The sequence below is a fragment of the Gobio gobio genome, assembly GCF_949357685.1.
Source record: "Gobio gobio genome assembly, chromosome: 10".
NCBI lineage: Eukaryota > Metazoa > Chordata > Actinopteri > Cypriniformes > Gobionidae > Gobio > Gobio gobio.
Genome location: NC_137116.1, coordinates 53415449 through 53487537, shown reverse-complemented (window position 1 = coordinate 53487537; position 72089 = coordinate 53415449). Strand labels below are relative to the sequence as shown.

The 72089-nt window shown below is 38.4% G+C and overlaps 1 protein-coding gene across 1 annotated transcript; it reads left to right on the top strand.

Moving 5' to 3' along the window:
• Positions 1-40297: 40297 nt before the first annotated feature.
• On the top strand, positions 40298-67606 carry ccdc120a (coiled-coil domain containing 120a). The gene is made up of 9 exons (XM_079826226.1): positions 40298-40346; positions 43233-43354; positions 50126-50242; positions 50339-50462; positions 54729-54785; positions 58682-58823; positions 61550-61651; positions 64007-65002; positions 67372-67606. The coding sequence occupies exons 1-9, from the start codon at positions 40313-40315 to the stop codon at positions 67475-67477; spliced, it is 1800 nt and encodes a 599-aa protein (XP_079682352.1). The 5' UTR covers positions 40298-40312; the 3' UTR covers positions 67478-67606.
• The last annotated feature ends 4483 nt before the right edge of the window (positions 67607-72089 follow it).

The following is a 72089-nucleotide window of genomic DNA, read 5'->3' as shown; positions in this document are numbered from 1 at the left end:
TTCAGACAGGCCTCCATTAGCATTCAGTACACTTATTCTCCCAAGACCGATAAAAGGCACTTAAAATGTCGTTACAAAGTCCATCTCACCACAGTGACTCTACAATAATCTTACGATGCGACGACAATAGTTTTTGTGCGCAAAAAAAATCAAAATAACACCTTTATCCAACTTGTTCTTGTCTTCCGTGTGTGTCTCCACGACGCATGCGCGAGAATATGACGTAGCGCCAGGGTTTGGGAATCCATGAAATGCACACTTTAGCCCCATTTTGAGAACTACGCCGAGACCTAAAGCACGATCAATGTAGAATTCAACAGCTTAGACACGCGCGTCTTCCTCTGCTTGTAAACAAATCTCTTCTGGGTCATGTGTCCGAACGCCGGATCTGCGTCATATTCTCGCGCATGCGTCGTGGAGGCACACACGGAAGACAAGAACAAGTTGGAAAAAGGTGTTATTTTGATTTTTTTTGCGCACAAAAACTATTGTCGTCGCATCGTAAGATTATTGTAGAGCCACTGTGGTGAGATGGACTTTGTAACGATGTTTTGAGTGCCTTTTATCCGTCTTGGGAGTATAAGTGTACTGAATACCAATGGAGGCCTGTCTGAAGCCTTTCTCAGCATCAGCTTTCAACTAAAATATCTTCATTTGTGTTCCGAATATGAACGGAGGTCTGACGGGTGTCCAACGACGTGAGGGTGAGTAATTAATGACAGAATTTTCATTTTTGGGTGAACTAACCCTTTAATTATATTATAGTGTAGACGTGTGTTGCATATAATTGTGCTTTACAGTGGACGTATTACAGGGACAATCCCCCTGGAGCAACATGGAGTAAAGTGCCTTGCTCAAGGATCGAACCAGCAAGCGTATCAGTTCAGTGGTTTATCCCACTAGACCGCCATCAGCACAGAAGCAGCTGTAAGAGCCTCACCTCTGTCGGGTTTATGGGGTCAGGATGCCAAGACAACAGTGCTGGACTCTGGCTCCATACCTCCCATAATCAGCTGCTCACGGGATCGCCAGAAAATGCGACAAACACGAATGACATTGCTGATGGGCGTGAGTCCAGTGACCACGTGTGAGACAACTGACTGATTTAATGACATGCTCTCATGTTCATGTTGTGGTTCAGCCCGCATTGGACGATGAAAGCGATCAGAGGCTGTTGTGTCCAGTTGTCGAGTTCTTGTGCTGTTGTTAGTGATGCTGGTTTGTTTGAGAGTTTGCACCCCCATGTGTTATTTACAGTAATGGTTTCTTAACATTTTCAGTTCCTAAATAGCTTTATTTTGAACAAAAATTGTTTGTGTTCATTTTGGGCAAGTCTCATCTTCAGTTAACATACGCACATAAAGACATCTCTTATGTCCATCAAGGCTGCATTTAAATGATCAGAAATACAGTGAATGAAGTGTAAATGTTTAGTTTAAAAAGTGTAATTTATTCCTGTGATCAAAGCTGAATCATTACTCTAGTCTTCAGTGTCACATGATCCTTCAGAAATCATTCTAATATGATGATTTGATAATCAGGAAACATTTATTTTTATTATCAATGTTGGAAACAGCTGTGCTGCTTAAAAAAGTTCAAGATAACAGCATTAAAAAAGTGTCTTTACTGTCACTTTTGATCAATTTAAGCATCCTCAGTGTATATATAATGCCAGATGTCTATTTGGGAATGTGGTTTGTCACAGAATTGAAAGGAAAGCAAATGTAATGTTATGCAGATAGCCCAACACCATGTGATCTCATTGTGATGTCATGTAGGGTATTCCCAAAGACACAGACTTTTGCATATTATATCACTCATCATTTACACAAACAGTATTACTTTGCAACATGGAATGCCAGTGTGCGACAGAAACATGCTGTACTTGTGATTTAAGTTGTTAACATTTAGGATAATGGGATACTTTTTTGACTTGCATATTGGCTTGTCTTGATTGTCAATAGGTTATGCAGTTATGAGTAAGTTGTGAGTAGTGAAGTGTGCAATTTCTTAAAGGGATAGTTCACCCTGAAGTCATCTTTTACTCACTCTGCTGTTGTTCTAATGGCCTGTGTCCTTCTATCTTATTCGGACCTCAAAAGGGGAAATGTTCAAAAGCGTCCTGCACGCGCTCCTCCATATAATGGCAGTGAATGGCGATCAGCTAAAACATTACAAAAATGATACAAAAGTATCACGTAATGATACAGTGAGACGCGCAGCATATATGGAAAGTGTTCAGGAGGCATAATATAAGAAACCGCATTATTCGGTCAAAATACTGAGATCGGCCGTTACTCTGTGTGCGTTCCTGTGAGTGTGTGTGTGAGCCGTCAGCAGCCGCTCAGGGTGAACTATCCCTTTAAAGGGTAACTAAACCCTAAACCAACTTTTTTTAGTTAATGATCTGCAAGACTGGGGCTTTATTAATGCTGTTCATTGATTCGAGTAAAAGTTTTGACATTTGGGTATAAAGTGTTTTAATTCTATAAAATATGGTGTAAAACCGTCTCAGTGCTGCCCTCTTAAGGTTGAACCGTGGCTACTGCAGTTGAATTTTCCTGTTGGACGTTGTAGGTCTTCGTGACGTATGATGGTTCTTCCAACCATAGATATCCATAATAAAGGCTAGATGTCTCGTCCGCACCTGGCGGCCATCTTGTCACAGTCAGCTCGCTCACTCGTAACATTGTGTTTTAATGGTGCGTGTTCTTTTTAAATAACCATAACTTGCTCAATATTCTACCGATTTTCAAACTGTTTGGTTTGTTATAAACGTCAGAGATGTAGTTATGACACTGCATACTTATGAAAAGTTATTCATAATTTGTTCAAGCATCCATAATTATAGTCACGTTAATAACGTTGGTAGGAAACCAAACCATTTGTAAATCCGTCAAGATTTCAGTGAGATAATAGTATTTGTGTTCAGATCACTCGCCTTACATCAGGCACCACAGACCCCTGCCTGTGACAAGATGGCCGCCGGTGATGACGTTAGAGACTCCGCCGTAAGACATCGAGCCTTTATTATGGATAGCTATGCTTCCAACGGCTCACTATACCCACGCCCCGGCACAAGCTCAACACGCCCTCAGAAATGTTTCCCCCAATCACACGATGAGAACGGCTTCACTCCAGTATGAACTGTTATGTTACATGAAGTGTAAACATTATGAATGAAACTCACTTGACACTTGCTTTAACATCGTAATGAAGAAAATGCGGTTAAATAATGCAGTTGTCAGTACACTTCAGGTTTTTCTTGCGATATTATTGCCGCCCATCATGTGTACAGAAGTTTCATACATGACGAACAACAATACTGTAATGTGCTGGCGTATATAGTCTAACTTTTATTTGAGGAAATCTGTTTATAATAGGCTATTAGGTTTGAACTTATGGGTCCAGCGCTGCTTATTGATTCAGTGAATGAAAATACATTGCATGTATCTGATCTATTTTTAGTGGCATTCAGTTGAAGGATTTGACTGTTCATTCTCTCTTTCGCTGCTGTTTCGCTAGCATCATCGGTATTGGGAGCTAGCGCAGTTTGAGCCAGCGGCTCGCATTGATAAGGCTCTGGGTCTGTGTCTACAGACAATCCAGCCTCCTCCACTTCAGGTGAAGGTAAGAGAATGACCGCTGTTGCAAAGCTACTGGCGTCACTCCAGTCATTCTCCATCTTTGCGACTCGCGAGTCAGACAGCTGTCAATCAATCCGTCACTGTGAGTCTCAGGTGCACGCCCTCCGCAAAGCCCCGCCCTCGGTTCATCCCTCTGCCTCCGCACTTTTCCAGTATTTTTCAAATATTGCCAGTGGGTGGAGTTAAAGGATTAGTTGACTTTCAAATAAACTTTTGCTGATAATTTACTCACCCCCATGTCATCCAAGATGTCCATGTCTTTCTTTCTAAAGTCGAAAAGAAATTAAGTTTCTTGATGAAAACATTCCAGGATATTTCTCCATATAATGGACTTCAATGGGCTCCAAACGGTTCAAGGTCCAAATGACAGTTTCAGTGCAGCTTCAAAGGGCTTTAAACGATACCAGACGATGAATAAGGGTCTGATCTAGCCAAACCATCAGCTACTGCGAGAAACCCAGCAGTATTTATGCTATTATTTTACCTCTTAACAGTCGAACGTGATCATCTCTGAGCCCCGCCATAACTTCCGCTAAGTGAGGTCAAAATACGAGCCTGGTCATAGATATATACGTAGATGCCTCATTAGTGCCTGCACGGATCAGTAGAATGAGGCATCTACGATCGATATATCTATGACCATGCTCGTATTTGACCTCACTTAGCGGAAGTTATGGCTGAGCTCAGAGATGATCGCGTTCGTCTGTTAAGAGGTAAAATAATAGCATAAATACTGCTCGGTTTCTCGCAGAAGCTGATGGTTTTGCTAGATAAGACCCTAATTCATCATCTGGGATTGTTTAAGCCCTTTGAAGCTGCACTGAAATTGTCATTTGGACCTTGAACCGTTTGGAGCCCATTGAAGTCCATTATATGGAGAACAACTCTGGAAAGTTTTCATCAAAAAAACTTAAATTCTTTTCGACTGCAGAAAGAAAGACATGGACATCTTTGATGACATGGGGGTGAGTAAATTATCAGCAAAAGTTAATCTAAAAGTGAACTAATCCTTTAAGCTCTGAGCTGGGGCTTAGTTACCCTTTAATGACTGTTTTCGAACAGGTTTCCTGAACACTGTACTCATCTGCCATTAGTTGGACAAACAGAAAATCATCTTCATAACTAAATCATCTTACAATAGGGGTACTGATAGCTTTTTAACATTGGAAAGAAAATCACTGTTAAGTCGTATTCAGCTGTTTATCTGTCAGCAGCACTTCTGGACAGGGCGGTTTCCACCTCTGCACCCGTTCAAAACCTCAATTAAAGTGCGATTTCTCTCTGTAGTTTTGTGTTTGGCGGGTGGAGTGGCTTTTAGCAGTGGGGCGTATGTTCAGCAGCGCACAAAAGAGCTGACGCCTGCAGTCCAGCCCAACCCAGAATGATCTCAGAGAGCACGATTAACCAACTGGCTCTTTGACTCACCATCACAATCTGAATCTTTTCACAACCTCAGAAGCTTACAGTGGAGGAAATGAGTGGGAATTTTCAGAAGTGGAGCATTGATCTGAAAAGGAATGAGATCACCTACACACACACACAAATATACAAAATCCTTCCCATTGGCTTTGTATATTCAAATGAGTTCCCAATTTGCATCCGTATGATTCCAGCTGCTTGAATGAGCCCGGTCTCTTTAAAGCCCATGTGTTTCTCTTTGAGGGCTAATCCGCTCATAATTATCTCATGTTTTCAATGCTCTTTCATTTCTCCCCTTCTGGATACATCTGCACTTCACATTTTGTCTCTGTAATTTTCTTTTAAATTAACGTTTTATTGTGAACAGCCAATCGCTGTCCGAATTCGCTCACTTGTTTTCAATCACTTCTTCAAGTGAACTGTAGGGTAAGCTCACCAAAATCTACACGGAGACATTTTAGTGCACAGGGTATTGGTTTGAGTACAAGAAGTTATGCTAAAATAAAATATTAATCTCTCACACAATAATGTTTATGACAAATAATGACAAAAGCATTTAAATTAAGATATATATCATTAAAACCCTTCTAGGGTCTTCGGGGTCTTTTCTGACCGCAAAGGACGTTTGTTCAAAAAAAAAAATTTTTCATTTTTTTCTCTTTGTCCAAATGGCATGAGACTTTGTAAGGTTGTCAATACTCTCTAGATCTACAAATAAAAAAAGGAATTGGATTGATGTTTTTATGTTCGTGTGACAAAAAAAGTCACACTCATAGAAAATGGACAAAATTCATCCTCAAAAACAGAAACAACACAGAACACGCATACAGAAATGAAGTGGCACACTTCCAACAATGCATAAAACATCCACAATGCAAAATGATCATGCTCACACACACACACACACACACACACACACACACACACACACACACACACACACACACACACACACACACACACACACACACACACACACACACACACACACACACACACACACACACACACACACACACACACACAGGAATACATTTGTTATTGCTTGCTATTGCTGTTCAGTTCATTGCATTTTGATGTTCATGTTGTGTATTTTTTACTCAATATGTAGTATAACTGTTCATTTCTGTTAATTTTTGTTCTGTTACAGTTAGTAACTGAAGTGTAGATTAAATTTGTAGAATTATAAGAAAATCAGATGTTTGAAATAAATGATAAACTCTAAAGACTCAAACTTTTCTCTTGTTCAGGTTTGATTGTAATCGTAATGTAAGTTGTAACATCGTTGAAAAAAATATTTTTTCAGTACAAAGAAATGCTAAACTTTGACCAAATTAATACATTTTAATTGTTACAATTGTGATTTCATAACTTTTAGATATGAATCCAACTGAAAAATTGGATTCAATGTCTTTCAGTCAGTCAAATAGCACATAGCAAATGGTAAAAAGTCTTTATTTTATTTTATTTATTTTATGTCAGATTGTCCATGTTATAATCCCCACGAATGAAAGTTAGAAATTTGGGTCTTTTATAGAGTGAATTTTACATTTAAAAAAAATCCATTAAAACATTTAAAAAAAAAAGTGTTTATATAAATTTAAAAATTATTATAAATACTCCAAAAACTGCACAGATGCTGAGTAAAAACATTAATAAACAGCGTAAAATTACATTTGTTCTAAAAAAAACAATTGTTTTGTTACAAAATTAAATTTTGTTGCCTGGGGTCTGTGGAGAAAAAAAAAAGTCAAACATGTTTGCACCCTTAGTTTACACCCCTGTTGCCATTAAGCTCACAACATGTTTTTTTGGGAAAATTCTTGTTTATTTTAAACAACATTTTTAAAGAATAATTTTATAAAGATTAACTTGAAGTGACAAGCATGAGTTAATATATGAAGTATTTACATAGATGTTTAATGTGGATGAGCTTAAAGGGAGCACACTGAGCTTTATTGGAACAGCAAACCTTTTTTTAATTAATACATATTATTAAATTAAATTTAAAAGGACAATTTTGCTAAATAAATAATCTAGGTCATGTATTAAGTTCATACATATTTTAATATGATCAGCTATTATTGAAAAAATCTATGAAAAAATTATACTTTTTCTTATTGGTGTCACACTGAAGCTGTGTAGTAGTGAGCCCTTAAGCTCAACACACAATAATATGAAGTCTTTAAAAAATACAGCAGTGTAAAACCACAGAATATCAATAAACTGTACATTTATAACTTAATGGATTTAAAAGTACACACCAGTAATGCCTGTGAAGTAATATATTAGTGTAGCACACAATCTTATACAGCTTGTAAGCTAACTCTGTTCTGTAGCATCTGCGCTATGTTGCTCTTTTGGATCGAACGAGAAGGTCCAGAATACAAGATCCAGGGGGCGTGGTTGGATCCAGATCCAACTCCTCCCACTTTATATGCCGTGCTTTGTTTTTTTCTATTTCATTGTGCTGTTGTTAATGCATTTTGCATGCATTTATGTGAGTGAGATGCTCTTATTATATGTTATAAATTAAGTCAGATTCCCATGTGATTATGTATAAATTTACAGAGGACAACCTGATTGCTGCAATACTTTAGTCACAAAAATTTTTTTAATAATATGCATAATCAGTGGTGGAAAAAGCACACATTTTCTATTCAAGTAGAAAGAGAACTTGATTTAATATTACTCCGATATATATAGAAGTGCCTATTTATTAATCTACTTAAGTCAAGGTGCACGTGGACTACTGAGAGTGGTAAAGAATCAGCCAATCAAAGAATACACATCTTTTTAAGAAATATTTATTATTGCATGTAACAAGGAACTACAGGCTTTTCAGGGAAGATGAAGGGTATGTTTTTTTTTAATGTTTTGCAATAAAAGCAAACGTTTTTCCAAATGAAAATATTCTAATAAAATACTTGGTTATTGCGCACCACTGTACGTAATTATAGGTGCACATTCACACAATATACAAACTACAGTGTTTGTAATTGTAACTAGCCATTTTAAACGTTATTAAAATTATTAAGTTTGTGTTTCCGTCAAAAGAATAACTTTCTTTAGTACCGACTCAATGCGGAAGCGCTAGAGCAACAACACGAGTAATTATGACGTGAAATCTGTCGACCAATCAAAATGCAGTGGGAGGAGTTCTGGTTCTAGCTCCGCCCCCTGGATCTCGTATTCTGCAGGGGCTACTGGATCTAACTGTAATTAGTTCCCACATCCAGGTTCCAGGTTATAATATGCAAAAGTCTAAACATTAATCTCTTAATTTTGCAGTAAGAAGTTATATTTATCGGAAATAAACGCTTAAACATCAAAAAACAAATGCACATTTAAGTGGCTCCTCTTTTGGTGAAAGTTTTCAGACGGCTTTCAAAATGGCCGCCAGACAGTGTGAACTCATGGATACCCATATCTCAGTGTGCAATGGACTGATTCGCTTGAAATTACAGGAGGTATATAGTAACAAACACATCAATTGGTTAAGACGTCAAGTAGGATGATAAATCATTTTTATAATCTGAGCTCAAAGATAGTAGTGTGCTTAATGGGTACTTGAGCTTAATAGGTACGTTTACCCTATTAGTGGACTAAAGTAGGGGGAATAGTGATTGAGGGTTTAGGGGGCGATCTCGGATTTGGATTTCTAATCTCTTAATTTTGCAGTAAGAAGTTATACTTATCGAAAATAAACACTTAAACATCTAAAAAAAAATGCACATTTAAGGGGCTCCTCTTTTGGTGAAAGTTTTCAGACGGCTTTCAAAATGGCCGCCAGACAGTGTGAACTCATGGATACCCAAATCTCAGTGTGCAATGGACTGATTCGCTTGAAATTACAGGAGGTATATAGTAACAAACCCATCAATTGGTTAAGACATCAAGCAGGATGATAAATCATTTTTATAATCTGAGCTCAAAGATAGTAGTGTGCTTAATGGGTACTTGAGCTTAATAGGTACGTTTACCCTATAGTGGACTAAAATAGGGAATAGTGATTGAGGGTTTAGGGTTTCTATTTAACATTTTTGCTGCTTTTCCTGTGTCCTACTTGTTGCTGAAGTAGTTGTCATGATTTTGAATGTGCTCTGCTCTATTGATTCATTGCTCAGATTCTCACTACCGAGTTCAAAGACATCAAAGAAAGCTGTACATTTTCTTCAGGCATCAGGAGCCCATAAAAAGTGTTGCCGCACACACACTGTTCAGATTCCGGGCAGCTCTTGCATTCGAAGTCTCCGTTATGAAATCCCGAATTAGACTATCGATGGTTGGGATAGATTTCTCAACCCCTGTGTGGTCTCTTCAGCAGTGCAGCGAATCTCTGAAGGCGTGCGTCTTCCTTGTGCTGTTATCTAGAATGCTGATTTAATACGATGCTTTGGCTCTGGATCAGTGTGGAAGAGATTTGAGAGGCAGGGCTTTTGTTGTCGATGCCTCCATGTGTGGTTCGCTGTAACGCTAGATGGATGTTGTAGATGAATGTTTGTGCAACATGTGTCTTCCAGATGTACAGGTAGTTGTGCGGTCTGTCCCCCATGGGACTGCATTTCCTACCCATCATCTGACTTGAAAGAGTTTCATGTGCACAGAGGTCTTTGGATGTGAGATTAAAGCATCACTTATCGTGCGTTTCCTGACAATAGGACTATGATTAGGTTTTCATGTGAGGGATGTATTGTGATTGTGCACTTGTTGTTTGTTGTTTTAACAAGCATGCTGGAAAAACGTGCTCAGCGCTCTGGCAGATTATAATCAGGAGAGCGAAGCCAGGATGCCTGTGGGTGTGTTTCTTTTTGTTTTTTCTTGAGGCAACCAGCATGAATCACAGTTAATAGATGTTTGCTAAATGTAAAATTATTAAATTAGCTAATGGCACAAACACTATTAATCTTTCCCTGATTATGAATGATTCTAAAACGGTCATATCTGACAGTTTTTGTTGTTGTTAGCATTTTTGAATGTTAATAATAAAGATCTCTTTTCCTTAAAGGAACACGCCAACTTTTTGGGACTTTAGCTCAGGCCCCATCCACACAGAGACGCGTTTAGCTGTATACGTAAACTATTTGTACCGTATCAGCATTTCGTCCACATGGATCCGGTGTTTTGGGAGCATGAAAACAATATTTTTTGAAACCGGGTCCCAGAATCGTTAGAAGACCGAAGCTTTTTCTCTTACTAGATGACGTCAACTTGTCAAGTTATTTGAATACGATACGCCCACTTATTACGCTCCAAGACGCCAGTGAAAACTAGAAAGCATCATGGCGACGAGACGCTGTGTTCTGAAGTGCGACTCAAAAGCAAACTTTTTTCATCTGCCCAAGGATGAGCATTTGAGCCCAAGGATGACGGCTTGAAGACAAACCATACATCGTAGCGATTGTGTGTTTATTAGTCTTCAAATGTCTCTATTTGCATGTTTCGCGATCTCAGGAAGCTTTTATTATGGACTTCTATTATAGCACATGGTATCTTCTTCGTCTGTCTGTACCATATATGGACTACATGTGCACAGAGCGCCCTCCGGCTGCCAGGATGAATTGAAAACAACACATAAGAGACTCAATCGCTCATGATTAGGCTACATCTGCGCATTTTGAGGAAGTATTGAATAAAAAATACTCCTCTGTTTAGAAATTTGACACAGACATATGAGAATCTATCAATATGTCTCCTCATCTGCACACTTTTGAACTAAAAGCCCTGAGGGATGTTGATTTGTCGCGAGTCTTCGTGAGGAGAATAGAGGAGTTTTTTATGAATGAGATCAGCTGAGGCTCATATTACAATCACACGGTACCGACGCGGTTTTCATATTCATAACTCCTGACACATATTTACAAATTACTGTCACTATAAGACTTTGATGGGCGTTCCGTTTCCGAAAATATCTGCACAGACTAAACCAATCACAACTGACTGGGTCATCGGACCAATCACCGCAGATTAGCGTCACGTAAAGGCGGGGTTTTGAAAAGTGAATCACTAAAGGAATCATTTGAGAATCGCTGTCAAAACAGGTAAAAATAAATGCATATTATAAGAAAACTAAAGTCTTTTTTGTCATTGCATGCATGCAAAACTGTTGTTGGGGACTTCTAAAACAATATTTGGAACATTTTAAATGCCATGATAGGTGCTCTTTAAAGGAACACGCCAACTTTTTGGGATTTTAGCTCAGGCCCCGTCCACACAGAGACGCGTTTAGCTGTATACGTAAACAATTTGTACCATATCAGCGTTTCGTCCACACGGATCCGGTGTTTTGGGAGCATGAAAACAATATTTTTTGAAACCGGGTCCAAGAGTGGATGAATCTGAAACTGACACCCTTCTGATTTCGTGTGTACAGCCAATCCGTATATTTTGGTGATGTCATCACACCAGGTCCGGCTCGGGAAAGACTAGAAGGGACACGGCTACGGCAATGTGCGCATCAATATTGCGTCGTTTAATTACTGTATTTCAGTCCTTCCAGAAAAATGCGGCTTTTTTTTGTGATTGTTGCGGGCAAAAATCCTTGATTATGCGGCACTTTTTCTTAAAAAATGCGATGGAAAATGCAGGATATTAATGCAATTTTATTCGATAAAATTGCGGGAACTTGCAAAAACTGTGGTTTGATGAAAAAGAGAAAAAAAGCACTACATCACAGAAAGTGCTGGGAATATTTAAGTTCTCATCTTGTTTTATTGAAGACCTTAATAAACACATGGCTCAAATTTAGAAAACATTGAGTGAGTCAAACAAGTTCTGTAGCTTTACAAAAGGAATATGCTACAACTTATGAAAAAATTACTTTGTAAATAACTTCCTGTTTTACAGAGGTAGCTACACAAAACAGACATTTAAGTGCTTCCAATGCCCAAAGTGCAATCACTTAAAGGGTTAGTTCACCCAAAAATGAAAATTCTGTCATTAATTACTCACCCTCATGTCGTTCGACACCCGTAAGACCTCCGTTCATCTTCGGAACAGAAATGAAGATATTTTAGTTGAAATATGATGGCTATGAAAGGCCTCCATTGGCTCAATGAACTTTACACTCTCAAGACCCATAAAAGGTACTAAAGACGTCGTTACAAAGTCCATCTCACTACAGCGGCTCTACAATAACTTTATAAAGCGACGAGAATTAGTTTTTGTGCGCAAAAAAACCCTAAATAACGACTTATATAGTGATGACCGATTTCAAAACACAGCATCATGAAGCTCCGAAGCGTTATGAATCAGTGAGTCGAATCATGATTTGGATCGCGTGTCAAACTGCTGAAATACGTGACTTTGGCGATCCAAACCGCTGAATCGACTCACTGATTCATAACGCTTCAAACCACTGAATTGACTCACTGATTCATAATGCTTCAAACCACTGAATCGACTCACTGATTCATAACGCTTCAAACCTCTGAATCGATTCACTGATTCATAACGCTTCAAACTGCTGAATCGACTCACTGATTCATAACGCTTCAAACCGCTGAATCGACTCACTGATTCATAACGCTTCAAACCGCTGAATCGACTCACTGATTCATAACGCTTCAAACCACTGAATCGACTCACTGATTCATAACGCTTCAAACCTTTGAATCGACTCACTGATTCATAACGCTTCAAACCGCTGAATCGACTCACTGATTCATAACGCTTCAAACCGCTGAATCGACTCACTGATTCATAACGCTTCAAACCACTGAATCGACTCACTGATTCATAACGCTTCAAACCTTTGAATCGACTCACTGATTCATAACGCTTCAAACCGCTGAATCAACTCACTGATTCATAACGCTTCAAACCGCTGAATCGACTCACTGATTCATAACGCTTCAAACCGCTGAAGACTCACTGATTCATAATGCTTCGAAGCTTCATGATGCAGTGTTTTGAAATCGGTCAACACACCGGGAAACTGCTTTGCGTGTCTTTTGCTGTTATTTTTGTTGGCAAATGGGAATTTGCGTGCTTCATCATGGTTTCACCGATATCTTTCTCCACGGGGTTTGCAGCTTTTCGATGACGTTCACGTCGTGTAATTACGTCACTTCAAACCGTTCCGATGGCAATAGGGGGAAATGGCGGCTCTTGTGTGAAGTAAACAAACATTTTTAACTTTCTGCTAATATAAATGACTTTTTTGCAACGAAAATGCGGGGATTATGAAATAATGCTAGCCCCGCATATTTTGCACGCGGTAATAGGCAATTTATGTGGCAAAAGCGCTGCGTATTTGAAAAAATGCGGCCCCCGCATAAATATGCGGACTTTGGCTGATTATGCATTAAATCATGCGATCGCATAATCACGTTTTTCTGGAGGGACTGGTATTTGCATTATTGTAAGGGCAGGTTTAGGGTTGTGGTAGGTGTAGGCATTAATAAAAAATCTGGTAAGTAGCAAATGTATTTATTGTTATTTTATTGTGAAATTTTCCTACCATTGCTGTATCCCTTCTAGCCACAACTAGTGTTTTTAGTGTATGTACAGTGCCACATACTGGTCTGGCATGTGTACTACATCATTTTGAGTCGGTTTCAGTGGTTTCATGTGTACACAGAAATTTCTTCAGACGAGGGAAAAAAAGATCGGATAGGGAAAGCTCTGGCTTCGTGTGGACGGGGCCTTATTCACCGTATCCCCCAGAGTTAGATAAGTCGGTTAGATGTTCTAAATTTCGGTTTCGATTACTTTTCGATTAATCGTTCAGCCCTAGTTAGTGTGGTGTGTGTGTGTGGTGTGTGTGTGTGTGGTGTGTGTGTGTGTGTGTGTGTGTGTGTGTGCGAGAAAGAGGAAATGGAAGCAAGCCGAATATGGGTGTTTCTAAAACACACGCAGCGCCATTGCGCACCTGCAGTTAAAATCTAAGCTCAGAATTGATCCAGAATCATTGGAGAGAGAATCTTTTCTCCTACCTCTATTGTATAGTATGACCAACACAATATTAGATCGATTAAACAAAAACTGTTGTTTCCTTTAGGCCAGGCCCAGGCATATGATATGTGTAATGTGCAGACTGCTTTACTCTCGCGTGTCACATGACCAGAGTATAATCGCAGCCTTTGCGGTTATACAATCGTGCTTTATCATATCGCGATATTATTGCAAATTCAATTAATCGTTCAGCCCTATTATTGAGCAGTAGGCTAGCTGGAGCCATTTACCTCCAGTCTTTGTGCTAAGCTAGGCTAGCTGGAGCCATTTACCTCCAGTCTTTGTGCTAAGCTAGGCTAGCGGTGGATGTGTCAGACAGAGTTATGGCACGGAGATGAGAATGGTGTGTATGGACTTATATAACTCTGGGGGATACGGTGAATAAGATAAAGTCCCAAAAAGTCAGCGTGTTACTTTAAAACGATCATAATGTAGTTAGTGGTGAGCCTTTATCACCCTCTTTATTAGTAGTGCTTGCCTGTTCACAGATTATCATAGACCCATGAATGAGGCGTCAAATCATGCGGATTATTGAGGAATGGTGTGCTATATCTTTTCTAAGGGATTGGGCGTACGTGCCGAAAAAGCCCCATAGACTTTGCATTGAGACGAACTTTGACGAGTTGTAGCTCCGAGCGAGGATATCGTAGAAACTGGTGAGTTACCACATTTGAAGACAGGCTCTGTGAGAATATACTTCACAATGAGGTGTAAGTTTTACCCCTGAGAGTACCCTAGCAACCGTTTAGCAAGACCTATATCTCTGCATCATCATAGAGACATGGGGGTTGAGTCTTTTGACTTATGCTAGCAAACAGCACTTCCCACATGCTACACATGCTAGCAGTGAATAGCTACATGCTAATAGTGATTAGCTAAGTGCTAAATTAGGCTAAGAACATGCTAAGAACTCTATAAAAAAAAGAATATTAAAGGGATAGTTCACCCAAAAAGGAAAATTAGCACATGATTTCCTCTCCCTCAAGTCATCTGAGGTGTGTATGACATTCTTCTTTCTGACGAATACAATCTGAGTTATATTAAAAATGTTCTGGCTAATCCAAGCTTTATAATAGTAGTAATAGTTGCTCTGTTTTTGAAGTCCATAAAAAATGCATCTGTCCATCATATAACTGCTCCTCGCGGCTCTGGGGTGTTAATAAAGGCCTTCTGTAGTGAATCGATGCGTTTGTGTAAGAAAAATATCCATATTTAAAAATGTATTTCATTTTTTTCTATGGCTCTGCATCAGCCGTCCCCGCGCCATCACTTCCGGCGAATAAGGTCAAAATACATGCAAAATACTGGCGCGATCATAGATATATACATAGATTCCTCATTAGTGCCTGCGCGGATCGGTCGAATGAGGCATCTACGTTTATATATCTTTGATCACGCTGGTATTTTGACCTTATTCGCCGGAAGTTATGGCACTGGGAATACTAGATGACATTCATCTGATAAGAGGTAAAAAAATAACAAATACTGTTGGGTTTCTCACAGAAACCAATGGTTTCGTGTCTTAAGACATCAATGTGTCTCCACGAGCCGCATGGTTTAATAAGGATTCGTATGTCTGTGTGTTTTTACTCTCATTGCTCTCATCCTCTAAAATATCCCGATTGACATCATTATACGACTATCACACTGCAACGGCTGGAGTTAAAAAACTTCATTTGTGTTCTACTGAAGAAACAAACACACCTACATCTTAGATGCCCTGGGGGTCAGCAGATAAACATAAACATTTCGTTTTTGGGTGAACTATCCCTTTAAGTACATTATTAATGTATTTACTGTAACTTTTGATCAATGTAAATGCATCCTTGCTGAATAAAATTCATTTCTTAAAAATAAAATACTGACCCCAAACTTTTGAACGGTATTGCAAATGTGGAAGGTCATAAGTTCATGAGCTCATAGTTCATGTTGCACCGATGAAGATTTGTGAATGACTTGTTTTTGTTGCTTAGTTTCCATTGATGTTCTGGCTGGACTGAGGACATTTGCTAACTGTGCTAATGGACAGAAATGCATTGTTGCATGTTTAGACTTTGCTGATCTGCAGTATGAGGAAACCAGCATCATGACCAAACATGACCTTTGAGCATGAATGCAGCTGGTCCTGCCGGCACACTGAGGGCTTTGGCTCTCTTCACACTAAATTTGGGCATTATGTTTACCCTCACACCTGTTCTGTGTGTCCAACATGCTTCACTTTTCATTTCTATTAATGTTGATAAACATCTTTATCTGTGCTACCTGGCTGCTGTATTCCCTTTTGCCAAACAAGAATAGGGGTGTAACAATATATCACAATACAAAAATGCAACAATATGTATTATGGATAGTGACAATCTGTATTGTGTGTGTGTATAGTTCACCCAAATAAAAATTACAGTGTGAGAAAAAAATCCAGTTTACAGAGTTTTAGTGTCAGTAGTACTACATTAAACTGCTATAAATAATGTTGAATATAATGTATAAAAATGCAATGGGGGAATATTTGTGTGTCCTGACAATGCCAAATGTCTCATGTTACCAGAAAAAAGTGCCGTCTGACCCAGGATATGGGTAACACAGAAACTACCCAAACACTGGGTTGTTACATCTGACCCAGGATATGGGTAACACAGAAACTACCCAAACACTGGGTTGTTACATCTGACCCAGGATCTGTGTAACAGAAAAACTACCCAAACACTGGGTTGTTACATCTGACCCAGGATCTGAGTAACACAAAAACTACCCAAACACTGGGTTGTTACATCTGACCCAGGATCTGAATAACACAAAACTACCCAAACACTGGGTTGTTACATCTGACCCAGGATCTGAATAACACAAAACTACCCAAACACTGGGTTGTTACATCTGACCCAGGATCTGAATAACACAAAACTACCCAAACACTGGGTTGTTACGTCTGACCCAGGATCTGGGTAACACAAAACTACTCAAACACTGGGTTGTTACATCTGACCCAGGATCTGAATAACACAAAACTACCCAAACACTGGGTTGTTACATCTGACCCAGGATCTGAATAACACGAAAACTACTCAAACACTGGGTTGTTACATCTGACCCAGGATCTGAGTAACACAAAAACTACCCAAACACTGGGTTGTTACATCTGACCCAGGATCTGAATAACACAAAACTACTCAAACACTGGGTTGTTTCATCTGACCCAGGATCTGAATAACACAAAACTACTCAAACACTGGGTTGTTACGCCTGACCCAGGATCTGAATAACACAAAAACTACCCAAACACTGGGTTGTCACATCTGACCCAGGATCTGAATAACACAAAACTACCCAAACACTGGGTTGTTACATCTGACCCAGGATCTGAATAACACAAAACTACCCAAACACTGGGTTGTTACATCTGACCCAGGATCTGAATAACACAAAACTACCCAAACACTGGGTTGTCACATCTGACCCAGGATCTGAATAACACAAAACTACCCAAACACTGGGTTGTTACATCTGACCCAGGATCTGAATAACACAAAACTACCCAAACACTGGGTTGTTACATCTGACCCAGGATCTGAATAACACAAAACTACCCAAACACTGGGTTGTCACATCTGACCCAGGATCTGAATAACACAAAACTACCCAAACACTGGGTTGTTACATCTGACCCAGGATCTGAATAACACAAAACTACCCAAACACTGGGTTGTTACATCTGACCCAGGATCTGAATAACACGAAAACTACTCAAACACTGGGTTGTTACATCTGACCCAGGATCTGAGTAACACAAAAACTACCCAAACACTGGGTTGTTACATCTGACCCAGGATCTGAATAACACAAAACTACTCAAACACTGGGTTGTTACATCTAACCCAGGATCTGAGTGACACAAAAACTACTCAAACACTGGGTTGTTACATCTGACCCAGGATCCGTGTAACACAAAAACTACCCAAACACTGGGTTGTTACATCTGACCCAGGATCTGAGTAATACAAAACTACACAAACACTGGGTTGTCACGTCTGACCCAGGATCTGGGTTACACAAAAACTACTCAAACACTGGGTTGTTACATCTAACCCAGGATCTGAATAACACAAAACTACTCAAACACTGGGTTGTTACGTCTGACCCAGGATCTGAGTAACACAAAAACTACTCAAACACTGGGTTGTTACATCTAACCCAGGATCTGAGTACCACAAAAACTACCCAAACACTGGGTTGTTACATCTAACCCAGGATCTGAGTAACACAAAAACTACTCAAACACTGGGTTGTTACATCTGACCCAGGATCTGAGTAACACAAAAACTACCCAAACACTGGGTTGTTACATCTGACCCAGGATCTGAATAACACGAAAACTACTCAAACACTGGGTTGTTACATCTGACCCAGGATCTGAGTAACACAAAAACTACCCAAACACTGGGTTGTTACATCTGACCCAGGATCTGAATAACACAAAACTACTCAAACACTGGGTTGTTACATCTGACCCAGAATCTGTGTAACACAAAAACTACTCAAACACTGGGTTGTTACATCTGACCCAGGATCTGAGTAACACAAAAACTACCCAAACACTGGGTTGTTACATCTGACCCAGAATCTGTGTAACACAAAAACTACTCAAACACTGGGTTGTTACATCTGACCCAGGATCTGAGTAACACAAAAACTACCCAAACACTGGGTTGTTACATCTGACCCAGGATCTGAGTAACACAAAAACTACCCAAACACTGGGTTGTTACATCTGACCCAGGATCTGAATAACACAAAACTACCCAAACACTGGGTTGTTACATCTAACCCAGGATCTGAATAACACAAAACTACTCAAACACTGGGTTGTTACATCTGACCCAGGATCTGAATAACACAAAACTACCCAAACACTGGGTTGTTACGTCTGACCCAGGATCTGAGTAACACAAAAACTACCCAAACACTGGGTTGTTACATCTAACCCAGGATCTGAATAACACAAAAACTACCCAAACACTGGGTTGTTACATCTAACCCAGGATCTGAATAACACAAAAACTACTCACACACTGGGTTGTTACATCTGACCCAGGATCTGAGTAACACAAGTTACACAGTTACTGAAAACTACCCAAACACCGTCTGACCCAGGATCTGAATAACACAAAACTACTCAAACACTGGGTTGTTACATCTGACCTAGGATCTGAGTAACACAAAAACTACTCAAACACTGGGTTGTTACATCTAACCCAGGATCTGTGTAACACAAAAACTACCCAAACACTGGGTTGTTACATCTGACCTAGGATCTGAGTAACACAAAAACTACTCAAACACTGGGTTGTTACATCTGACCCAGGATCTGAATAACACAAAACTACTCAAACACTGGGTTGTTACATCTAACCCAGGATCTGTGTAACACAAAAACTACCCAAACACTGGGTTGTTACATCTAACCCAGTATCTGAGTAACACAAAAACTACTCAAACACTGGGTTGTTACATCTGACCCAGGATCTGAGTAACACAAAAACTACCCAAACACTGGGTTGTTACATCTGACCCAGGATCTGAATAACACAAAACTACTCAAACACTGGGTTGTTACATCTGACCCAGAATCTGTGTAACACAAAAACTACTCAAACACTGGGTTGTTACATCTAACCCAGGATCTGAATAACACAAAAACTACCCAAACACTGGGTTGTTACATCTGACCCAGGATCTGAGTAACACAAAAACTACCCAAACACTGGGTTGTTACATCTGACCCAGGATCTGAATAACACAAAACTACCCAAACACTGGGTTGTTACATCTAACCCAGGATCTGAATAACACAAAAACTACCCAAACACTGGGTTGTTACATCTGACCCAGGATCTGAATAACACAAAACTACTCAAACACTGGGTTGTTACATCTGACCCAGGATCTGAGTAACACAAAAACTACTCAAACACTGGGTTGTTACATCTAACCCAGGATCTGTGTAACACAAAAACTACCCAAACACTGGGTTGTTACATCTGACCTAGGATCTGAGTAACACAAAAACTACTCAAACACTGGGTTGTTACATCTGACCCAGGATCTGAATAACACAAAACTACTCAAACACTGGGTTGTTACATCTAACCCAGGATCTGTGTAACACAAAAACTACCCAAACACTGGGTTGTTACATCTAACCCAGTATCTGAGTAACACAAAAACTACTCAAACACTGGGTTGTTACATCTGACCCAGGATCTGAATAACACAAAAACTACCCAAACACTGGGTTGTTACATCTAACCCAGGATCTGAATAACACAAAAACTACCCAAACACTGGGTTGTTACATCTGACCCAGGATCTGAATAACACAAAAACCACCCAAACACTGGGTTGTTACATCTAACCCAGGATCTGAATAACACAAAAACTACCCAAACACTGGGTTGTTACGTCTGACCCAGGATCTGTGTGACACAAAAACTACTCAAACACTGGGTTGTTACATCTGACCCAGGATCTGAATAACACAAAAACCACCCAAACACTGGGTTGTTACATCTAACCCAGGATCTGAATAACACAAAAACTACTCAAACACTGGGTTGTCACGTCTGACCCAGGATCCGTGTAACACAAAAACTACCCAAACACTGGGTTGTTACATCTGACCCAGGATCTGGGTAACACAAAACTACTCAAACACTGGGTTGTTACATCTGACCTAGGATCTGAGTAACACAAAAACTACTCAAACACTGGGTTGTTACGTCTGACCCAGGATCTGGGTAACACAAAACTACTCAAACACTGGGTTGTTACATCTGACCCAGGATCTGAGTAACACAAAAACTACTCAAACACTGGGTTGTTACATCTGACCCAGGATCTGAATAACACAAAAACTACTCAAACACTGGGTTTTTATATCTGACCCAGGATCTGAATAACACAAAAACTACTCAAACACTGGGTTTTTATATCTGACCCAGGATCTGAATAACACACAAAACTACTCAAACACTGGGTTGTTACATCTGACCCAGGATCTGTGTGACACAAAAACTACCCAAACACTGGGTTGTCACGTCTGACCCAGGATCTGAATAACACAAAACTACCCAAACACTGGGTTGTTACATCTGACCCAGGATCTGAATAACACAAAACTACCCAAACACTGGGTTGTTACATCTGACCCAGGATCTGAATAACACAAAACTACCCAAACACTGGGTTGTCACATCTGACCCAGGATCTGAATAACACAAAACTACCCAAACACTGGGTTGTTACATCTGACCCAGGATCTGAATAACACAAAACTACCCAAACACTGGGTTGTTACATCTGACCCAGGATCTGAATAACACGAAAACTACTCAAACACTGGGTTGTTACATCTGACCCAGGATCTGAGTAACACAAAAACTACCCAAACACTGGGTTGTTACATCTGACCCAGGATCTGAATAACACAAAACTACTCAAACACTGGGTTGTTACATCTAACCCAGGATCTGAGTGACACAAAAACTACTCAAACACTGGGTTGTTACATCTGACCCAGGATCCGTGTAACACAAAAACTACCCAAACACTGGGTTGTTACATCTGACCCAGGATCTGAGTAATACAAAACTACACAAACACTGGGTTGTCACGTCTGACCCAGGATCTGGGTTACACAAAAACTACTCAAACACTGGGTTGTTACATCTAACCCAGGATCTGAATAACACAAAACTACTCAAACACTGGGTTGTTACGTCTGACCCAGGATCTGAGTAACACAAAAACTACTCAAACACTGGGTTGTTACATCTAACCCAGGATCTGAGTACCACAAAAACTACCCAAACACTGGGTTGTTACATCTAACCCAGGATCTGAGTAACACAAAAACTACTCAAACACTGGGTTGTTACATCTGACCCAGGATCTGAGTAACACAAAAACTACCCAAACACTGGGTTGTTACATCTGACCCAGGATCTGAATAACACGAAAACTACTCAAACACTGGGTTGTTACATCTGACCCAGGATCTGAGTAACACAAAAACTACCCAAACACTGGGTTGTTACATCTGACCCAGGATCTGAATAACACAAAACTACTCAAACACTGGGTTGTTACATCTGACCCAGAATCTGTGTAACACAAAAACTACTCAAACACTGGGTTGTTACATCTGACCCAGGATCTGAGTAACACAAAAACTACCCAAACACTGGGTTGTTACATCTGACCCAGAATCTGTGTAACACAAAAACTACTCAAACACTGGGTTGTTACATCTGACCCAGGATCTGAGTAACACAAAAACTACCCAAACACTGGGTTGTTACATCTGACCCAGGATCTGAGTAACACAAAAACTACCCAAACACTGGGTTGTTACATCTGACCCAGGATCTGAATAACACAAAACTACCCAAACACTGGGTTGTTACATCTAACCCAGGATCTGAATAACACAAAACTACTCAAACACTGGGTTGTTACATCTGACCCAGGATCTGAATAACACAAAACTACCCAAACACTGGGTTGTTACGTCTGACCCAGGATCTGAGTAACACAAAAACTACCCAAACACTGGGTTGTTACATCTAACCCAGGATCTGAATAACACAAAAACTACCCAAACACTGGGTTGTTACATCTAACCCAGGATCTGAATAACACAAAAACTACTCACACACTGGGTTGTTACATCTGACCCAGGATCTGAGTAACACAAGTTACACAGTTACTGAAAACTACCCAAACACCGTCTGACCCAGGATCTGAATAACACAAAACTACTCAAACACTGGGTTGTTACATCTGACCTAGGATCTGAGTAACACAAAAACTACTCAAACACTGGGTTGTTACATCTAACCCAGGATCTGTGTAACACAAAAACTACCCAAACACTGGGTTGTTACATCTGACCTAGGATCTGAGTAACACAAAAACTACTCAAACACTGGGTTGTTACATCTGACCCAGGATCTGAATAACACAAAACTACTCAAACACTGGGTTGTTACATCTAACCCAGGATCTGTGTAACACAAAAACTACCCAAACACTGGGTTGTTACATCTAACCCAGTATCTGAGTAACACAAAAACTACTCAAACACTGGGTTGTTACATCTGACCCAGGATCTGAGTAACACAAAAACTACCCAAACACTGGGTTGTTACATCTGACCCAGGATCTGAATAACACAAAACTACTCAAACACTGGGTTGTTACATCTGACCCAGAATCTGTGTAACACAAAAACTACTCAAACACTGGGTTGTTACATCTAACCCAGGATCTGAATAACACAAAAACTACCCAAACACTGGGTTGTTACATCTGACCCAGGATCTGAGTAACACAAAAACTACCCAAACACTGGGTTGTTACATCTGACCCAGGATCTGAATAACACAAAACTACCCAAACACTGGGTTGTTACATCTAACCCAGGATCTGAATAACACAAAAACTACCCAAACACTGGGTTGTTACATCTGACCCAGGATCTGAATAACACAAAACTACTCAAACACTGGGTTGTTACATCTGACCCAGGATCTGAGTAACACAAAAACTACTCAAACACTGGGTTGTTACATCTAACCCAGGATCTGTGTAACACAAAAACTACCCAAACACTGGGTTGTTACATCTGACCTAGGATCTGAGTAACACAAAAACTACTCAAACACTGGGTTGTTACATCTGACCCAGGATCTGAATAACACAAAACTACTCAAACACTGGGTTGTTACATCTAACCCAGGATCTGTGTAACACAAAAACTACCCAAACACTGGGTTGTTACATCTAACCCAGTATCTGAGTAACACAAAAACTACTCAAACACTGGGTTGTTACATCTGACCCAGGATCTGAATAACACAAAAACTACCCAAACACTGGGTTGTTACATCTAACCCAGGATCTGAATAACACAAAAACTACCCAAACACTGGGTTGTTACATCTGACCCAGGATCTGAATAACACAAAAACCACCCAAACACTGGGTTGTTACATCTAACCCAGGATCTGAATAACACAAAAACTACCCAAACACTGGGTTGTTACGTCTGACCCAGGATCTGTGTGACACAAAAACTACTCAAACACTGGGTTGTTACATCTGACCCAGGATCTGAATAACACAAAAACCACCCAAACACTGGGTTGTTACATCTAACCCAGGATCTGAATAACACAAAAACTACTCAAACACTGGGTTGTCACGTCTGACCCAGGATCCGTGTAACACAAAAACTACCCAAACACTGGGTTGTTACATCTGACCCAGGATCTGGGTAACACAAAACTACTCAAACACTGGGTTGTTACATCTGACCTAGGATCTGAGTAACACAAAAACTACTCAAACACTGGGTTGTTACGTCTGACCCAGGATCTGGGTAACACAAAAACTACTCAAACACTGGGTTGTTACGTCTGACCCAGGATCTGGGTAACACAAAACTACTCAAACACTGGGTTGTTACATCTGACCTAGGATCTGAGTAACACAAAAACTACTCAAACACTGGGTTGTTACGTCTGACCCAGGATCTGGGTAACACAAAACTACTCAAACACTGGGTTGTTACATCTGACCCAGGATCTGAGTAACACAAAAACTACTCAAACACTGGGTTGTTACATCTGACCCAGGATCTGAATAACACAAAAACTACTCAAACACTGGGTTTTTATATCTGACCCAGGATCTGAATAACACAAAAACTACTCAAACACTGGGTTTTTATATCTGACCCAGGATCTGAATAACACACAAAACTACTCAAACACTGGGTTGTTACATCTGACCCAGGATCTGTGTGACACAAAAACTACCCAAACACTGGGTTGTCACGTCTGACCCAGGATCTGAATAACACAAAAACTACCCAAACACTGGGTTGTTACGTCTGACCCAGGATCTGAATAACACAAAACTACTCAAACACTGGGTTGTTACGTCTGACCCAGGATCTGTGTGACACAAAAACTACTCAAACACTGGGTTGTCACGTCTGACCCAGGATCTGAATAACACACAAAACTACTCAAACACTGGGTTGTTACATCTGACCCAGGATCTGAATAACACAAAAACTACTCAAACCCATCTGGAATGACACTGTATGGATAAGCTTCATTATGCGATGGCATTATTGCAGTGCTTGGCTGGATCAGAAGAATATATTGTCACCTTCTATAACTCCAGCATTATTCCTGTTTGGTAATGTGCGATCTTTGCTTGAGGTTCTGTTGGAGATTGTGAAATGTGGGCTACATATGTAGAGTCCATCTGCTGTCTGCAGCCGTCCTGACTCCGCTCAGCCGGAGCTGTTGTTGCTGCCAGTCAGAGGAAGCTCGGCCTCAGCTCGGCCTGCTGAGAGATGGAGGAACTACAGAGTTGTGAGAGTAGTGAGGAAGAGAAGGATATGGGATCTCATCACGGTGTGCTGAGAAGCAAAGAGCATCAAGGTGTGGACGAACTGTTTCCTTTGCTTGAGTTGTGCTGATGTAACCGTTGCAGTGAACATTCAACAGCCGGTGTTTCCGTTATAAACTGGGCCAAAGGTTCACTGGCATCACCTGACCTGCACATACAGGCCAAGACCTGATTCATGCATGAGTAAAACAAACACAAATGACCACAAGCCTCATGGGATTCGGATGCTGGTTTGCTTTCATGTTCGTTATAGAGGAAACTCTCAGTCTCTCAAGACACAATGTAGTCACCCAGTACTGTGAATTTGGTTTCGGAAAGACGTGTTGGCAATTAAACACAGAAACGCGCAGTCAGGCCAACAGTTTACTGCACACACCACATGTCCTGGAAAATAAACCTAAAGAGAAAACATGTTTCCCTTGTGTGTTTGTGCGCACTTGGCGAATACAGCTCGTTCTGATTCTGATGATTTGCACTAGTGTTAAGGTCCTTTCACACTGGACGCGATTTTGACGCGCGATGGTTTTATTTTTTGATCAGCTGTTTGTGTAATGAGAGCTTTCACACCGAACGCGACTGTGCTGCGGCGAAAAAACGATGTTTATTTTTTTCGTTTTGATGTCGATTTTTTTTTAACACTCGCAGCGACAGAAAAGGCTTAAACCAATCACATACAAGGAAACAAAGGTCACGAAATGTCCAGTTGATGTCACTAGCCATTCAATCAACATTAACCTTTGCCAGGTGTCGCATTTCTCACAAGATTACAGCTGTAGTTGTGTTTACAGCTGTGCAGATGCAGATGTGTTTGCCCACTATAGGCTACAGATATTATAATCAATACATTGATTTAAAAAAAAAATCTAATTACGTCCGCGACTATAGAAAGTGAATGTGTTTCCGTCAGTACGACTGTGGCACTTAAATGTTTACATTGTGACTCAACTGGAAACACAGCAGCTCCGGATCGAGCCGTTCCTTTAGAGAGAGTGTGTGTGTGTGTGTGTGTGTGTGTGTGTGTCCCACGGACATTTGAAACTAAGTGCGGAACCGGCCATGATAAAGTTTTAGCTCCTGTAGGAGATTAGCATACTCCCCTTCTAGTCTACAGTTTATCTCACTTATCATATCCACTTATTTTTTTATATTTTTATATTTTAATTTTTATATTTTAATTTTTATCTTATTTCCTATTTTTATCTTTTACTTGATTTATTTATAATTCTACTTATGTTAATACTTTTTATTCAAATTTTATTCTATTTCTATTTTAATTTCTTGTAACTGTTATTTGCACTGTCCATGGAGCGGACCTGTTTACATTTCACTGCCAGTTGTATATTGTGTATATAACTGTGTATGTGACAAATAAAAACTCTTGAAATCTTGAAATCTTCAGACTCTGTTCTTTAAGACTGGGTGCACCCAAAACCTTCTTCTCTGTCTTTTAAAGAAAATGAAAAGCTCGTCTCCACTGAATGATGAAGTGTCCGTGTTTCTCAGCTGTCGCCGCAAATGTTTTGGAATGTTGGAGCTCTGAAACATCCCAAACTCGCGTCGCGGCTGGTGTGAATGGTTTTGACGCGAACTATTCGCACGCGAAATATTCGCTTTTTACGCTTCGCTTTTTCGTTACGCGTCCGGTGTGAAAGGGCCTTTAGGCCGACATATCGGGCACATTTAGGCCGATACAAGGCTGCTACTTCGCCGATATTTTTTCCCTGCATTATTTCCAGACAGGCGTCCACAGGGCAGCTCTCACCGTCTTCAAACTCTCTTGCTCTCCCTCCCTCACGCATATTAATCAAAATCAATTGAGAATTGACACGATGGTAAAAGGTCGAAAGACTGAAGTTTCACATTGAGCATTGGGAGATTTTTTCCTGAATTACCGCTGGTGTTGCTCTTCAAGAGATTAAGATAAGTGCACCCACACTCTAAAAAATGCTGGGTTAAAAATAACCCAAGTTGGGTTGAAAATGGACTAACCCAGCAATTGGGTTGTTTTAACCCAGCGATAGGGTTGTTTTAAGCAAACATTTAACCCAACCGCTGGGTCAAAACAACCCAATTGCTGGGTTAGTCCATATTCCTATTATCCCAGCATTTTTTAGAGTTAACCATTAAATGACTAGGTTGTAAATAGTTTTAAAATGAAGTATAGTACAGTCAGTGTGCACTTTATTATGCTGCTTGCTTGTTGATACTGTGTGCAATAGTGTAATTATTTTATTTATGCTTAAATATTTATTTTCAGAATTTATTTTCACCACTGAACTCTTTTTTTTTTCTTGTTCTACATCACCTGTTTTTACTAGTGCTGTCAAACGATTAAATTTTTTAATCGCGATTAATCGCATTAATGCCATAGTTAACTCACAATTAATCACAATTAATCGCACATTTTTATTTATTCTAAATGTCCCTTGATTTCTTTTTGTCCCATTATTTTTTCTTATTTTAATGCTCTTATCAACATAGAAAAGTGGATCGGCTTGCTTTGTTCAAATGTTTGTTTTATTGAAAACAACATTGGCATACTGTAGTGTTCGATTTCACACCAACATTCTCACTTGAAGCAGTCATTCACACTTGGAGCAAATAATCGCTCACACAATGTAACACTGTCCATCAATAAAAGGGTGAAAAAAAATACTTTGTTGCACAAACAGCCCCTTCAACAGCCCTTTCTAAGGGATCAAAACAAAATAAAATTACAAAGTGCACATGCAAGGTAAACTAGGACTCCGCCTATAGTGCAGTTAAACCAGGGGTCGCCAACTAGCGGACTCCGGTCCAAATCCGGACCGCGAAGCTTTTTGACGTAGGCTAATGAAACAGTTAACGTTGCAATGCTCACTGTTACTACGTTCAGACCCAGACGCGCGGTCAAGCATGCAGGTGCGTTCACACCGGACGCGAATGACGCGACATGCACGGCGCTTAATTCGCGCCGCAGAATGTCTATTTGCGTCTTTGCATTGACTTAAATCACTCGCGCAAAACGCTTCATTCGCGTCCGGTTTGAACGCACCATCAGAGCAGAAAGCAGCACTCAAGACAAGCACTTTTAGTTGAAGACCCCTGAGTTAAACCATGGCATAATACGTTTCTCATTTCGGCGTCTCACGCTTGCCATCCACGTCTACTCTTTTAATGGCCCAAACGAGTGCGGGCAGCCGCAGCGTGCCTGATGTTTTGTTTCCGGTCTAGCTACATCCGGAGTGGTGTTGTAGTTTTTCTAACGTTACTAGTTGCTGCAACAGCATGTGAAAAAACTACAAAGTTTGTTAGACCAAAAAGAACGTTAATCTCGCGATAAAAAAATTGACGCCGTTAAAATAGGTTTGCGTTAACGTCGTTAATAACGCGTTTAACTGACAGCACTAGTTTTTACTATTTGTTAAATATTGTTTTTTTTTAGTTCAATAAATGTTCCTTTTTTAAATTGTAAATTTTAAATTGTTATCATCATGATCATTGTGTCATTTTTATGATGTAAATTGAGGGAGCAAAAGCAGTATCGGCTCCAAATATCGGCTCAATAAAATCGGCAGCCCGTATCGTCATCGGCTAAGGCTGATGAAAAAAAATCGATATCTGCACTAAAAAATCCATATCGGTCGATCCCTAATTTGCACTCCAGATCAAATCAATAGAGAGCGAACCTGAACTTGTTATTGTACTGTTTATAACTAAAGTGTGATTTTTTCCACGTCAGAAGCAGAGGTGTGTGTGTTGATCTGAGCCTCATTGGTCTGTCACCGCTCGCCAACATCAAAATATTTGAGAAAACCAATCAAATCAGAGTAGGCGGGCTTTATGTTCACAGAAGCTGCTGAGGTTTTAGCAGCAGGACTCGACGTCAAGTGAGAGATATGCAGCTAAACTAAACATTTCATATTTGACAGCTGTCAGAAATGTTAAACAAATGACAAAAATATTCAGGCAAATTAATAAACTTTTGTCTAATTTCGCCATTTTGATTTGAAATAGGCCTATGTTATGTCATTTATAATATAATTAACAAACAAGAAATATTAACAAAGCCGTTTTCTTCAGATTAGGCATAAGATTAATAGTAATGAATGTGTGCATACTGTAAATTAATAATTCCATTTGTAGCTCTCAGTAAATAAAAAAGCACAGTTTTTTCAGCCTGTATTGGGCATGAGATTAGTAATGAATGTGTGCATATTGATTTTAATTTGTATAAATTTAGTTACCCAGCTTTCCTGTTAGCCTTCAGTAAATGAACATGTCTATGAAAATGATTCATAAAACATATAAATATCAGTTAAACATATGTTTACTGTCTTCTGACGAAAATGGAAAAACTTTATCAGTCATATCTGCCCACTGACATGGTTTTCAAGCTATTGTTATCTAATTTTTGGGCGTTAAGAACATCTTAAAATGCACATCTGTAGATCATAGAAATCAACATGTTCTCGAGGGGTCATGCCCCCAAACCCCCCAAACCTCACATTTGGGATCTCAGTGATTATAAACCTGCCTTGTATGATTAAGGGATGTACAATATGGTCATTCAGAATAAGGCATTGATATTTGCTTTATAAGTAATAATAAACAGCCAATATCCTAATATGCATACTAATAAGCTACCAGTTAATAGTGAGAATTGGACCCTAAACTAAAGTCTTACCATTTTTTTTTCATACCCTCACTAGGGGCTGAGCCCCACTAAAATGAAAATCCTAGAATCGCCCCTAAGTTGCATGTTGCTTGAACAAAATAACATACTTAGTTTACCCAAATTACTCTGTCTTACTCAAAAGAGAAATTTGGATAATTTTAGGTCTTGGGAATAATATGCTGTCTGCGGTGGAAACATCAAAACTTCTAGGAATGTGTTAGACTGCCTGTTTTGTTTATTGTTGGTTTGTATTTATTTTGGTCAAAGACAAATGTGTTGAGCATTATACACCAGTAAGAGCTTTACATTTAACTTATAACTTACTGGAGGACATGCAGATACATCAGCTGATGCAATTTGGTCCCCAATGACCTTCATATGGAAGCACCATTATCTCAATCAGGATGACTTTAGGCCAAAGTTAGGAATGCCAGATTTTGACTCACTTTCTTTGATTATAAATGGAGAAAAGGACAGTTGGTGTATCATTTCAAGATGCAGATGAATATAAATGAACTGAACTGAAGTGATGTCACAGTGATACAGATTTGCGCAACACTTTTGCGATATTTTCTAAAAGTCCATAAAAAAATATTGCGAAATGACGGCGTTTCCATTAACTGATGTTATGCGACTAAAAAAAACTAGTTTTTCCCTCTCGTGATAAGTAATTCCAAAAATTATGCTACGTATGTTGTTAGGTTTATGTATATCCCAGCCACCGCACGCAATTATTTTTAATGGAAGGAGACGTGTGTCTCCAAGCATTGATGGCTTATACTTGAGCGGCACATATGAGGTGTTTCTGGGTATTTCTCTATCTATTTCAAGTTCTTGATAAATTGTGGCATTTTATATTCTATAGTTTTTTATGAGTTTAATAAAGAACTCTGTCTCGTCTTCTGTCCTAACATACCATCATCTGTAAAGAATGATCGACTTTTACATACGCAGGTTATTGTGACGCATTGCTGCCACATACAGAGACGAGCGAAAAGTTTGAATTTGCATGGTGGTAACTCAAAGGTTTTTTTACCACTTTGTTATTTTGGCTTGGAATTTCATTTGTTGGAAATATAAACTGAATTTAGAAATGCTTTTGAAATGAAAAACGTTGCGATTAATAAACAAAATATATTTTTGAAATGAAGACAGCATTTGGAGTGCAAAATAATCTGTTCCCTGAGTCCACGGCCTTTGCTGTTATTGAGTGTACACAAATAAAAGTAGACAGTTTATAGTTTATAATTATGTCTTGCACTTATCCGAATGGCTAAAAATGACGGAGTATTGTGAGTTGTTTCCGCTGTTATAAAGGAAAAAATTCATCAGAAGGCGCCGACGACTTCGTCGGACAGAGGGTTAAAGAAAACATAGCCTATTTAGTTTCATAGTTAGGCTATGTCTAAATATTATATATTTTTTATTTTCATATGTTGATTATGAAAAGTGAGCAGCATGAGTAAGGCACATAATCAGATTCGCATATGTCTGGGGACAAGGATTTTGAGCACTTCATTGAATTTTGTTTTCTAGAAAGTCTTTCTTTAAAATTTATTTTGTTTTGTATAAATTGTATTTTAATTTTAATCAATGTTTAATCCACTATTTGCCTGTATATTTAATAAATAAGAAGCAAACCAAGATCGTCGGGAATGGATTGACGTGCGTAACTCCTCAGTCTTTGAGCAAGGCTGAAACTATAGCGTCTTTCTGTTTTAAAATATTTCTTGAATACATGTCTTAATTACAGTAGGCCTATTATAGATAGGAGAAAATATATGTTGTTTTAACGACATAAGATCTCGTTATTACGACATACTTGAGTGGAAGAAAATAATATGTAGGCCCTATGTGGGAGCAATGCGTGACCGTATCAGGTGACCTGTAAATGCGGAAAAACTGTTTCTATTGGAGTTTTGCGAAAATTTCCTTTTTTCGAATTGCCTGAAAAACCACCTCATTGGAGAGCGTAAAAACTTTTTTGCGATATATGGGAGTTTTTGCGAAATTGGCGCATTTCCATTGGGCGCATTTTCAATTCGCAATTTCAATTTGCGCAATTTGAAGGGTAATGGAAACGCGGCTATTGGCACCATGTTAGGGTGTTGTAGTGTGTAGCCAGAATGTTGATATGGGGTTGAAGTTGTTTTTAGCATGTTGTTCTGGTTTTCTGAGTGGTTGCTAGGTAGTTGCTTACTGGCCCAAAAGAGCCAAACCCCAAGTCTCGATGATTTTCTGGTTTAGAAAAACCTGGGTAGTCGTCTTTTGAGTGAACTAATATAGTGTGACTCCGCATTTAGTTCTGCAGTGAAGAGAGCGAGATGGTTTCGGTGCGGTCCGGTGATGTGGAAGGGCAGCGGTGTCCACACTTCCTCGTTAGCGTGGGATTAATTAACGGAGGCACGGAACAGTAGAGAACACGTCTGTCAGATACCATTGGGATCAGAGAGGTCGCAGAGAGTCCAGGGAGCAAAAAAAATAAATCTGCTGACCCCCAACTTCAGCGCTTTCTGCTAGAAGGAAAGATTCAGTACAAGCCGTGCTCCCAGAGGAGACAATTCTGCAGTCCTGAGAAAAAAAAATGCCATTCTGTTTCAATTTGAAATTGTTGATGTTATGTGAAATATCAAGGTCATGATTGCAAAGGATCAGTCAGGAGAAGCTTGCTGAGGAAAAGGGGAAAGAAAATAGAAGTGCTGTCTGTTACAGCTTGTCATGGGACAACCATTAATTCATTAACACACAGTCATGTGAAAAAATAAGTACACCCTCTTTGAATTATATGGTTTTACGGATCAGGACATAATAAAAAAAAATCATCTGGTCCTTAAAATGAGGTAAATACAACCTCAGATGAACAACAACACATGACTTACTACACTGTGTCATTATTTATTTAACCAAAACTAGGCCAAAATGGAGAAGCCGTGTGTTAAATCCAGAGGTGTAAAGAATACCTGTACAGATTCCTTACAGACTCCATTACAGGTAAAAGTCTTAAAATATCTGTTCTATTTTAACAGTACTTAAGTATTTTACTCATACTAAATGCAGGCTTAAATATGCACTAGGCCTCGACACCTGAGAGACATACCAGTGAAAATAAACAATTGATTTGTGAGATGAGAATTGTAAGATTTTCTGAAATCAAAATATAACTGAACATCTCAATATTGCAATAAATCAAGGTCGACACAACAAACGTCTACACACTCTCAAGTCTCAGTTCAGCTCAAGTGCACAAAAAGGCCATAAGTAAACCAGGTCTTGTCAATATAGCGGATAAATAAAATAAAGTTAAAGGGATAGTTCACCCAAAAACGAAAGTGTGATCTCCTCTATAAAAGCAGAAGATTTGTCCTGGTCTGGAGCAGAAACAAGGAACAAAGACATCAGCAATGATGCCATCAATCTGAGAAGGGTTATACGGCCATTTCCAAACTATTTGAAAGCCAGAATGATTATTCCTGAGTGGAAGACATTAAAGCCAATCTTCCCAGGACTGGACGTCCCAGCAAATTCACCCCAGGGTGCAATGCTCAGAGAAATTGCAAAGCACCCAAGAGCTACACCTCAGTCTCTGGCCTCAGTTAACATATTAAATGTGAAAGTTCATGACCGTGCAATTAGAAGAAAAAAAAGACTGAATAAGTATGGCATGTTTGGAAGTGTTGCCAGGAGAAAGCTTCTTCTCTCTAAAAAGAACATTTGGTTTGAACAAACCATAAGACTTCTAGAGCAATGTCCTTTGGACAGATGAGACCAAAGGGGAGATGTTTGGCCATAATGCACAGAAAACCAAACCATATCAGCACAAACACCTGTCCATCACGCTGATGGAGGGCCGATGATTTGGGCTTGTTTTGGACCTGGGCACCTTGCAGTCATTGAGTCGACCATGAACTCCTCTCTATACCAAAGTATTCTAGAGTCAAATGTGAGACCATCTGTCCGACAGCTAAAGCTTGGCTGAAATTGGGTCATGCAACAAGACAATGATCTCAGGCACACCAGCAAATCTACACCAGAATCGCTGAAAAGTAAAAAGGTTTTGCAATGGCCCAGTCAAAGTCCAGACCTCAATCTGACTGAAATGCTGTGGAGGAACCTTAAAAGGATAGTTCACCCCAAAAAAAAAAAAAAAAGTACCTCTATCCATCATATAACTCAAGTCATCCTAGGTGTATCTGACATTCTTTTTTCAGACGAACACAATCAGAGTTTTATTAAAAATGTCCTGGCTCTTCCAAGCTTTATAATGGCAGTGAATTGTTGGGTCGTTTTTGAAGTCCATAAAAGTGCATCTATCCATCATATAACTGCTCCACATGGTTAATAAAGGCCTTCTGAAGCGAAGTGGTGTGATTGTGTAAGAAAAATATCCAGATTTAAAATTTTATAGACTAAAATAACTAGCTTCCGGCGGTCAGTGGTACGCGAGTCGACTAAAATAGTGACCAGTGATGTACAGGAGCATCTCAAGCTTTGATATGGATAGTGCTGGACAACAAACTCAAGCTCCTCTTCTCTTATATCAAAATCCTCCACCATTTCTCTTTAAAAATTCTCGTTTTAGACTCTAATTCATGACCAATGTTTTGTTTTGCTCTATCCTCTGTGCTTCTTAAGTTCAAGGGTCAGGGGTCACTCTTATAGCACAAGTCGACTCGCGTACTGCTGACCGCCGGAAGCTAGTTATTTTAGTCTATAAAGGTTTAAATATGGATATTTGTCTAACACAAACGCACCACTTCGCTTCAGAAGGCCTTTATTAACCCCCGGAGCCGTGTGGAGCAGTTATATGATGGATAGATGCACTTTTATGGACTTCAAAAACGACACAATCATTCACTGCCATTATAAAGCTTGGAAGAGCCAGGACATTTTTAATATAACTCTGATTGTGTTCGTCTGAAAGAAGAATGTCATATACACCTCGGATGACTTGAGGGTGAGTAAATCATGGGATAATTTTCCTTTTTGGGTGAACTATCCCTTTAAGAGAGCTGTGCATAAACAAATGTCCTCAAACCTCAATGAACTGAAGCAACGTTGTAAAGGAGAGTGGGATGAAATTCCTCCAGAACAATGTGAGAGACCATTGCAGCCATGCAGAAAACGATTACTTCAGGTTATTGCTGCTAAAGGTGGCTCTACGGATATTAAAATCATAGGGTGTACTTAGTTTGTCACGCATGGCTTCTCCATTTTGTCTTTATTTTTGTTAAATAAATAATGACACAGTGTAATATGTCATGTGTTGTTGTTCATCTGAGGTTATATTTACTTGGAAAGTAAATGAATGGAAAACTAAAAATTCAAAGAGGGTGTACTTTCTTTTTCACATGACACACATATCACAGAAATAAATTACAAAATTAATAAATAAATTATGTTATTTTTTTTAAATACATTACTGTATTTTTGATCAAATAAATGCAGCCTTGGTGACTCCTTTCAAAACATTAAAAAAATGTATTCTACACTTTCTTTGACTGGTAGAGTATGTGTGCATACAGATATCAAATATATAAATTAAGGGGGAAACTTCAGAGGAAAAAAATATACTACGAAAGTGTACAATATGTACTTTACATGTTAAGAATTAGACAACACTTTTACAGAGAAAATAAGAGAGATGGTTAGAGGAATGAATGCAGGAAGGCTGAAAAATGGACAGATTGTGCTTCCATGAACATCTGAACTGAAGTGATAATACAGGCTCCGACATGAGAGTGGAATGCTGGCAAACCTTGTGAGGACCGCAGAACATTTGTCATGACATTTGGTGGATCTCTCTCTCTCACTCACTCACTCACACACACACACACACACATGGTTGTCAGGGCGTTGCTATGTGGTTGCAATAAGGATTCAACACTGCAAAAAATGCTCTTCTTACTTAGTGTTTTTATCTTGTTTCTAGTCTAAATATCTAAAAATTATTAAAGCAAGAAGCATTTACTAGGTAAATAAAATGTCATGAGAAAAAAAAAAAACGTTTTTGCTTAAAACAAGCCAAATTATCTGCCAATGGGGTAAGAAAAATAATCTTGTTTCTGATTGAAATCTTGTTTTTTGTTTGTCCCAAACATAATTTTAAGCAAAAACTTTATTTTTTCCCCCCAGAAAACAAGAAAAATTATTGTATGTCATTTTATGTATCTAGTAAATGCATCCTGATTTAAGAATTTTTTGATATTTGGGCTGGAAACCAAAAAAAATACAGTGCTGTGTAATATCATTGCGCCGCTGCACTTATGGGACGATTCCAAGCTCTTGATTATTACGCAGGAATGAGAGTTTAGATCCAAGACATATCGGCCTAGAAAATCACAACTTCTCATTTTCCGTCGGTCTTAGTACACGATGTAACTACAGAAGAGTCAAGTTTTAAATAGGAAAAATATTGAAACGCTTTGGTCATTTTTTGAGCGAGATGCTAACGGTCTAATCAGATTCAATGATCTATGCTAAGCTATGCTAAAAGTGCTACCGCCAGACCCAGAGATCGGCTAAATGGATTCGAAAACAGTAAAACTCAACTGTTTAACTCTAGGGGAGTCGGAAAATGAGCCTATTTTCAAAAAAAGTGGCATGTTCCTTTACCTGCATTGCTGGTGCATTGTCGGATTTATGTAATAACATAATTAATGTGATTTGATGTAAGTCTTACTGCTTGGAATACAATCAATAACTTATTTCTAATGTGATTTCTTTTGTTAATGTTGTGCTGGGTTCGAAATCAATGCAGGATTGTCTTAAAAAAGTAAAATGCCCACAAACTCAAGATATGATTGCAAAAAAGTTGAATGAGATCTTGTTTTTTATATTATAACATACCATAGGATAGCCTATATGCCAAAGTGATTTTGATTTGATACAAATAACAAGAAGTTAATATTAAGTGACTTAAATTCAAGACACGTTTTTTGCTATTTCAGCAACGAAAATAGTCCATAGCAAAACTTTTGTGCATTTTTGAGCAAAACGCAGAGGTGTTTCGTTACTCAATGAATCATCTGCTTTAAACACATCGGTTGAATAAATGATTCTGGTCTTGGTCTTGTCTTGCCCTTAAAACATGTAAAAAAATGTCAGTAAAATACCCAAAAACCACTAGTCCTCACTAACTCTGAGGATGATCAATAGTAAAAGAGATTCTTTCCTTAACAAACACCACTAAAGACTGGATGTTTGAGCATGAAAAATGTGTTACAAACATAGACTGTAAAAAAATATGGACGTAATGTCCATGACGTCACCCATAGGATTCTGAAGGATTGTTTTGAAGCGTAAAGTAGGGTCGAGCTGGCCGTCGCCATCTTGTCAGCGCATCACTCACAGATAACAGAAAATTGGTAAAGTGGGCGGAGCTGAGGTGACGTGATGACTAACAGACAGCAGACAAACGGCAATCCACCTGTCACTCAAAGTGGCCACGCCCTTAATTATGCAGAACTTTAAGGCTTTATATCATGTATATATAACCGCTTGGTTACAAAGCACAAAGTCACTCCAAAGGGAGTTTTCCTCTTTATCAGTTTCTGAACTCCCTGAAACGCCTCCATTGTAGTCTTGAGTTTTCTTCCGGGAATGAACGCGTTACAATATTCCTCATTTAAATTATTAAAGGCATATGCAAAAATAAAGGGGCGAGGCCTGGTTGAGTTGCTTTCAACCTTACGGTTATTGTAAGGGGCATGATATTTCCCAAAGCAGTTGACCAATCACAACGCACTGGTCCAGCCGACCAATCAGAGTGCATTGTGCTTTTCAGGAACTAAACAGAGCGTTACTGACAGACTGGGAAAAGAGGAGCTGCAGCAATGGAGAATAATGTGTTATTGGACGATTCAAGCATGAAAACCTATTCTTCCTTTTAAAAAAAAGGGCCTCTTTCAATATGAATATGAGATCAACATATGCTGCTGTTATGAGGAATAACTTGGAATGGACAAATATTGTGAAAAGGTTTAATCAAAACATTTGGCGAATTCGGTGAAAGCTACAGTGAAAGCTTCAGAAGTTCTTCAACATCTCAGGATCAGGGATCTTATCAAGCTCAAACGGACAACAGCGTGACTCCATTAGCCGTAACCCAACACTAGGCAAACCGAGACGCGTGTTTGCTCTAGCAACATGCACATATTTATGTTACGTTTATCGGCTCACTCGCTTTTATTTGTCCTCCCTTGACCCTCGGGTGTGTGTGATGGGCAGGATTAGGTCATGGCAACATACAATACCTGTATTGTTCTATTGTTTTCTTTAATTGCGACGTGTGCTTCACTCATCTGCTACTATTTTCTCCAAGTTGGTTCCGCATATGATCTTTCTTTATAAGTATAACCTTCCACATTTTTCAGAGACACCCATCATTCACATGCTCTCAATGACAGAGCCGCCCATCTCATGCAGCCGAGATAATAACTGCTTTCTGATGGGAAACTGCATTGAGGAGAATAGATCACCACTGGGCGTCAAAGCTCATTATTTAGGTTGCAGACAGGAAATGACGTGAGATGCAGTTTTTGAGGTTTTTCGACCTTTCTCCTCATTGTGCTCTTGTTTACGGCTGATCCGAGGAAATGACTTGTGCCCTGTCGTGAGTGTTTGTGCCCGTATTGTTGTTATAGGTCAGTCTGAGCCTCCCATTTCTGTTTCCCGCACTAGTTTCCTGCTTTATGAGCCACTTCCTGCACTCCTTAGTCCACTTCCTGTCTGGAGTTCCCACAGGCCATCCATGTGAATTTGAAGGAGGGGGGGGTGTGAATGTAACTAAAGATGCAGATTAAACTGAAAATAATGTTAATGTTATTTAAGTATTATTTATAAGTATAGTAATTATTATTAAGTTAAATTAGCTTTTATTTATTTATGATACATAAATATTTATTTATATTTTCAGTTTTCATTTTAATTCATTTTTAATATTTCTATTTAGATTTAATTTAATGTAAATTTTAGTATTAGAAATGTTAGTACCTCAACTTAAACTTATTTTATTTCTAATTTTCATTTAGGTTTTTAAGTTGTTGTTTTTTTGTCTAAAATGTATGATTTATTTTATAATATGTAAAAAAAAAATTATATATATATATATATATATATATATATATATATATATATATATATATATATATATATATATATATATATATATATATATATATATATATATATATATATATATAAATAATTATATATAAAAAATAAATAAAATATAAAATATTATATTTTATATTACACAATTATAAAATATTATAAATAAAGCTAATTCAAAATAATACATATTTTAATAATAATATATAAATAATACTAAAATAACACTGCTATCTATTTCAATGAATGAGAATTATTTTTAATAGTATTAGTGTTAGTTAGCAATAACAACAATGTACTGAAATCTTTAAAAACACCTCATATCTTTTAATTTGTGCAACAGAGAAAGCTATAAAATCTTAGGTTTCCCTCCATTGATTTACATTTATGCCTAATCCAAAGCGATTTAGAAGAACAAAAGCAATTCGCCATAGAGCCAACAATATTCATAATATAAAATGCCAGGCTAAAAACCACACTGACATCTCTTTAATATCACAGATCGAGACGTCTCTTGCTCTGATTGGTCATTTCAAATGTGCGTCTTATGATCTCGGTGTCAAATGCTTGCAATCAAAACTCAAAATCTCACCATGAACTCAAATGTTTGCTATCCAGACCTGTACTCACAATTATATATCAGACATCCTCCTAAGGAATTTGAAGAGAAACATGATACTTAAACCTCATCTCTTCTATCAGTTGCATGAGTGATTGATCTGATACTGGTCTCTCAGTCAGAGCTCATATGGTTTGTTTTGTGTTTCAGGGCATAAAGTCAGTGAAGCGTTGCTGAAGCACAGTGGCTCCCCCTTCAGGCCGGTCGCAGCACTGCAGCATCAGCATATCCTCTTCATGGCCACAGGTCTGAAACTCTGCAGGACATATGACTGTTACCAAACGCTGAGACGGTAAGAACCCTGGCAACTGTTTACACGCTTGTCTGATTTGAGTCTTCTGCCGGAGTCATGTTTGGTTTTGTTTTCTTGTCTCTCTGTAGGTAAACTCACAATCAGGAGGCGGTGAGGTGATGCAAAAGACGTATGACATGGAGGTCAAAAGTCACCTGATAACAGGCCCTGGTGAGTGTCCCGTGTGCCTGTGTGTGTGTGTTTGCTGTCTTTCAAAGAATTTTACTTTGTTTGTCTGATGTTGTGTGTGTGTGTGTTTTGTCTGTTATTGTGGCGACCAAATGTCCTAACAAATGCCTTCTGAGGAGGACATCTCTATAAAGGGTCTAAATCTTATTAAATGCGAAATGCTTTGAAAACAGCAATTCATAGTTTTTCGGCCATTGAACTGCAGCACAAGCCTGTCAAACTTCCATCTTAAAACACAAATATGTGAATAAGATGCATGTTTTGGGCACTTTTGATCCATATACGGCTCCTGCTGCAGTTTTTCAGTCACTAAAAAAACACTTTATGTTGAAAACACTATAGGGTGAGTTGCACCAATAAGGATTAAATTAAGCAAAATGTAACGCTAATCTAGGATTTGTTGATCTGGGTTTTATTTAAATCGACTTAATTTTAAACACAGATGAATTACGCAGTAAAACCAGCAGACGGAGGGTGAACTGACCACAGGCTAAAGAATCAGTGCAACCCTCCCTTAATGTGCCGTAATGGACTAAAACAGTGATATTAAAACATCACATTCAGTTTACACCTGTATTATGATGCACACTATATACAGGCGAGCAGATGAGCCGGGGTTAGAATGGGTTTCAATGGGAAAAACACTCATGTTGCATTAATATTCTGTATTCATCTGCTGTCCTGTATACAGTATGCATCATCAATAAGGTGTATATTGAATTTGGTCTTTTAATATCAGTCTTACTGCATTAATACTGACGACAATCCTGAAATGGCTGGTGGGCAATGGAGGAAAGCCTTGTTTTGCCGTCCTATAAGCGCGTGACAACACGTGAAAAATATGAATTTGCTTCTCCATTTGGTGATGCAAGAAATTACATGCTTCACCTTTAAATCTTATTTTACAAGTAAAAAGGCCAAAAGATGTCCAAAATGGGAAGGTTAAGGGTGTAGTGATCATGACACAGGATACCTGTATCCCATAATCACACTTTCTGACCAGTGCTTTTCCATGTCTTTCCCAGCCATGATTACTGGATAAGTATTTAAACTATTTAGGATTAAAGTGCTACTTAAAACTATGTAGGTTTAAAAAAAAATAAATCGCAATGAAATCACAATTTTAAAATTTAGGAATTTATTTTAATTTATAAAAATAAAAATAAACTCCATGGACCCTGATCAGGGTCCGGAATGACATCATCAAGTATATACTTTAAATTTAAAATGTCTGGGGAGGAGCTCGTATCTGGTACCATTTGAAAGCTTAGAGTCTCGTCTTTCTGGAGATATGCATCACTTTGACGTTTGTTTTATACAAAGTAACTTATTTACACTAAATTACTCTGGGACCATTTCCGCCTGGATTTGGCCCCAAATTGAAAAGCTTCCCATACACACATACAGTGTCTCTAAATAAACAATTCTGGTGTAATTTTAAAATTTAAAATTTCAGGGAATAAAAAGACAAAGCAAAAATGGATAAATTCTACCGAATATTCTGTTTAATTTATAAATGTTTCTCTCCTTTCTTGCCATATACATAAGGTACTTTCCAGACTTGTATATGTTTGCTTTGTATCTTTCTAGTGAGTTTTTCTCACTATAGTCCCCTTTTGTAAGTTTGGAAACAATATTTTGTATTTATAATGGCACAATTTATCTAACAGTTTAAATGTTTTTTTTGTTTCCCTAAAAAATTGATGGAATTTAGGATGGGGTCCCTCATAAAAGATTCATTGTATTTGGGCTCCTTGGCATCATAAAGTTTGAAAATCCCTTTGCTAGAGCACACAGGGCCTGAGTTACACACTTTCAAAAAAAATAAAAAAAAGTGCCTTTTTGGGGGGAAGGGGGTGGGGGTTTATTACAGCTCAGACAACATATACTTACATATTTATCACTTTTAGCAGTGGTTTATGAAATTGACAAAATTACACCAAAATTGTGTATTTAGAGACAATGTATGTGGGTATGGGAAGCTTTTCAATTTGGGTAGGCCAAAAATTGTCCCAGAGCTTAAGAGGTTAAAATTAGAACCTTTACACCATTTTTTAAAAAAGGAATTAATAATTGTATTCAACAAGGACACATTAAATTGATCAAAAGTGACAGTAAAGACATTTACACTGTTATGTTAATGAAAGAATCCTGAAAAAAATAATTAATAATAAATAATAATCATAAATGTTTCTTCAGCAAATCATCATATCAGAATGATTTCTGAAGGATCATGTGACACTGAAGACTGGAGTAATGATGCTGAAAATACAGCTTTACATTACAGGAATATATTACATTTACAATATATTAGAAAAGAAAGCACTTATTTTAAATTGTAATAATATTTCTCAATATGACTGTTTTTTTACTGTATTTCTGATCACATAAATGCAGCTTTGGTGAGCATAAGAGAGTGACTTTTTTCTAAAGCATTAAAAAAAATCTGCAAATACTATATTAATATAGATTTCAAAATATATTCAAATTTTTCTTTTAAATTGTAATAATATTTCTCAATATGACTGTTTTTTTACTGTATTTCTGATCACATTAATGCAGCTTTGGTGAGCATAAGAGAGTGACTTATTTCTAAAGCATTAAAAAAAATCTGCAAATACTATATTAATATAGATTTCGAAATATATTCTAATTTTTCTTTTAAATTGTAATAATATTTCTCTATATTACTGTTTTTCAGTCACAATATTACTGTTTTTTTATCAAATAAATGCAGTCTGGGTGAGCAGAAGACTTCTTTCAAAAACATTAAACATCATACCCACCCCAAACTTTTTTAAAACACTGTAAAACAATTAAAATGAGTAAATGATGTAACATGCCGCGTGTGTGTGTGTGTGTTTGCAGAGCTGCAGGACAGTAAGCAGCATGCGGAGCGGATGGTGGAGCTGCAGGAGCGGCGGAGAAGTTTGCAGTCGCTGCTCAACACTCGATTAGCAGAACTCAAGCGTGTGTGTCTGCAGGAGGCGGTCAGTGGCTCGGCTTTTTAAATTACAATTTCATTCCTAAATTTAATTTAAATCGAGGGAACCAACAGGACGCAGAATTGATGCTCAAATTTGTATTGAATGAAGTAGATCCTAAAGAACAAGAACAAGAGGGCGTTGTGACACGATGAGCGTTGTGTTTCTCCCTGGTGTCTAATCTTTGCTCATACTTGGATCTCAACAAGCTTGGCATTTCAAATGCATGTATTACACTGTAAATGTAACTTCAGGAGTGTTTTTTTTTATTATGTGCTTCATGTCTCCCTCAAGTCATCCTAGGTGTGTATGACATTCTTCTTTCAGACGAACACAATCAGAGTTATATTAAAAATGTCCTGGCTCTTCCAAGCTTTATAATTGTGTCATAAAAGTGCATCTATCCATCATATAACTGCTCCACACGGCTCCAGGGGTTAATAAAGGCCTTCTGAAGCAAAGTGGTGCGTTTGTGTAAGAAAAACATCCATATTTAAAACTTTATAGACCAAAATAACTAGCTTCCGGCGGTCAGTCGACTAAAAGAGTGACCCGTGATGTGATGTACAGGAGCATCTCAAGCTGTGACGCTTGTCGTGGATAGAGCTGGGCAACAAACTCTTATATCGAAATCCTCCGCCATTTCTCTTTAAAAATTCTCGTTTTAGACTCTAATTCATGACGGGTGTTTTGTTTTGCTCTATCCTCTGCGCTTCTGTGTTCGTCAATACGCATTTGTCAAGGGTTCAAGGGTCAGGGGTTACACTGTTAGCGCAAGTTGACTCGCCGGAAGTTATTTATTTTAGTCTATAAAGTTTTAAATATGGATATTTTTCATACACAAACGCATCGATTCGCTTCAGAAGGCCTTTATTAACCCCCGGAGCCGTGTGGAGCAGTTATATGATGGATAGATGCACTTTTATGGACTTCAAAAACGACACAATCATTCGCTGCCATTATAAAGCTTGGAAGAGCCAGGACATTTTTAATATAACTCTGATTGTGTTCGTCTGAAAGAAGAATGTCATACACACCTCGGATGACTTGAGGGCGAGTAAATCATGGGCTAATTTTAATTTCTGGGTGAACTATCCCTTTAAAGGAGTTCTATCATGGAAAAGAGGATTTTTCTTTCTCTTTTGATATATCGACGTGCATATCGTGACATACTGTTTACATTCATAAAGCAAAAGAGGGGTCTCCCTCCAGAGACCATTTATGAAAACAAAGCTGATAACACGTGGCATTCAAAAATTGTTGTGGTTACAATGTCACATTCATGACCACATTAACAGCCGTCTCAAAAGGCGTTTCAGAGAATTTGGCGGTTACAATGACGAACTGCAGTCAGGTCGAGACTCTGATGAGCATGCAGATGAGCTTCCCTGAGACGGTTTCTGACAGTTTGTGTAGAAATTCTTTGGCTATGCAAACCGATAGTTGCAGCAGCTGTCCGGGTGACTGGTCTCAGACGATCTAGGAGGTGAAGATGCTGGATGTGGAGGTCCTGGGCTGGTGTGGTTACACATGGTCTGCGGTTGTGAGGCCGGTTGGATGTACTGCCAAATGAACTCTGAAACGCCTTTGGAGACGGCTTATGGTAGAGAAATTTACATTCAATTCACGGGCAACAGCTCTGGTGGACCAACATCCCACAGGCCACAATCAACAACCTCGTCACACCAGATACTGACTGGTTTTTGGACCCCCAACACAGTAAAACTGCACACTTTCGAGTGTCCTTTTATTGTGTCCAGCCTAACGCCCGTTTCACACATACTCCGTCTGCAGTGCGTATGCGGTGCGTGTTGCGTTGCGTATGCGGTGCAGGAGCAGCACGCGCTGTTGTGCTTTCATATATGCTGCGTTTGCAGCGCGCAACTGATCCGCGGTTGTACCACAAACACAGCATTTATTCATTATTATTTTCATTTCAAATCCAAAAGTTGTTACTGAACATGGCTTGTCAGAATTGCAATTCTCTTTGTTTACACTTTCATAGATGTCACGTTTTAACGTAGTACATTTAAACAACGTTTTATTCAATTCATTACTTTATATTTATATAGCCTATATAACTTTATATAGCCTATAGCCTACTTTAGCTCACACAAGTGGCAAAACATTGAAATATAACTTATAGCCTATAAACATTTTAAATTAGAAACTTACAATAGAAACAGCCGACTCTCGTCTTCTCTTTCGTTTTTAAACCCTTTTAAAAGCAGGTCATAAAGACCTTTTTGTTTTTCCACCTCCAGGAACGTACGTGCTCTTCATTATTTCAATTTTTTTAACCTAAATGCCAGGTAAGGTGTCGTTTCCTTGCTTTACCCGAGAAAAAAAAGCCATGTGTTGACTTTGAAACAGAGTATATTTTAAATGACATACATCTGTGGTAAAATTACTAGATTTTCGTGTCAGTACATGTTTATTTTAAAGCGAACATTGTGCTGTCACTTTAATTACGCAGTGCAGCACAGCAAAAAATAGACTCGGTACGGAAACGATCGCCGGACTGCTGCAGACGCAACGCACCTGGAACGGACTGACGGACAGCATCCGCGCGCAGTGTGAAAGCTGTAATCCGTTAACATGGGTACGGAAAAAAATACGCACCGCACACGCACTGCAAACGGAGTATGTGTGAAACGGGCGTCAGACACACCTGTGCAATAATCACGCTTCCTAATCAGCATCTTGATATGCCACACCTGTGAGGTGGATGGATTACCTCGGCAAAGGAGAAGTGCTCACTAACACAGATTTAGACACATTTATGAACAATATTTGAGAGAAATAGGCCTTTTGTGTACATAGAAAAAGTCATAGATCTTTGAGTTCAGCTCATAAAAAAATGGGGGTAAAAACAAAAGTGTTGTGTTTATAATTTTGTTCAGTGTATGAACAACAGTAGCTATGTTTCCATCCAGCTATTTTTATGCGCATTTTGGGATATCGCATCAAAAAATGCTGAATGGAAATGCCAAGATGCGCATAAATTCTAAACATGCACTCGTTTGAGTCGGATACATTTTCCATCCGATACGAAAACCTGCGTATAAACTACGATTGAAACGCATTTACCGAATAAATTCCTTGATGCGCATAAAGAAAATCATGTGACTTTCACGATGTAACAGCATAACTGTACTAACCAGCGGAAAAATCTTGTTTGCACAGCATCTGAAATGCTGGTCTTTCAGAAGTCTGTTGTCAAAGATGCTCGGTATATTTCCCTCCTGTCTTACACGACTGCGTTCCCAAACAGCACATCTGCCTCTGAAAGCATGACAACAAGTTTATTGAGATGCGCAAGTTTCTCTGAGACGCAAATAATTTATTACATACGAAAAAGATTATATATGGTGGCTTCTCCTATATGTTTCTTAGTGATTTTTTAGCGGTAGTTTATGTGATGATTATGTTCTCTTTGACTCACTGGATGGAAACGGTGCTTTATTCGCAAATGTTTTATGCGATATTGCATTTTTGCGCAAAAATTATATTCGCAACTTTGGATGGAAACATAGCTAGTGTGTGCACACCAGTGTCTTTCAGTATTCAGCATCTAACCAGATCTATCATTATTCAATCATAATAGAGCTCATGTACATAAAAAACATATAGCTGCAAACAGCCTGTTTAATTCTAATTCTAGATGAAAAATGGACATTGCAAAATATTTTATTAAATTATTGACTGTTGTTTTGTTCAAAAACGGGCCCCACTTTATATTAGGGGGCCTTAACTACAATGTACTTACATCAAAAAATAAGTACAATGTACTCACTGTGTTCAAATTGTATTGCAAAACACCTTTGCTGATATTGCGGTGGGATACGGGTAGGGTAAGGGACAGGTGTGGTGGTGTGGGTAAGTTTAAGGGTAGAGTTAGGGACAGGTGTGGTGGTGTGGGTTAGTTTAAGGGTAAAGTTAGGGACAGGTGTGGTGGTATGGGTAAGTTTAAGGGTAGGGTTAGGGACAGGTGTGGTGGTATGGGTAAGTTTAAGGGTAGGGTTAGGGACAGGTGTGGTGGTGTGGGTAAGTTTAAGGGTAGAGTTAGGGACAGGTGTGGTGGTATGGGTAAGTTTAAGGGTAGGGTTAGGGACAGGTGTGGTGGTGTGGGTTAGTTTAAGGGTAGAGTTAGGGACAGGTGTGGTGGTATGGGTAAGTTTAAGGGTAGGGTTAGGGACAGGTGTGGTGGTGTGGGTAAGTTTAAGGGTAGGGTTAGGGACAGGTGTGGTGGTGTGGGTAAGTTTAAGGGTAGAGTTAGGGACAGGTGTGGTGGTATGGGTAAGTTTAAGGGTAGGGTTAGGGACAGGTGTGGTGGTGTGGGTAAGTTTAAGGGTAGAGTTAGGGACAGGTGTGGTGGTATGGGTAAGTTTAAGGGTAGAGTTAGGGACAGGTGTGGTGGTGTGGGTTAGTTTAAGGGTAAAGTTAGGGACAGGTGTGGTGGTATGGGTAAGTTTAAGGGTAGGGTTAGGGACAGGTGTGGTGGTGTGGGTTAGTTTAAGGGTAGAGTTAGGGACAGGTGTGGTGGTATGGGTAAGTTTAAGGGTAGGGTTAGGGACAGGTGTGGTGGTATGGGTAAGTTTAAGGGTAGGGTTAGGGACAGGTGTGGTGGTGTGGGTAAGTTTAAGGGTAGAGTTAGGGACAGGTGTGGTGGTATGGGTAAGTTTAAGGGTAGGGTTAGGGACAGGTGTGGTGGTGTGGGTTAGTTTAAGGGTAGAGTTAGGGACAGGTGTGGTGGTATGGGTAAGTTTAAGGGTAGGGTTAGGGACAGGTGTGGTGGTATGGGTAAGTTTAAGGGTAGGGTTAGGGACAGGTGTGGTGGTGTGGGTAAGTTTAAGGGTAGAGTTAGGGACAGGTGTGGTGGTATGGGTAAGTTTAAGGGTAGGGTTAGGGACAGGTGTGGTGGTGTGGGTAAGTTTAAGGGTAGAGTTAGGGACAGGTGTGGTGGTATGGGTAAGTTTAAGGGTAGGGTTAGGGACAGGTGTGGTGGTGTGGGTAAGTTTAAGGGTAGAGTTAGGGACAGGTGTGGTGGTGTGGGTTAGTTTAAGGGTAAAGTTAGGGACAGGTGTGGTGGTATGGGTAAGTTTAAGGGTAGGGTTAGGGACAGGTGTGGTGGTGTGGGTTAGTTTAAGGGTAGAGTTAGGGACAGGTGTGGTGGTATGGGTAAGTTTAAGGGTAGGGTTAGGGACAGGTGTGGTGGTATGGGTAAGTTTAAGGGTAGGGTTAGGGACAGGTGTGGTGGTGTGGGTAAGTTTAAGGGTAGAGTTAGGGACAGGTGTGGTGGTATGGGTAAGTTTAAGGGTAGGGTTAGGGACAGGTGTGGTGGTGTGGGTTAGTTTAAGGGTAGAGTTAGGGACAGGTGTGGTGGTATGGGTAAGTTTAAGGGTAGGGTTAGGGACAGGTGTGGTGGTATGGGTAAGTTTAAGGGTTGGGTTAGGGACAGGTGTGGTGGTGTGGGTAAGTTTAAGGGTAAAGTTAGGGACAGGTGTGGTGGTATGGGTAAGTTTAAGGGTAGGGTTAGGGACAGGTGTGGTGGTGTGGGTTAGTTTAAGGGTAGGGTTAGGGACAGGTGTGGTGGTGTGGGTAAGTTTAAGGGTAAAGTTAGGGACAGGTGTGGTGGTGTGGGTTAGTTTAAGGGTAAAGTTAGGGACAGGTGTGGTGGTGTGGGTTAGTTTAAGGGTAGGGTTAGGGACAGGTGTGGTGGTGTGGGTAAGTTTAAGGGTAGGGTTAGGGACAGGTGTGGTGGTGTGGGTTAGTTTAAGGGTAGGGTTAGGGACAGGTGTGGTGATATGGGTAAGTTTAAGGGTAGGGTTAGGGACAGGTGTGGTGGTGTGGGTTAGTTTAAGGGTAGGGTTAGGGACAGGTGTGGTGGTGTGGGTTAGTTTAAGGGTAGGGTTAGGGACAGGTGTGGTGGTGTGGGTTAGTTTAAGGGTAGGGTTAGGGACAGGTGTGGTGGTATGGGTAAGTTTAAGGGTAGGGTTAGGGACAGGTGTGGTGGTGTGGGTAAGTTTAAGGGTAAAGTTAGGGACAGGTGTGGTGATATGGGTAAGTTTAGGGGTAGGGTTAGGGACAGGTTTGGTGGTGTGGGTAAGTTTAAGGGTAAAGTTAGGGACAGGTGTGGTGATATGGGTAAGTTTAGGGGTAGGGTTAGGGACAGGTTTGGTGGTGTGGGTAAGTTTAAGGGTAAAGTTAGGGACAGGTGTGGTGATATGGGTAAGTTTAGGGGTAGGGTTAGGGACAGGTTTGGTGGTGTGGGTAAGTTTAAGGGTAAAGTTAGGGACAGGTGTGGTGGTGTGGGTAAGTTTAAGGGTAGGGTTAGGGACAGGTGTGGTGGTGTGGGTAAGTTTAAGGGTAAAGTTAGGGACAGGTGTGGTGGTGTGGGTAAGTTTAAGGGTAAAGTTAGGGACAGGTGTGGTGGTGTGGGTAAGTTTAAGGGTAGGGTTAGGTGTAAAGGAAGTGTCAACTGTGTAATTACAAATGTAACTACAGAAATTAATTACAGATGTAATTACATGCAGGTATTTTTTTAAATGTAAGTACAATGTAAAAACATGTATGTACACAATACGTGCATTGTATCAAATTATTAATTAAAATGTTAGTACATAGTAGTTAAGGCCACCTAATATAAAGTGGGTCCCAAAAACTTGACTAAATGAAAATAAATTCATATAAATATAATATTTTTCAAAAGTAAACATTCCTGCTTTAATGCATAAAAATGTGCTTGTTCATGTTTGCTCTTCATCATGTTTTCAGGAATTGACAGGTGAAGTTCCTCATGAATATCCTCTGGAAACCGGAGAGAAAGTCCCTCATGTGCGGCGCAGGGCTGGTCTGTCCCGCAGCGGTTCCAAACATAACACAAAAAATGAGGTGTGTGTGTTTGAGATGATACGGGTGGCCACTTATATGATATTGGATACATGATAGATAAACATCACAAGTTGCTCAATGTTTGTGCTGGCTTAGGAAGAGGACGCCTCTCAGCGCAAGACAAAGAAAACTCTGTTCAGCGGCGCCCTCCGCAGGCACGGCGATTCAGACCAGCATCCTCCACACAGCAAACGCACGGTGCATAGAGGATGCCACACAGGTGAACACACTCATATATATATATATTACACAGACCAGGCATAACATTATGACCTGGTGAAGTGAGTGACAAGCAGAGGTGGGCACAAATACATCAAAAACTATTTTGTTACAAACTACAAATACTGGCTCATGAAATGTAACAAAATAAAATACAAAATACTGATGTGAAAAATGTATTTAAAGGGTTAGTTCACCCAAAAATGAAAATTCTGACATTAATTACTTACCCTCATGTCGTTCGACACCCGTCAGACCTCCGTTCATCTTCGGAACAGAAATTAAGATATTTTAGTTGAAATCTGATGGCTCTGAAAGGCCTATAGATGGCTCTATAACGCTTCGAAGCTTCATGATGCTTTGTTTTGAAATCGTCATCACTATGTAAGTCGTTATTTAGGGTTTTTTTGCGCACAAAAACTATTGTCGCCGATTCATAAAGTTATTGTAGAACCACTGTAGTGAGATGGACTTTGTAACGACGTCTTTAGTGCCTTTTAAGGGTCTTGAGAGTGTAAAGTGCATTGAGCCAATGGAGGCCTTTCAGAGCCATCAGATTTACACTAAAATATCTTCATTTGTGTTCTGAAGATGAACGGAGGTCTGACGGGTGTCGAACGACATGAGGGGAAGTAATTAATGACAGAATTTTCGTTTTTGGGTGAACTAACCCTTTAAATAAAATACAAGTAATTAGTATTTTGAAAATACAAAAATACTCCCACAATAATCTTAAGCTTTATCCAAAGTGACTTACATTGCATTCAAGGTACACATTTTACATGAATGATAAAACATTGTAAAAAAACATTTTACAAGGTACACATTAATCATAATATGTGTGGGTTTTGTTTTAAACACGAGACTCTAACTGCCCTGACCGCGTATGCCTTTCCACAGTAGAATCGCGCTGCGTGCGCAGTTATTGAAAAACAATAGGATTGATGATTATTTTATACAAAATCCGACGGAATATCAATATTTCTCATATGTAATACGTTTAAAAACCATCCTGCAGATGGTTTCATAATAGATATGATGTCCTTTAATGAATGACAACACAGTGCATTGATCTCATAAGGCACAATTTTCTCTATAATGCCGTTCAGTGTGCAATATGTGTGTAGACTGTATATTTTTCACAAAACACTTTACCTTAATGCCGTTTTTAAGAGGAGCAGCTCAACTTCTTCTTCTTCCAGAGCTGTTAAGGGTGTCACGTGATTTTCGTGCATCTAACCTGGACATTGCCCTTGCCAACATCAGACCAAAAATATGGCAAAATCATATGCGTTATAGTCAAAAAATGCATTATGGTGATAAGCATATGGTGAGTATTTAAGTATTTGAAATACTCTAAATAAACTCCCTCAAAATATTTTGTTACAAACTACATTTTATTTTTTCCACACCTGCAAAATACAAATTACAAAAGACACTAAAGTAATTAAATACGTATTTAAAATACATTTAATTGAAATACTGCCCATGCCTGGTGACAAGGGCCAATTTGTGATGGCTAGATTACTGGGTCAGAGCATCTCCAAAACTGCAGCTCTTGTGGGGTGTTTCTGGTCTGCAGTGGTCAGTCTCTATCAAAACTAGTTTGAGGTGTTGAAGTGAGCACATGAAGTGAAGTGGCGCTTTTGTGTAAGGAAAATATCCATATTTAAAACTTTACAAAGTAAAATAACTAAGGTCAGCGGTAACCTGTGACGCATGCGTATTGATGAACGCAGAAACGCAAAGGATAGAGCAAAACAAAACGTCACTCTTTTAGCGCAAGTCGACTCGCTGACCACCGGAAGCTAGTTATTTTAGTCTATAAAGTTTTAAATATGGATATTTTTCTTACACAAACACGCCACTTCGCTTCAGAAGGCCTTTATTAACCCCTGGAGCCGTGTGGAGCAGTTATATGATGGATAGATGCACTTTTATGGACTTCAAAAACGACACAATCATTCACTGCCATTATAAAGCTTGGAAGAGCCAGGACATTTTTAATATAACTCTGATTGTGTTCGTCTGAAAGAAGAATGTCATACACACCTAGGATGACTCGAGGGCGAGGAAATCATGGGATAATATTCATTTTTGGGTGAACTATCCTATGATTACCTGATCAGAATCGGTGAAAGATAATGAGAAAGAGGACGAAGAGTGGTTTACAACGGATCAGACCGGCGGTCAGGCTCTGGACCGTGAGAACCGTTGATTATGTTTGCATGTTTGTGTATGTGGTGTACATTTTTAAAGGAAAGTTGTCTTGTGCGCAAACATGGAAAACAGTCCACCTTAAACGAGACACACAAGACGTGTTTGTTGTGCAGGAACAGGAAGTGTTGAGTAACCGGCCTGTTTCCGGCCATTATTACCAAAATGATGATGTAAGTTCAGTAAAAACTTAAACACACACACTTTTAGGTAGCTTTCTGAATGAAGTCACACTATATATAGTTTTAATATGAAACTTAACTATTGATACACTCTAAAAAATGCTGGGTTTAAAATAACCCAAGTTGGGTTGAAAATGGACTAACCCAGCAATTGGGTTGTTTTACCCCAGCATTTGGTTTGTTTTAACCCAGCGGTTGGGTTAAATGTTTGCTTAAAACAACCCTATTGCTGGGTTAGTCCATTTTCAACACAACTTGGGTTGTAAGCTTAACTAAACCTCCTCAAAATAATTTTGGCATTTTTAAGATAAAAAATATTATTTTTATTCTGTTTTTTGGTTTATTGCGACAATCGAGTCTCCGTCTTTTACATATAATTATCACATTAGAGTCAAACTTGCTTAAAAATGCTTAAAAAGTTAAAACCATGAATACATATTTCCCCAATTTTAGAAAATATTTAGAAAAACATTACTTTTATCTACATTTTTAGCCTTAAGGACATCCTGAAGGAAGTTTTAGTGGACTTCTGAGGACAGTTTTTGCACATTTTTTTTTTTTTTTTTTTTTTTTCATTTATTTATATAGCACACATAATACAACAGATGTTGCCCAAGGTGCTTCACAGACAATCGGTTAAAACACTTCAATAAAAACTTACATACATACAAACAGACAAACAAAACAAACAATACAAGCAGACCATTTAGACAGGAGACAACAATATACTGGATCACTTTCACACAGCGGGCCAGGACACTTCAAACTGACCCCCATGCTACAGCTAATAAGTGGGTTTTCACTAGTGACTTAAACACAGCCAACGACTTTGCTGATCTGACAGAGTGCGGGAGGTCATTCCACAATTTAGGACCAAATCGCGAAAATGCTCTGTCACCTTTACGTTTCAGATTTGTTCGTATAGTCACAAGCAGATTTTGATTTTCCGATCTCAATGACCTGGACGGGATGTAAATTGACAACAACTCAGCAAGGTATGGGGGGGCCAAATTATGCAGTGCTTTAAAAACCAGAACAATGATCTTGTAATGTACTCTATACTCGACTGGTAGCCAATTTAGGGATCTCAATAACGGTGTAACATGTTCCATTTTCTTGGCTGACTTAATTAATCTGGCTGCAGCATTTTGAATGTTTTGCAAGCGTGCCAGAGCTTTTTTGTCAATCCCAGCATACAGTGAATTACAATAATCCATTCTAGAAAAGACGACCGCGGAAATAGCTCTCTCAAAATTCGTTGAGGATAAAAAAGGTTTGGTTTTGGCCAAGAGCTTTAAATGAAAAAAACTAGATCTGACCACAGAATTTATTTGTTTATCCATTTTTAGATCAGAATCCAAGATAAAACCAAGGCTTTTAACTTTGTCAGAGATTGAAACTGACAGGGTGGTATCTTTTAGTCGCTCGGACACTAAGTGTGAGTTTGGGCCGAAAACTATAACCTCGGTTTTATCCGCATTTAGTTTTAAGAAATTAGCTGCCAGCCAGTCTTTCACCTCCTGAATACAAGCTATTAGGTTATCAAAAGTATTACAGGTTGACTGTTTTACCGAAAAATAAAGCTGTACGTCATCCGCGTAGCAGTGAAAAGACATGTTGTGCTTCCGAAAGATAGAACCAAGAGGTATCATATATAAAGAGAACAAAATAGGAGCCAAAATCGAACCCTGTGGAACCCCACACAATAACAGAGACCTCCCGGACATGCAATCTTTTACATAAAATGACCATTGAGCAATATTACAACCTCATCCAGCTGATCAGCAGCATAGAGTGTGTTAATGTGACTTCATGTAGCGTGTGTGTATCAGTTCAGTTGTGTAATCTGTGAATGTTTATATCCTCAGATAACACGGTGAAGTCAGAGAGCAGCTCCACGTCAGATTCCACCAATCAGGACACTGGTGAGTAATGGGATGGATCAGTGCTTTACATTAGCAGGATAATGAATGCGAGAGAGGGAGATAAGAAGCACTATTACAATGGCAGGATGAGTTTAGTGGATGGAGAATCCCTCAGGGGTCATTAGAGTCTTCACATCAATGAGTCAAAAAGCCTGTTATTAACACTCACTGAACTAATCCTCTCCCTGTGGCATTTTTGATTCTCACACATTCTCTCTCTCTCTCTCTCTTTCTCACACGCTCTCAGTTTTAAATTTCGATTCAATTATTTTTATACAATATTGCCAAAGCATCAGCACAAAATAACAGTGAGAGGAAAAAGTTGCCAATGATAGTAATAAAGACAAAACAAATGGGTTAATATAGTCATTGATTGTGCTAATTTTCTGAGGCTGTGTGACATCCATGTATTAATTTTGCTGTAAAATACATAACTACCCTCCTTTAGTAGCACTTGTGTATGACCAATAGCCCCAAAAACTGTTTAGACACTTAAGACACACTTATGTGTACTGAAATGTAATTTAATAAGATATTTGATACAAATATCAAACCAAGTGACATTTCATGTAAAGAAATATAGCGCAAATGAGTTGAGTTTTATCGTTTTCAAATCCATTCAGCCGATCTCCGGGTCTGGCGGTAGCACTTTTAGCATAGCTTAGCATAGATCATTGAATCTGATTAGACCGTTAGCATCTCGCTCAAAAAATGACCAAAGAGTTTTTTTTAGCATAGCTTAGCATAGATCATTGAATCTGATTAGACCGTTAGCATCTCGCTCAAATAATGACCAAAGAGTTTTTTTTAGCATAGCTTAGCATAGATCATTGAATCTGATTAGACCGTTAGCATCTCGCTCAAAAAATGACCAAAGAGTTTTTTTAGCATAGCTTAGCATAGATCATTGAATCTGATTAGACCGTTAGCATCTCGCTCAAATAATGACCAAAGAGTTTTTTTAGCATAGCTTAGCATAGATCATTGAATCTGATTAGACCGTTAGCATCTCGCTCAAAAAATGACCAAAGAGTTTTTTTAGCATAGCTTAGCATAGATCATTGAATCTGATTAGACCGTTAGCATCTCGCTCAAATAATGACCAAAGAGTTTTTTTAGCATAGTTTAGCATAGATCATTGAATCTGATTAGACCGTTAGCATCTCGCTCAAAAAATGACCAAAGAGTTTTTTTAGCATAGCTTAGCATAGATCATTGAATCTGATTAGACTGTTAGCATCTCGCTCAAAAAATGACCAAAGAGTTTTTTTAGCATAGCTTAGCATAGATCATTGAATCTGATTAGACCGTTAGCATCTCGCTCAAATAATGACCAAAGAGTTTTTTTAGCATAGCTTAGCATAGATCATTGAATCTGATTAGACCGTTAGCATCTCGCTCAAAAAATGACCAAAGAGTTTTTTTTAGCATAGCTTAGCATAGATCATTGAATCTGATTAGACCGTTAGCATCTCGCTCAAAAAATGACCAAAGAGTTTTTTTTAGCATAGCTTAGCATAGATCATTGAATCTGATTAGACCGTTAGCATCTCGCTCAAAAAATGACCAAAGAGTTTTTTTAGCATAGCTTAGCATAGATCATTGAATCTGATTAGACCGTTAGCATCTCGCTCAAATAATGACCAAAGAGTTTTTTTAGCATAGCTTAGCATAGATCATTGAATCTGATTAGACCGTTAGCATCTCGCTCAAAAAATGACCAAAGAGTTTTTTTTAGCATAGCTTAGCATAGATCATTGAATCTGATTAGACCGTTAGCATCTCGCTCAAAAAATGACCAAAGAGTTTTTTTTAGCATAGCTTAGCATAGATCATTGAATCTGATTAGACTGTTATCATCTAATTTTAGCATAGCTTAGCATAGATCATTGAATCTGATTAGACCGTTAGCATCTCGCTCAAATAATGACCAAAGAGTTTTTTTTAGCATAGCTTAGCATAGATCATTGAATCTGATTAGACCGTTAGCATCTCGCTCAAAAAATGACCAAAGAGTTTTTTTTAGCATAGCTTAGCATAGATCATTGAATCTGATTAGACTGTTATCATCTAATTTTAGCATAGCTTAGCATAGATCATTGAATCTGATTAGACCGTTAGCATCTCGCTCAAAAAATGACCAAAGAGGGATTTTAGCATAGCTTAGCATAGATCATTGAATCTGATTAGACTGTTAGCATCTCGCTCAAATAATGACCAAAGAGTTTTTTTAGCATAGCTTAGCATAGATCATTGAATCTGATTAGACCGTTAGCATCCCTCTCAAATAATGACCAAAGAGTTTTTTTAGCATAGCTTAGCATAGATCATTGAATCTGATTTGACCGTTAGCATCTCGCTCAAAAAATGACCAAAGAGTTTTTTTAGCATAGCTTAGCATAGATCATTGAATCTGATTAGACCGTTAGCATCTCGCTCAAATAATGACCAAAGAGTTTTTTTAGCATAGCTTAGCATAGATCATTGAATCTGATTAGACCGTTAGCATTTCGCTCAAAAAATGACCAAAGAGTTTTTTTAGCATAGCTTAGCATAGATCATTGAATCTGATTAGACCGTTAGCATTTCGCTCAAAAAATGACCAAAGAGTTTTGATATTTTTCCTATTTAAAACTTGACTCTTCTGTAGTTACATCGAGTACTAAGACCGACGGAAAATGAGAAGTTGAGAAGTTAAACTCAAATGTTTAACTCTAGGGGAGTTGGAAAATGAGTCTATTTTCAAAAATAGTGGCATATTCCTTTAATGCAACACATTTCTTTATTATACACTACCTTTCAAAGATTGGGGTCTGTTATTTTTTAAATAGAATTTAATAATTTTATTCAGCAAAGATGCATTAAATTAATGAATATTGACATTCAAATAAATGCTGTTCTTTTGAACTTTATATTCATTCAAAGAATTCTGAAAAAAAGTATCACAGTTTCCACAAAAACTGTTTTCAACATTGATAATAATAATAAATGTTTTTTGAGCATTAAATCATCATATTAGAATGATTTCTGAAGGATCATGTGACACTGAAGACTGGAGTAATGATGCTGAAAATACAGCTTTGATCACAGGAATAAATTACATTTTAAAATATATTCAAATAGAAAACATGTATTTTAAAATGAAATAATATTTCACAATATTACTATGTTTTTAATCAAATAAATGCAGCCTTGGTGAGCATAAGAGACTTTTTTTCAGAAATCTTACCAGCCCCAAACCTTTGAACGGTTTGGGGAATTTTCAGCATCATTACTCCAGTCTTCAGTGTCACATGATCCTTCAGAAATCATTCTAATATGATGATTTAATGCTCAAAAAACATTTATTATTATTATCAATGTTGAAAACAGTTTTTGTGGAAACTGTGATACTTTTTTCAGAATTCTTTGAATGAATATAAAGTTCAAAAGAACAGCATTTATTTGAATGTCAATATTCATTAATTTAATGCATCTTTGCTGAATAAAATTATTAAATTCTATTTAAAAAATAACAGACCCCAATCTTTGAAAGGTAGTGTATAATAAAGAAATTTGTTGCATTAAAGGAATATGCCACTATTTTTGAAAATAGACTCATTTTCCAACTGGCTTTCCTGTAGCTCAAACAGTAGAGCATGGCGCTAGCAACGCCAACGTCATGGGTTCGATTCCCAGGGAAAGCAAGAACTGACAAAATGTAAAATGTGTACCTTGAATGCAATGTAAGTCGCTTTGGATAAAAGCATCTGCCAAATGCATAAATGTAAATGTAAAATGTAAATGAACGGTAGTATGTTTTAAAAGTGTATAACTGTGAAGTAGAAAGTGGGTTTCTGTCTCAACCTCACAAGTCTCTCTCTCTCTCTCTCTCTCTCTCTCTCTCTCTCCATCAGAAGATGTCTCTGACGGCCTGTCACCCTCACGTCTCCGGCTGGTCTCGGGGAGCCCAGATAACAGGTTTTCTCGAAAACTCTCCCCTGTGGAGATCTATTACGAGATGAAAACTCGCCGCAACTCTGTGGCCAGCTCAGCCAGGTACGTGCTCAGCATGAGAAAGTAAGAACAGCTGTTTTTCCACTTTATTTAGATCCAAAGGTGAATCGGCATTGATTAGCTGACCTGGAACCAACTCATTTAGATGGGGAAAAACGTTTGTGTTTTGTAATTACTTCGCTGATTCTAGAACAAAGGCTCTTCGCTACTCATTGATATTTTTAAGTAATAATCTAAAAGACACTGTTAGCAACTGTAACTATATTCATCATCTGACTATCCAGGCTAATTAAATATTATTGTATAATAAAAATAATGGTTGCACTTCGTTTTACAGTACCTGTACTTACAGTGTATTTACCTAAGACAATACTGGGTAATATATGGTAACTACATGGGTTAAAGGCACAATATGTAAGATTTGTAAAGGGTTAAAAACCCTTGCGTCGTCTATCAATGGCATCTTACCCCGCATTACCCTCAATTTCTGGTTTTATTTTGCAGAAACCATGGAAACACAAAAGACACTTTAATATATTATGTTTTATTAGACAGGTGAGCAACTGCTTAGATACATTCATCGACAGAAAACTCGTACTTTTTATATAACTCAACACAGTTTTGTTTAAAGGGATAGTTCACTCAAAAATGAAAATTATCCCATGATTTCCTCTCCCTCAAGTCATCCTAGGTGTGTATGACATTATTCTAACGGATTATATAACGGATAATGAACGCGTCTCATGGATAGCAAACTCAAGCCCCTCTTCTCTTATATCCTCCACCATTTCTCTTTAACTCTCAAGCCAGCCTCGTATAACAGCCCTTAAATCCCGCCCTCGTGGACACATTTGGGCATGAAGGTCACAAATGTTTTTTTTTTATTATAAATGTTATATCACTATCTTTGATAAAATTAATTCAATCAATTCATGCCTTTTTTGTGATTTTTGGGGTATTGATGAATTTATTTATCTCTAAAAGTACCATATTTTTAATGTAAAATATGCTTATTTTTATGTTCTATTTAAAATTTCTTTAAAGGGTTAGTTCACCCAAAAATGAAAATTCTGTCATTAATTACTCACCCTCATGTCGTTGGACACCCGTCAGACCTCCGTTCATCTTCAGACACAAATGAAGATATTTTAGTTGAAATCTGATGGCTCTGAAAGGCCTCCATTGGCTCAATGCACTTTACACACTCAAGACCCTTAAAAGGCACTAAAGACGTCGTTACAAAGTCCATCTCACTACAGTGGTTCTACAATAACTTTATGAATCGGCGAGAATAGTTTTTGTGCGCAAAAAAACCCTAAATAACGACTTATATAGTGATGACGATTTCAAAACAAGGCATCATGAAGCTTTGAAGCGTTATGAATCAGTGAGTCGATTCAGCAGTTTGAATCGCCAAATTTCAGCAGTTTGACACGCGATCCGAATTATGATTCGACTCACTGATTCATAATGCTTCGAAGCTTCATGAGGCCGTGTTTTGAAATCGTCATCACTATGTAAGTCGTTATTTAGGGTTTTTTTGTGCACAAAAACGATTCTCGTCGCTTCATAAAGTTATTGTAGAACCACTGTAGTGAGATGAACTTTGTAACTGCGTCTTTAGTGCCTTTTAAGGGTCTTGAGAGTGTAAAGTGCATTGTGCCAATGGAGGCCTTTCAGAGCCATCAGATTTCAACTAAAATATCTTCATTTGTGTTCTGAAGATGAACGGAGGTCTGACGGGTGTCGAACAACATGAGGGTCAGTAATTAATGACAGAATTTTCATTTTTGGGTGAACTAACCCTTTAACTTCAGTAAAACAACTTAAATGTGGTGACTTTGGTGACATCTGGTGACCTACGATGGTATTAATTTCTTTTTAAAGCTAAAATATCAATAGCCAGTAGATGGCAATAGAACTCAATGGCTGCATATGGGCTGAACTCTGTAAAACAATGTTTTAACAATTGTGTAAAAAAAATTGCCCAGTTATTGGCTCATTTAATTCCGTTGTTTGTGTATGTGTGAGTGACTGTTTTTTATTTGACAAAAATAAAAAACTAAAACTTACTCTGTTATAGGCTCATATAATGGCTTTCAATGCAATGCTTTTGTGGATGTGTGTAGGCTCACTCCTTCATTTGTGTGTATGTATGATTTGCTTTATTGATTTTTATTGGACAAATTTTAAAAAAATATGCTCGGAATTACAGTTTTTTCCATTCATTCCTATGGGTGCCCATTTTTGTCCACGAAGGCGGGATTAAGGACTTCTTTTTTTTCAAGCACTTAACATTGTAGAATCGAGTCAATTTTTTTGTGTGTGTTCAGGTGGCAAACTTCGTAAAAGTAGCCTTGTAAAAGTCTTGTACCGCTCAGAATAAGGAAAGTATTTAAAAAAATAAAATGATTTTGCCCTCACTTGAAGAAGTCGAAGCGGCGACTGTGGCATAATAAAAGCTCTGCGAAATCAATCAAGCTACACCTTTGTTTTGAATAAGCGACATCTAGCGGCGAAAAATGAAGGTTAAGTTTAGATGTTGGTTCAGGGTCAGTTATCACCCAGTTACTGTAATAAGTACATAGTATGTACATGGGGAACAGGACTGTAAAATAAAGTGCTACCAAAATAATAAAGTTACAATATAGAATCAAAACATTACTTCATTATCAGTTTTATAAAATGGTCTTTGTCACTATATAACATCGATCAGGTTTGTTAACTGTGTGCTGCTAGATTTCTAACAAGATTTTTCTTCCCCCCAGCCCGAGTCACACTCTTCCAAGAAGCGTGTCGAATCTGGAAGGTAGAAGTGTACCAGCAACCCCACTCTTGTCCCGCAATGGAATAACAGGAATGCACATCAGGTTATAAATGCGCAAAACACACATGCCCAAACGTAGGTTAAAACACTGTGCAGATCAGCTTGCATGCTGACTATACAGCTAATTATAGTCAAAAAGCCCTGAATTGATAATGGCACAAACATTTTGATTAAATTACTTATTTGCAATAAGGTGTAATGAAGTAATGGATGTCTAAGGAGGTTGAGAGTAAAGCTCCATTATTTCCTACTCAATCCAATTACACATACAGAGCAGCTTGTTGTGCCTGATATCAGCATGTTTGGAGACTCATGTATTGTGTGTCTTGGGTAGCTTAAAGGGATAGTCCACCCAAACATGAAACTTCTGTCAATATTTACTCAACATTAATGTTGTTCCAAAACCTGTTTGCATTTCTTTCTTCAAATAATAAAAAAAAAAAAAGCAATTTTGAAGAATGTTGGTAAACAGTTTTGGTTCCCATTGACTTCCATTGTTTGTTTTTGTTCAAATGTAGACTACAGTTCAAAAGTTTGATGTCAGTAATATTTTTTAATGTTTGTGAAAGTCTCTAATGCTCATCAAGGCTGCATTATTATTATACTGTTATTTTATCAAAAATACAGTAAAAACTGTAATGTAACTGTACAATTTAAAATAACTGTTTTCTATTTGAATATATTTTAAAATGCCATTTATTCCTGTGATCAAAGCTGAATTTTCAGCATCATTACTCCAGTCTTATAATCTTATAACATTATAAATATTTTGTAACATTATAAATGTCTTCACTGTCCTTTTTGACCAATATAATGCATCCTTGCTGAGTAAAAGTATTAATTTCTTTCAAAAAACAAAATCTTACTTTTGAACTGTAGTGTATATATTAAAATAAATAAATACAATAATGAGCTTTTATGTTGTCAGTGTAGTAAAGTCAAAATAAGTGATTAAAATTAGAAATATATATTGTGTTTGTAGAGCACTTTTTACAAGAAATATTGTTTTATACCACAAAAAGTGCTCTACAAAAAAGGAAAGGAAAAATATTACATTATCTAAATTTGTTAAATGTGTTAAAAATAAATAGATTGCATTGACGACATGTTTAATGAACATCTTAAAGGGATAGTTCACCCAAAAATGAAAAGTATCCCATCATTTACGCTCAAGTCATCCTAGGTTTGTATGACATTCTTCTTTCAGACGAATACAATCAGTATTAAAGGATTAGCTCACTTTTCAATAAACTTTTGCTGATAATTTACTCACCCCCATGTCATCCAAGATGTCCATGTCTTTCTTTCTGCAGTCAAAAAGAAATGAAGGTTTTTCATGAAAATATTCCAGGATATTTCTCCATATAATGGACTTCAATGGGCTCCAAACGGTTCAAGGTCCAAATGACAGTTTCAGTGCAGCTTCAAAGGGCTTTAAACGATACCAGACGATGAATAAGGGTCTTATCTAGCCAAACCATCAGTTTCTGCGAGAAACCCAGCAGTATTTATGTTATTATTTTACCTCTTATCAGACGAACGTGATCATCTCTGAGCTCCGCCATAACTTCCGCTAAGTGAGGTCAAAATACGAGCCTGGTCATAGATGTATACGTAGATGCCTCATTAGTGCCTGCACGGATCAATAGAATGAGGAATCTAAGATCGACATATCCAAGACCAGGCTCGTATTTTGACCTCACTTAGCGGAAGTTATGGCGGAGCTCAGAGATGATCACGTTCGACTGTTAAGAGGTAAAATAATTTCTCGCAGAAACTGATGGTTTGGCTAGATAAGACCCTTATTCATCGTCTGGTATCGTTTAAAGCCCTTTGAAGCTGCACTGAAACTGTCATTTGGACCTTGAACTGTTTGGAGCCCATTGAGGTCCATTATATGGAGAAATATCCTGGAATGTTTTCATCAAAAACCTTAATTTCTTTTTGACTGCAGAAAGAAAGAAAGACATGGACATCTTGGATGACATGGGGGTGAGTAAATTATCAGCAAAAGTTTATTTAAAAGTGAACTAATCCTTTAATAATAGGCCTTATGAATATATCCATATTTATAACTTTATAAACCATAATCATGGGCTTCCGGTAATGGCCGTACTTGAGTTGAGTTCCGTCTGAGTTCACTGCCATTATAAAGCTTGGAAGAGCCAGGACATTTTTAATATATCTCTGATTGTGTTCGTCTGAAAGAAGAATGTCATACACACCTAGGATGACATGAGGGAGAGGAAATCATGGGATAATTTTCCATTTTTGGGTGAACTATCCCTTTAAGGTACATTATAAATGTGTTTACTGAGCAATTTAATGCATCCTTGCTGAATAAAAGTAGCCATTTTGTTAAAACAAAATCATACTGAATGTATTTGAATGTGTGCAGGTCAGAATCATCTAGCGGCTCTGCTGCTGTGAAGCAGTGGTCAGACAATCCCGAGGTTCCCCATCAGGTTCCTCTTCAGTCTCAGGACGGGTCCTATGAGCAAGGCCACAGACGAAGCAATAGCTCCGAGACGTTACTCGACCGGCACGCCACTGCGGTGGAGGAGGGAGGTCAAAGGTTACGGAACGGCCCGTACAAGAGCTCAGAAGCGCTCATGGACACAACTTTAAAACAGGCACAGCGGAGCAGCCCCGAACGGCAGGTGAATGGACACACCGAACTGGGCCGCATTCGCTCGGGTCGAGGAACGAACGGAGGTGGCGGTTACAACGAGATCCTCATGGATTATGTCTGGGGGAAACAACAGAAGATGCAAGCTCAGCATAGACAGGTCCAAAATAGTGCAAAAACCCGGCCGTGGCCTGAAGGTCCCAATGCTCCACCACCTCCCTACAGGAACGGCTTCCCCCAATCGCAGCAGCTCATCCTGGGCAACGGGCCTCCGGCCTACAGCCCGCTAATGCTGCGAGGGAAGCCCGGCGAGCCTCGGAGGGTCAAAGTGACGCGCACCAAATCCTGCGGCCCGTTCGTTCCCTTACAGCAACACCAGCAAGAGTCTATCCTGCTCTCAGCCTACACGGAAACCAACACCGGCGTTAATACACTGCATAACCAGCAGATAGACCAGCCCCACAGACCTCCAAACTACCCAAGTGAGCCATCCGCACCCACGACCCCTGATGACCCCACACGCAGCCTGCATAAGGCCTTGGCGCTGGAGGGCTTGAGAGACTGGTATCTGCGGAACGCACTGGGACAGACGGCCAACACTGGGAAGGGCAAAGAGGGGACGCAGACTCAGCGCAGGCGGACCACGTCCTCTCTGCACAACCCCCATCCACCCCTAAAACACCAGCCACAGTCCTTTCAAACGGACACATCCTACCCACAGATGCCCCAGTCGGCCACGTTTCATGGTCACCCTCTACACGGCAGGTATTGCAGAGCGTATTCAAATCTACATTCATATGTCACAGGAACCATCAGTTAAAGGGTTAGTTCACCCAAAAATGAAAATTCTGTCATTAATTCCTCGCCCTCATGTCGTTCGACACCCGTAAGACCTCCGTTCATCTTCAGACACAAATGAAGATATTTTTGTTGAAAGCTGATGCTGAGAAAGGCTTCAGATAGGCCTCCATTGGCATTCAGTGCATTTACACTCCCAAGACGCATAAAAGGCACTTAAAACGTCGTTACAAAGTCCATCTCACCACAGTGACTCTACAATAATTTAACGATGCGACGACAATAGTTTTTGTGCGCAAAAAAAATCAAAATAACACCTTTATCCAACTTGTTCTTGTCTTCCGTGTGTGCCTCCACGACGCATGCGCGAGAATATGACGCAGATCCGGCGTTCGGGAATCCATGAAATGCACACTTAAGCCCCATTTTGAGAACTACGCCGAGACCTAAAGCACGTTCAATGTAGAATTCAACAGCTTAGACACGCGCGTCTTCCTCTGCTTGTAAACAAATCTCTTCTGGGTCATGTGTCCGAGCGCCGGATCTGCGTCATATTCTCGCGCATGCGTCGTGGAGACACACACGGAAGACAAGAACAAGTTGGATAAAGGTGTTATTTTGATTTTTTTTTTGCGCACAAAAACTATTGTCGTCGCATCGTAAAATTATTGTAGAGTCACTGTGGTGAGATGGACTTTGTAACGACGTTTTTAGTGCCTTTTATGGGTCTTGTGAGTGTAAATGTACTGAATGCCAATGGAGGCCTATCTGAAGCCTTTCTCAGCATCAGCTTTACACTAAAATATCTTCATTTGTGTTCTGAAGATGAACGGAGGTCTGACGGGTGTCGAACGACATGAGGGTGAGGAATTAATGACAGAATTTTAATTTTTGGGTGAACTAACCCTTTAAGAAATACTTTTTTCAAAAAGGTAAATATATATTACAGCATCGGTCAATATTCTTTTATGCATTTACTAATGCATTTTCACAACGTTTTTGAGTGAATTTTCATTATAGTAGTGTATATTTTATGAATTAACATTTTAAATATTTAAAATGTATGTTTTATGTGCTTTTATGCTCACCAAGTCTGCATTTATTTGATAAAAAAATTCTATAAAAATAGTAATAATTAAAATAACTTTATATATTATTTTTAGGGCTGTCAAAAGATTAATCGTGATTAATCGCATCCAAAATAAAAGTTTGTTTTTACATAATATATGTGTGTGTACTCTGTTAATTATTATTTATATATAAATACACACACAAGCATGTATATATTTAAGAAAAAAATATTATTTTTATATATAAAACATTTATATTTATATATATTATAGATTATATAAATGTATATACAGTATATACATGCAATTATTTCTTAAATATATACATGAATGTGAGTATATATATATCTAATAATTAACAGAGTACACACACATATATTATGTAAACACAAACTTTTATTTTGGATGCGATTTATCGCGATTAATCTTTTGACAGCCCTAATTATATTATATCTGAATATTTCAGCATCATCAAATGCATTTTCACATATCAGGCTGTACAAATAAACAGTTCGTTCAGTTGAATGTTGTATAGCATTTATTCATTATAGTATTTTTTAATGAACAATAGTAGAATTTTTCATGTTTATTATATGCTACCATTTAACATTTTTAATGTTTTTGAAAGAAGTATCTTCTGCTCACCAAGGCTGCATTTATTTGATTAAAAATTCAATAAAAACGGTAATATTGTGAAATATTATTACAAATTAAAATAACTGTTTTCTATTGTAATATATAGTAAAATGTAATTTATTCCTGTGATCAAAGCTGAATTTTCAGCATCATTACTCCAGTCTTCAGTGTCACATGATTCTTTTCTGCATATGCATTTTCACATTTCAAACTGTACAAATTAGTTTTTTTTTTTAATGAACAGAAGTATATATTTTTAAATTAACATATGCTTTTATATTTATTATATATGCTATCATTCAAAAATGGTATCAGGCTAACAGTAAAATATGAAATATTATAGCAATTTAACATTTTCTATTTGAATATATTTTTTAAATGTAATTTAATCCTGTGCAAGAAAGTTCAAAAGAACAGCATTTTTAAATAGATTTTTTTGTACTTTTGATCAATTTAATGCATCCTTTCTGAATAAATAAAAAAATTTTTTTTTTAAATGTAACGATCCCAAACTGTTGAATGGAAGTGTATATATTTGAATATTATATTTTAGATTTTATATACATTTTAATTGCTTTTCTTAGATGTTTATCATACCTCATTGATTTTGTCGTCTCTTCTTCCCTATAGGTCGATGGAGCTTTCATTGTACCAAGATACCTTTTCATCTAAAGCGCAGGAGATGACACTCACAGAGACCAGTAATGACAGACCCACGCCAGGCACGCTGGTCTGACACACACCCACACACACACACACACACACACACTCATGCAAACACAAAGAGACTCCAGCAAACACCAGCTTACCTGTGTATGGAAGGGCAGACTGAGAGAATGCCATAGTGGACTTTTAAAGAAGGACTTTTCAGCGGTTAGAATGGAATAATTCTGACAGAAATCAGCCTGGCATCCTTGTAATACTAATATATGCTAAGCTACCATTGACATGGGACAAACACTTGTACTCAAGACCCTTTTCAGCATGAGATCAATCTGTCTTCTAGTTTCATCTTGGTTCCTGTAGACTTAAATTGCCCCTTTTATTCAGAAAAGGGTTAGTCAGAGAAAAGAGACGATATGTCACCATATTTCTATTAGTAAACAACAATGCGAGTTCATTCTATCACGCTATTTCCAACCTCGGTATAGATTTGTCTCAAAGTATATACGAGTTTTTGTTGGTCATGAGAATTATTGGTCGCTGGTGAGACCTTCCAAAAGTAGTACTGGACATTTGAGGCCCTTTGAAAAAAAATCAGGATGTTTTTATGAAAATATTTCTATGCAAATTACAATCAAGAAGACTGTGTTTAGACAAAATTAATACCTTTTTTGTCATTCTGAGTAGCAATTTTAAAATGTGCAGGAGAACAAAAACAAGCCAAATCTTAAACTTTGATGGACTGTTAAAGAGTTAGTGACTCAGTATTTCATGAAATTTATAATTCAGTATCTTTATTACTAATGCGGAAGAGTATAAACGTGCTCGTTCAGGATGATGACATTTAAAGGGATAGTTCACCCAAAAATTCTGTCATCGTTTACTCAAGTTGTTCCAAACCTGTATGAGTTTCTTTGTTCTGGTGGACACAAAAGAAGAACCAAACAATTGCCAGTCTCCATTGACTTCCATTGTATGAAAAAAAAATCTGTTTTTGTGTTCAACAAAACATAGAAACTCATACAGGTTTAGAATAACTTTAAAGGAACACGCTGACTTTTTGGGACTTTATCTTATTCCCCGTATCCCTCAGAGTTATATAAGTCCATACACACCATTCTCATCTCCGTGCCATAACTCTGTCTGACGCACCCACCGCTAGCCTAGCTTAGCACAAAGACTGGAGGTAAATGGCTCCAGCTAGCCTGCTGCTCAATAAGTGACAAAACAACGGCAACATTTTCCTATTTACATGTTTTAATGTGTATAGTTACATCGTGTACTAAGAAGGCGCTGTGTAATACAAGCTTATTATAGTTTTGCATTTTTAAATAGTTTTTAATTTTGTTTTAAATGTTGCTATAAATTTCAGTTTAGTTTTAGTTTCATAAATTGTTTTGCTAGTTTTAGTTTAGTTTTTATTTTGTGTACACATTTCTATTTAGTTGTTATATATTTAGTTTCAGTTTTAGTAATTATAGTTTAGCAGAGTTACCAGAACAAAGACCAAAGCAAGATTTTTCATTTCAGCAAAGTTTAATGTTTGCTCAGATTAGAGTTAACTCTTGTGCAGACATCTTAATAATACAAATAAAACAATGGTCTGAGATTGCACAAAGAACCAAACTAATGCAGCTTAAAAATATAAAAGTAAAAATGATGAAAATTCTAGACAAACTCATTAATATTAAAGCTGAAATCGTGTTAAACATGTCTATTTTATTGTATGTATGGACTTATCTAACTCTGAGGGATACGGTGAATAAGATAAAGTCCCCAAAAGTCGGTGTGTTCCTTTAAGATGAGTAAATGTTCATTTTTTTGGGAAAACTTTCCCTTTAAGAATGGCACAAAGGTCGCTGTGCGGCTCAAAAAACATCTTTATCTGTATCACATGTATTTATGATGGTTTCTATTTCCTCAGGCTGTAATTATAGACCATACAATCACAAAGAAAACATGGAAATTCACAGGAATAATGGAGTAATTTAACATTTTATGTATTCAAAAATTGCATTTCTTCAGAATGAAGCGGTGAATCTCATGAAACCTGTCAAGAACACATTTCACTCCAAAATCAAAATGTTTTTTTTCTTTATTTTACAGTGTCAGTTACACGTTACATGTAGTAATCGCTATAAATTAATCATAATTACATGCAACTAACCCTAAACCTAGCCCCAATCCTAAAGTACATGTAGTTAATTATTATTACTCAGTACTTAAAGGGTTAGTTCACCAAAAAATTTAAATTCTGTCATTAATTACTTCCCCTCATGTCGTTGGACACCCGTCAGACCTCCGTTCATCTTCAGAACACAAATGAAGATATTTTAGTGTAAATCTGATGGCTCTGAAAGGCCTCCATTGGCTCAATGCACTTTACACTCTCAAGACCCTTAAAAGGCACTAAAGACGTCATTACAAAGTCCATCTCACTACAGTGGTTCTACAATAACCTTATGAAGCGATGAGAATAGTTTTTGTGCGCAAACAAAAAAATCAAAAAAGCGACTTTATTCAACTTTATTCTGGGCCTCAGGCGTGAACACATGAAGCACCGCGTCGAATGCGTGAGAATAGAGCCGGCGTTCTGACATATGACCTGGAAGAGAGGAACTTTGTTTACAAGCAGAAGAAGACGCGCCATATCTAAGCTGTTGAATTCTACATTGATCGGGCTTTAGGTCTTGGCGTAGTGCACAAAAGGATGCTAAAGTGTGCATTTCCTGGATGCCCGGATGCCAACTCTTCGTCATATTCTCGCGCATGCGTCGCGGTGCTTCGTGAGTTCACATCTGAGACCCAGAATAAAGTTGAATAAAGTCGCTATTTAGATTTTTTTGTTTGCGCTCAAAAACTATTCTCGTCGCTTCATAAGGTTATTGTAGAACCACTGTAGTGAGATGGACTTTGTAATGACGTCTTTAGTGCCTTTTAAGGGTCTTGAGAGTGTAAAGTGCATTGAGCCAATGGAGGCCTTTCAGAGCCATCAGATTTCAACTAAAATATCTTAATTTGTCTTACGGGGTGTTTAACGACATGAGGGTAAGTCATTAATGACAGAATTTTAATTTTTGGGTGATTTAACCCTTTAAAGCCGCTGTCCGTAACTTTTTTGTATTCAAGATTTACAAAAATTATATAATGAGAATGTACAACATGAATTAATTTTCCAAACCGTGTTTTTGTCTCACCCTGAATCATTATGGTACACTTATAATGAGTGTTTATATTGGGACTAGTTCCGGCCGGTCTGGTAGGAAGCGCTGCGGAGGAGCACAGTCCCTGCGTGACTCGCCATAGACATAAACAGAGAGAAGTAGTTCCGGCTGCAATGTTCTTCCGCAAGACGCAGTTCTGTTTATTAACCGCTAGAGCGTCAAAAGTTACGGACTGCTAGCCTAGAAATCTAGACGCACCCTAGTGGCAGCAAATCTAATTTGCAGTCAGGGCGTCTAGCAACTCTCCGTTGGCTTGCGCGCTGGAAAAAATAAACTCTGGTCAGGCCAATCACATCGTGTATGGAGTCGGTGGGCGGGCTTAACATAATGACAGCAGAGTTGTGGCGGTTCCGCGGTGATACTTGTAAACAAAGAAGCTGGCGAACAGCGGCCTTTCGAATCGGCTTTGGCCACGACTCTATAACGCTATTACATGGGGCACAGAATAAGTCAAATTAAATCACTAGTTAATACCACTAACAAGGCTCAAAATAGCCTCACACTAACACGGAAGCATAATGAGGGTCCCTACATGCAAACCGAAGCATTGAGAACTTTGTAAATGTACAAACAGTTTAATAAGAAGATACTTTATAAAGACAGTACATTACGCGTATACAGACAGGAGCCATCTTGGAAAACAGTCTCGACGAGTCGAGCCACGAACGCTGTGCTGAGTGATGAACTGTGACTTGGAATCTCATATGGTCCGTTGTTTCCGGAAGAAAGCACTGAACGCAACAGAGAAAATAAATAAATAAAAATAATAAAAATAAAAAAACTGAACGCAACAGAGACTAGTGCTTCCAAAGGATACACACTAAAGAGATGGCGGATTATTCAACCGTGGCTCGACTCGTCGAGACTGTTTTCCAAGATGGCTCCTGTATTTATACGCGTAATATACTGTCTTTATAAAGTAGCTTCTTATTAAACTGTTTGTACACTTACAAAGTTCTCAATGCATCGGTTTGCATGTAGGGACCCTCATTATGCTACCGTGTTAGTGTGAGGCTATTTTGAGCCTTGTTAGTGGTATTAACTAGAGATTTAATTTGACTAATTCTATGCCCCATATACTCGCGTTATAAACTAATCTGTTTTTAGAGATAAAACTCTTTACATTTGATTTTCATGAAAACGCATCCCAGAGAACGATCTACTCGGTAACCATGTGTTAATTACCCCTAGGTTCATTTTTATCCGGAGTTGTCCTTTAAATGCACAATTACACTGTAACACGAACACCTTAATATAAAGTGTAACCGAAAAATGATATGTTTTAGGATTTGCTTCATGATATTATGTTCTTGATGATAAAGCACCAGCTCAATTCTCATTACTGTAATAGAAGATAATAATCATGGATTTTAGGATCACAATAGTATTTATTGCGCTGGATTTATGCTGATTTAAAAAAAGGATCATTTATGGGGAGGATGAATTTTAATTACTGTAATG

Coding starts and splice junctions, on each gene's coding strand:
- ccdc120a (XM_079826226.1), top strand. CDS start 40,313: ATGGAGGTCAAAAGTCACCTGATAACAGGCCCTG. Junction 61,652..64,006: donor ATAACAGGAATGCACATCAG/GTTATAAATGCG, acceptor GAATGTGTGCAG/GTCAGAATCATCTAGCGGCT. Junction 65,003..67,371: donor GGTCACCCTCTACACGGCAG/GTATTGCAGAGC, acceptor TCTTCCCTATAG/GTCGATGGAGCTTTCATTGT.